The following is a 55526-nucleotide window of genomic DNA, read 5'->3' as shown; positions in this document are numbered from 1 at the left end:
GTAGATGAGAGAGGCGATACTTGAACTTGTAACGTGATATCTGAAATTTAGAAATTTTCACCTCATAACCAAGGCAACAGGAATCTATAATCAGAATAGGGGTTTGTGGAGATTGTAGTAATGTTAATAGTTGGATTCATGAGTCGATTAAATCTAGACTACGATTGAAAACACGGAAGCACTGGACGGCCGTTTCATCCTAGTACGGAACTCCTCAGCAGCGCGCATCCACGATCCTGCACACGGGACTCAAACCCAAGACTTTCAGTTTACAATCTCCACAAGCCCCCATTCTGATAATAATCATCATGTGCTCACTAGCGACTGGCTCCAAGATAGATTTCCTGGAGTTCTTATGAGAAGCCTTGACCATTGGAGTCCAACCGTGTCTGTTGTGAGGCAGTTACTCACTAAAGACAATGGTGTACGGTTGTGCAATATCGTGGATTGATTGAAGTTAAACATTAACACCATTGGATGCCGGCCAACTCAGTGGTCTAGAAGTTAAGCGTTGTCATTCGAAACCGAAGATCATAGACGCGCATTTCTAAGGAGTTCCATACTAGGACGAAACGGTCATTCAATGCTTTCAGGTTTTCCATGGTGATCTAGCTTCAATTGACTCATGATCTCAACTTTTCAAATTATAAAATTACTTGAACTTATTTAGTTTTAAATGTTATCATTTCTATTCGAATATCATTCACATTACCTAATTTGTTTTCATAGACTAGAAAAAAAAAAATAAATTTAAGAAAAAAAATCAATGATATTTAAGTACAAATCACTCAATTTTTTTGTTTTATGTAAATTTAATCAAGTTTTTTTTTGTATTGATTTTTTTTTGAAGGGAGGGGGTATGATTATGTTAATATTACTTCATTCACTTATTGATATAAAAATCGCAGATAAACTTAATCACTTTATTATTATTATTATTATTATCTTAATCCAACATATCATTCATTCATTAATCAATAGAACATCTACTCAGAACATGTGTTAGTAGAACTTAAATAGACACTAAAAAAAAATGCGCATAAATTCAAAAATGTGAATTATGTTTGATTAATGATTAATCTTACATGAATTAAAAAGAAAAAAACATTTTAATCATTTAAAGATCCCTCATCTCATATTCAAAGATTAATAATAGTTGAATGAAGAATATTCTTTTCGATAAATTCTCTCTTCAGGTTCTACAATAATATATATCCAAATTAATAATCCGAAGGAAATGGCCAGGTTAAGGGCCAAGTGCATAGTTTACAGTATGTAAAGTTAGGATTGTCAAATCAAATAGATACCAATCCCAAGGTCCGAAGGCGAAGTCCTACTGCTGACTGTACAGAGGTGTGACGGCAGTAAAGTGTTTCCTTCAGACAACCAGCATGACAGCGATGCTGCCTTCCCACAAGGAGGGGTGGGGTTAGAAAAGGTCGACCCTAAAAATGCACACCTCGCCTTATCCCACGGATTTCCGTCTCCGGCGGTATGGACTTTTGAAGAACGGAGCTAAGAATTCAAAAATCCCCCACAAAAAGGCCATGTGTGACCGGCCTCAAGCAGTTGTCCCTTGGGCACTGTGGTCACTCTCCCAGGTCGTTATGACCAACACTAATCCAACTTCTTTTTCAGGTCCCTCAGGAAATACCCTTCCACGGTGTGGGCAGCCGGGAAGTGATACTAGCCCTCATACCCATAACTGCACACGAGACCAAGTTGGTCACTTTCAAATCCTTCCTACATCTAATAACACTCCATAAATATTAAAAATTCATTTAGATAAAACTTTATACTTACAAGAAATTTTTCGATCTCCTTTAATGATAAATAATGTCTAGATGTATCAATTAAAAATCCTCTATGGGGAAATAATGGTCCATCCAAAATTATACCACCTTCAATTATGTTCTATCCAAAAAAAAGAAAAAAATTGATTATGTATTTAAAATATTGTGTAATTTCACTTTACTCTCTCTAATGGATCTCTGTAAATTAATTGAAGTATAGTTTCCAATCCATGTAAAATCCCCCAGATTTCTTTTGATTTTAAGATTATTCTCTGATTGAAAATAATAAGGGAATCTGTGATATAGTTATATTGAATAAAATAACATACATGTCTCATTCATTGATTCAGAAGGCCATAATTCGTCACTTGACTCGTCACATCCATTAGTTATTGATATTTTGATGATATTGATTGTATTATTTGGCAAAGAAGTAGGGATTTTAGGATACTGTTTTATTAATGTGAGACGTTCTTCAAAACGTTTTAATGCATCTGTTAAAATATAACAACTTGTGTATGAATGATTATACGTTAGAGATTCAGCAAAATTATAATAAATTCCTGTCTTATGGTGTTTATAGGCTTTCGGGACTATTGAATAACATTTAGAAACATAGTAAACTAGAATGAACAATAAGTACAGAAGACAAGTTATGGAAGAGTTCATGACGCTTTCTAGTTTGATAAACTGAAAAAATATTATAAAGGATTATGTAAGCATGATTTATACTTGCATATTCGCTATTTCTGACCAATCAGAATTGAATTGATGCTATCTCAGATATGAGTGGTTGATTTGTTCGCAAGTTGCTAACACATCTGTATCACTTCATTATTGTAATCATTAAAATACGATTGGTGGATGTTCATTTAAAAAGTTCTCGATATCCTTCAATAACTTAAATATAAAGTTTGAACAGATGCTTTCTCAATGTTAATGCATAACTTTGAATGCTACTGTCAGGGTCTAATAGTTTGTTACGAATAAACTATCTTGTCAGATTATCAATTGGTTGTTTATTCATTCAACAATGCTTGATAAGGAGAATGACTGAAATAACATTTAACACTTTATATATATATATTATCGTACGACATTAGTGTCGGGATTATTTTTTCCCGTTTATAAGTTTTTAACACATTCGTTATATACCATATAATGTCAAGCTCAGTATGTATTGAAGGCCTGGAAGATAAGTATAATATGTCTCCGGTAGAAATAGACACTTGTGACTACAAATGTTCGACTCCCAGAATTTGATCGTAGTGACATTGAGTTATGGTCTTCTCAACTAGAGCATTATTGCATGAGGCACAATAATAAACATGAAGGAAATGGATACTAATATATATATATATGCTCAATATTGCCTCCTTTAGTTCCTATAGAAGTTCACAACTTAGTTTTGAGTCCCTCAACGTCATAATCACACACTATTTGAAGACTTAAGATAATGAATCGTCTATCTTTATCAGACGGCTGAAAAACCTAAAGTCTTTTGCAGGGAAGAACACTGGTTGGTACGTCATCACATTTCTTATATCACCTCCAATTCTTAGTGAGCGACAATACCGTGCGTGAAACAGTCTTAAAACTCAAGCCTGAACTTTTTGGTAGGTACCAGTGCTGCAATAAGTACCATTCCTCAGAAGAAAACCGAGCTGGGTCGAAATTTTTCTCAGATACACTTGTAGTGACCGGCCAGTCTCGATAAGAACACGATTGGAACAACGGAAACAATTATTATTATTGTAACCAATTGTACCAGAGATTGTTTTACTGTATTTGTTTAACTGTATCAGTTTCACTTCTGCTTTCGCTCTCCGCCTTGTTTGGTTCGAACTTGCTCACGCACTGCCTGTTCGCCTGTACTCTTTGGCACGTCTCGGTATTATTTCGATACCACGAGATCGCCAATAAATACAATTGATCTGGATTAATAAAGTCTTCTGATTTACGAGCTATCAAAGGAACCAAGTCGTTTTTGGGCGCGTTGACGAATTGTAGTGGTGATCATAGTCCGTCTTCGACTCGACATCCACTACACACTTCAAGCTCACAACAAACCTAGAATTGCGACGTCTGGGTATAAGATGTTTATACAGACTTTTGGTTTAGGAAGCAGTTTCCTTGTGTCTTCACTTTAGTAGATTTAAATATGGTAATACTGGGAATCGACGTTTTACAGAGATATAATTTTCTACTTGACACACGGATACAATGTCTGACGCTTGAAAAAACTTCGGGTTACAAAAATTCAAAGAAAGTCACATCACCTTCCTAAATTTGATACAAACTCCGCCAGTAACAACTGCTAAATTCCAGACTACACTAGCGGGATTTCCAAACCTAACAAAACCCAACCCTCGACCTTACAAGTCAGCTAAAATTAGGCCACACAATCGAAACTGAAAGGGCACTTGTATTTGCTGGAAACCAGTGGACTAGCATCAGATAAGATTAAAATCGCCAGTGGTGAATTCGACTACGTACTACAGCTGGGCATTATCCGTCCCCTTGATAGCCAAAGGGAATCCCCTCTAAACATGGTCTCAACTTTAGGTCTCCTTCCTAGGCCTAACCGCACAAACTAATCACTCCTTTCTCTGCCTGACAACAATGTTTGCAGAACTGCACCCTTTCTGCCTCCCTTTTCGCAACGATACCAATTTTGGAGAACAAGAACTCTACTCTCTAAAATGATCTGTTTAAACTATTCTTCAGAACTAATGATCTCAATCATGTTGGTCCCTGTCACAGGTAAATGTCTAATGCATAAGTTTCGTTTTGTGGGTGATTTTCATTCCCTTTACATGAATTCAGAGTTGTGTAGTTCAATCAAAAAAAGACGAGTTTTAAAAATAAACGAAGAACGGGAGGAACTAACCACCATTTACATGTCCTTTGCCTAAACACACATATCTGTGATCGACTAATTTCAACTGTCCACAACCACATGGTCAATAATCTACTTTATAACAAATAAATTTTTAAAATGATGTATAAGGATAAGTTAAGAGATTTCGTGAGTTCGTGATATCAAAAGCTTTAGTAAACTGCTGAGGAAGTCGACTTAGTAGGACAATCAACCTTATAAAATGTACGACAATGAAGCATGATTAAGGAGTATTAGTTATCGGGATGAAAGTTTTTAAGTTGTACCATTTTGTAGCAATTTCGTCTGGTCTTTGGTTTCTCTCCAGAAATAATATCACATTTATTTCTTAGTTCACTGATATTCAAGAAACGAGATCGTTTGAGCGTTGGATCTCTGATTTTCTCTTCTGAACTACCTTCTTTTAACGTTTTAATACATATTATTGCTCATCTTTACAATTATATATTATTTGCCTTCCACGTTTGTTTGACTTGAGATAACTTAGGAAAACTCTAGTATTAGGAATTATCAGAATTTCGTTCACCGCCAGCGTAACACGATCATCAGCTGTCCTTAGTGAATATGTTTTCATCATCAGGTTACGATAACCCATCTCTTGAAAACAATTCGAGAAAGTTAGTCATTAACAATAACAGCCTATTAACCAAAGAACAGTAAAATAACAAGTGAATCGAAGAATTCAGTTTGCCTCTGATCGTTTTTTTCAATTTCGTTTATGATAGAGTTCTAAAGTAAGCTTATGAGCAAAAACATCTGGTCGAAAAATATTAACAGCTTACTCCATTTCAGTAGAGATATTAATTTCAGAAGAGCCATTTTACTTCTTACAGTTATCATATAACTAGCTAGTTAGTAGTGTTTGGTTATTCATTTATGTCAGGTGTGATAAAATTAGTTAATCATGGTTCTTTTAGAAATATATGGATAACTATTTCATCCTAGTATATCTCTCTAAATCTTCCTTACTTCCTTTGGTTATTAAGTTATCAGGTTATGATCTACACTGTCTTCAAATTGATTACCTTACATATACATTTCACATTATTGCAATACATTGTTTCACTTCGTAATTTCTTCTCTCTCATGCAGCTGAAATCGTTCAGTTGTACATATCCACAATCAACTGCCGGTCAACCTGTCCAACTGAGATTCGATGTAGATTCAGGTGTGTTTTATTATGCTTTTGTACCAACACAGAATAATTGTACAAATGTGAACTCAACATTGTTAGTTGCAGAAATTTTTGTTCCAATGTCGATTCATTATCCACATGGAGTGAAGACTCGTTTCATCCCAGAACAATTATCTTATAAAGTGTATGAAAATAATACTAATTTAATGTTTTTTTATATGCCATGTACTTTGATCAAGACGAATATTGAACTTATAGAAATAACGATCATACCAAACCAAAATTAAGTTAAACATTCAAACAGTAATAATGATACTCGTCTATTAGTTTATTTGAAATCTGTATCCATTTTGTTGATTGTGAATTCGTTGTTATTTTTGCATCTTTTAACTTATTTTGGATAAACTAAAGAAAGTTAACTTGATGGAATGCTTGAAATTTACTTTCATTTTGCAACTATGCCTAGTTGTACATTGGGAGAATACGTGAAAACAAGTATGTATTGCATGGGAAATAAAATTAGATGCATTATGAAGAGAATGCACATAGAGGTCACCTAAAATCTATCACAGGAATAAAGGACTGTGAAGCAAATAGTGAAGAATGAAAATAACACATCGCTCATAATTAAAGATTGACGATATTATGCAACGAAATACTTCAGAACGATAAAGTAAAATAAAATATATTCAGAATCAACATCTTAGGACCGGAACACGTTAGGAAATTAGGGCTTACGACAAAACTGATGGACTAGACATTTTAGTATATAAAACTTTCTCACCGTTAAACCTCATACCTGTATGTTTGGTCTAAATCACCTTACTCTTACAATCAGAAACTTACTCATAAAGTAGCTCTATAACCACGGATCGAGACTATCAATATAACTAGATTATGTAGTATAAATCGGATTTCAGTAAACAAATAGTCACATACAGAATGCTTACATTATTGTCTCTCATCAAATCGCTTTGTTATATGTGAATCAAATCTCCCACTGACATGACTTTTGATAACTCATGTTAACGAATGGTTAATATCGACTCTTTATTGATGAAATTCTATTGAGTATAAGTATTGCCCTGAATAAAATACAATTATGTGGTGAATAAATCGTTAGTCAACAATATGTAAGGACTAGATAGACTGTGTATTTGTAAAAGTCCCGAATAAGCCAGAACTTCGACATAACTCAATCGAGAATTTCAATCTGAAGCAAGGAGAATGTAGTTGTATTGTATTATCATGACAAAATAAAGCATAGCGTAAGACATTTAACTGTATGATAACTATAAAAACGATCCAGAACAAGATATCTGATAAGGATTTAGTATATAAACACGACCATTACTGCAAAGTGGTGTGAAGTCGGGAAAAACCTTTTCAGGAGAAGAAATATGATGATGAATATACTCTCACCACAATTATTTCGTTTTATTGAACAACACTAAACGTTTGTATTTTGTAGGTAGAGCTATACACAACTATCTGTTATGAACATGTTCTATCAAAAAATAACAAACGAGAAATACGAATACATATCAGAAGAAATCATTGATGACAATCACTGTTGAATGTAAAGAATTAATTGATTTAATGATCGTCAAATGAATCCTAGTACTGGATATGATACGCCTTCGGAGCATAGAAAACGTCTCAGGAATATTGTTAGATTTTAGAACAAATAAACTAAAACTTACTATTCAGAATATTTTGGTTGACAATTAGGATACAAATTCATGTTTTAAGCTAAAGAAAACCCATACAACTAATCTTTCTGTGTCAACAATGAAAGATATTTATTTAGATGTTTTGTTGAAATGCAAACGAAGCATTTCTTTATAGTCACCACATTTTAACTGAATTCATTGGTGGTGTGTTGAGGAACCTCAATGTAAGTGTTCATTTCTCAGAATATAAACATCCAAAGTGCTTGTCACTTCAATTAAAATGGTTTATACATAATTTCCAATTATTAAAATAGTTAAATTATGACAATATTTCTTACTGATTTACATTGTCTTTATAATGATGTCAGTGTAATTGAACTGATTAAGCAGAAGGTAAAGACATTTAAATGTTAACAGATCAACATTTCATTCTACTTGACTCAATCCATAATTTAAAATGAAATGATCATGAGCTTAATGTTGAAGTGATCATGAGTAACATACAGATCTCACAAGAATCACGTTTACATTATCTGTTTATACTTTTCACTTTGTTGTATTCATTTGTGAAATAGCTCAACTACAGATCTGAGTTTTAATTATTATGAACTGATTTATATAATAATGTTAGTCAGTCAGAATAAAGCGTTGATTTCATTTGAATTAGATAGAAACTAGCATCTCATGTTTCTTACTATTTCTCATCAAATGATCTCAGTAATATTCCGTACATTCGACATCTTACAAATTTTCATATTCATTGAATTCTCAATAATTAATGTGGTCACAAAATAGTCATAAATTTTCTTATTCCAATGGAAATATCAAATGTGGTTATATTTTATTTCAAAAGCACTTATATAAGAACTCTCGTCTAAATTAGAGCGAATAGTTTCACAGTATTTGAGCGCCGAGTTGATGTAAGACATTAAATAGGAATAATATATATTTGTAAAATCTCAGCGAATGAATTTGTAGTAAATCCAACGTTTCGCCTGGCAATCTGGTCCAAGCTTTTTCAAGGAATTCCTTGATAATCAAACATCAAAATTATCGAATATAAATAGGTAGTACATGGTTCTCCGAGTTCATTGTACACTGAATAGGTCATCCAATCAACGTTAACAAAAAGTTTAAACTAGGTATGTTCAAGAGATATGTGATGTGATGTGAACAATGTTCCAACTGATCAAGCGAATTCAGTGAGATTTAAAATCTCAAATGCGTTATTGAAACAAAAACCAAATACACCTAATCTATGTAAAGAAGAAATGAATGCTCTAAAACAGCTACGTAAAGATAGAAAAATTGTTATTATGAGAGCTGACAAAGGAAACACCATTGTTGTTATGTATAATTCTGATTATGAGAAAAAAGTCAATGAATATCTCCAATCTGGACCTTATGAAAAAATCAAGATTAACAAATGTAGAGCAACATTGAATAAGTTGAAAGCCGAAACAGCCAAAATGCTACAGACTTTACAACCGAAACTAGGACCATCTCTATGGTTTTCTCTATATCCAAAAAGCAACAAAGCATGCAGATTTTATGGATTACCAAAAATACATAAAACAAATGTCCCAATAAGACCTGTTGTTGATTATACCAATTCACCAACCTACAATCTTTCTAGATACCTAGCTAAGATTCTTAAACCATATGAAAGCACAATCAAACACGGAATTAAAAATTCTCATGTTTTTAAAGATATTATCTCTAATATTCACATAGAAGAAGATGAAATAATGGCAAGTTTTGATGTTTGCTCATTATTCACTAATGTTCCAATTAAGAAAACATTAGATATTATATGTAATCTATTAGATTCTGACACTGATCTTAAACAACGCTGCCGTTTAGTTACCTCGGATATTATTAAAGCGTTAGATCTATGTTTACATTCAACTATATTCAGTTTTCGAGGGGATTTATACAGACAGACAGAAGGTGTAGCTATGGGATCACCAGTTTCCCCAATTGTTACTAACCTTTTTATGCATTCATTGGAAACTAGTGCCATCTCATTATGTTCTCAGGCACCAAAAGTATGGTTAAGATATGTAGATGACACCTTTGTCATTATAAAACGGGACCATCTGGATGAACTGTTTAAACTTGTCAACAACTTTGATGGAAAAATCAAGTTCACCAAAGAGTTGGAATCCCCTGAAAACAAATTACCTTTCCTAGACTGTTAAGTTGAAAGGAAAGATTATGATAGCTTAAAAATTAGTATATTCAGTGTACAATGAACTCGGAGAACCATGTACTACCTATTTATATTCGATAATTTTGATGTTTGATTATCAAGGAATTCCTTGAAAAAGCTTGGATCAGATTACCAGGCGAAACGTTGGATTTACTACAAATTCATTCGCTGAGATTTTACAAATATATATTATTCCTATTTAATCCACTTAATAATTACTGAATATTTATAGATGGAAATTTTTAATTTTGTCATCTAATTACTAACATCCGGTTAAGTAGTATCTGATTGTATGCCAACGACATTCGTTTCAATGGACTCACCTAGCTCAAGGCGTTCGGTTATACATACGCACTGTTTTGATTATTGCTTTTCATTAGAACTCTGAGAATAACTGCGGCACACAATGTTACTCACTATTACGGCACATCATGATTGATATTCCAATCGGTTTTCTTTCTTTTCAAACGGTAATAAATTTTCTTACTCGCAATTTAATTCATTCATCAATGAAGAGTACAAATAGTCACGGACGGGAACAGGTATATCTATTCATGAACTGATTGCTTGTATAATGATCATTTTTTTAGGCTAAGTAATAATGTAGATTTGAATATGTTGTTGTTAAACAATAGAATATATTGTGAATTATCACGAACTAATAATAACCAATCACTGGAATAGATGTGAGAGATAGAAAGTAAATTCTCAACCAATTATTACATTTCTATGGATGTCATTCGATTCAGTTGATCATTGATCACTGCTTATCAGTGTGAACAGAATGTGACTGGTTATATGATGACTTTCCACAGCATCATACAATGAAGCATTAAAAATTAGGTTTGTGATTGTCAGTTGAAGTAGTATCATTTATAGAATATAGAACATTTCATCTGAAGACTAAACGGGCATCTTTTCTATCTGTTCTCCTATTGTGTTAATAAAGGTATCTATCAGTTTAATGGCATTCATTTGAAAGTAATAATGAACAGAACATTCTACTTTCTTTAAATATTCTTATAAGCTTCTGCTTGAATGGAATAATGACTTAATGCAGCCTAATATTTTGTAGACACACAGGTCATAGTATTGTAGTGGATGTCGAGTCGTGGACGGACTGTGATCACCACTACTATTCGATTACGCGTACAAATATGACTTGGTTCCCTTGATAGCCCGTAAACCAGAAGGCTTTACTAGTCCAGATAAAGTATATTTATTGGCGATCTCGTGGTATCGAAATAATACCGAGACGTGCCAAAGAGTACAAGCGAATAAGCAGTGCGTGAGCAAGCTCGAACCAAACCAGGCGGTATATGGAACAAGAAGTGAGTCTGATACAGTTAAACAAATACAGTAAAACAATCTCTGGTACAATTGGTTACAATAATAATAATTGTTTCTGTTATTCCAATCGTGTTCTTATCGAGACTGGCCGGTCACTACAGGAGCCCCCCGCTAGAAAGGGTTTACACTTTCGATACGTAGCGGTTTCATTCGTGGGACTGATCGCGAAACGTGCAATTGTAGGACGAAGACGTTGGCAGAACAGGGAGTGATCGTTGATCCTCGAGTTGCCTCCAAAAGTCTTTGACGTAGAACGGTACCAGAAGGAACGTGCTGTATTGATTGCTTGGATTAGCATGCTACACCAGAGTGGTTTGTATCCAGAATCTGAAGGTTGCGTTCGTAGAGGTCCGGACCAGAAACGCTGCAGACGTAGGACGAAACCAGATTGAGCCAAGGAACCAGATGCGACCAGGATAAACATGTTCGGGACCAAATGTATACCATACGTATTTGGAGCCAGAGAGGTCGACTGAGTGCGTTGACCAGAGCGTGGGTGATCAGGCCAGCTTTCGCCAAAGTTTACTGAAGTCGACGATACCGGAACAGCGATGGTCGAAGGCGTAGGCTCGGAGTAAACACAAAAAAAATGATAGAAAAAGAGAAAAGTGTAGCTTTCTTGTAGTATAGGGGTAGATTCCTATACTGTATCCGTAGTTGGTTATGAGGTTAGTCGAGAAAGCGTACGGGTAAGCGTACTCGGCGACCAGAACGTGAGACGGTAGTCTCGTTCGAACCTCGTGAGCCTGCAATCTCATCCGCAGTCAAGGGCGGTGTGGTCTGTAGGTCTGGACGTGAGACGGAAGTCTCGTCCGTAGACGGGGCAGATGACACGTGCTGTTGACTGGGACGTGAGAATGAGGTCTCAGGTGCATCTAGCGTGGGATCCGAAATAGATGTAGAAATCCCGCTAGAAGCTCTGATGGGTCTAACATTGGGTCTCGGCTTATCAGGTATAGCACTGTCATCGACGTGTGCTGGCTTGAGACGATCAATGCTGACTGTTTCGATGCGGCCACGTCGATCAACCTTGAAGGTCTTTTCGTGACGGGAAATCACGTGAAAAGGGCCCTCGTAAGGCTGTTGTAGAGGTTTGCGTACCGAATCCACTCGTATGAAAACATGTGAACAGGCAGATAACTCTCGAGGGAGAGCGACCTGTCGATGTTGTATACGAGTCGACACCGGAGTCAGTGTTCGCATGAATGCAGACAGTCGTTGGACGTAGTCTGATTCGCCGAACTTAGTGCTGCTCCGTGGTGTGAAAAATTCCCCAGGCAGACGCAATGTCGTGCCATAAACAAGTTCAGCGGCGGAACATTGAATATCTGCCTTTAAACTCGTTCTGATTCCCAGGAGGACGAGCGGCAGGGTTTCGTACCAATTGTTGTTTTCGTGTGCTCGAAGAGCACTTTTAAGTTGGCGATGAAACCGTTCAACTAAACCGTTTGATGCTGGATGGTAGGCGGTAGTGCGTATGCGTTCCGTACCAAGCAGCCGTGTTAGTGAGGAGAATAATGCGGACTCAAATTGTTGTCCTCGGTCAGTCGTGACAGTCGAGGGACAACCGTACAGAGCTATCCATCGTTCTACGAAGCGGTGAGCAACTGTCTCCGCCGTAATAGACGTGATGGGAATAGCTTCGGGCCATCTTGTGAAACGATCAATGCACGTGAGTATGTGATCATACCCGTGCGATGGTGGTAATGGTCCTACAATGTCTATGTGAACGTGATCGAAGCGAGCATCAGGCGTAGCGAAAGTGCCAATAGGGGCAGCTACGTGCCTGTGCACTTTTGATCGTTGACATTGTAAACATTGTTTTACCCACATACGGACATCTTTATTCATTGACGGCCAGACGTAACGTGCAGCGATGAGGCGTAGGGTGGCTGCGATACCAGGATGAGATAGACCATGAAGGGCATCAAAGACGAGACGGCGATAAGCGGAGGGTACGATGGGTCGAGGGAGGCCCGTAGAAGTATCGCATAGGATAGTACCTGAGCTAGTAGCTAGGGGTACTTCCCGACACTGAAGGGACGTAGACTGTTGTGCTTCCGTGCATGAAGTATCGTTTGCTTGGGCGGCGGCCATAGCAGGTAGGTCAAGCACTGGCAAAGTAACTGCATTCAGTTGGATACGTGATAAAGCATCAGCAACACAGTTCGACTCGCCTTTGATGTGACGAAGGTCTGTCGTGAACTGCGAGATATAGTCTAAATGTCTGCACTCTCGTGGTGAGTAGCGGTCAGACTTGGTATGCAGAGCATACGTCAAGGGCTTATGGTCGGTGAATAAGATGAAATTACGACCTTCTACAGCGTGCCGGAAATGTTTGATGGCGCAGTAGGCTGCTAGCAGTTCGCGACCAAAAGCGCTATATCTCGTCTCCGTGGGAGTGAGGCGTCGTGAGAAAAATTCGAGGGGCTGCCAACTACCGGAGATATTCTGTTGCATAACGGCTCCTATGGCGAAATCCGATGCATCAACCGCTATACTAAGCGTGGCTGATGGGTCAGGATGCACGAGAAGTGTGGCTTGAGCTAGGGCCGTTTTGATATCTGAAAATGCAGTACGTGCGGCGTCGTTCCATTCCAGTTTGCGTGGATTACCGCGAAGTAAATCGGTTAACGGTCGTAACTGTTCTGCCGCGTGCGAAATGAAGCGTCGGTAGAAGTTGACCAAACCGAGAAATGCCTTCAGTTCCTTGAGTGTGGACGGTACAGTGTACTCCATTATAGTACGTACTTTATCCTCACAAGGTAGAATACCCTCATGCTTAATAACATGACCTAAGAATTTTATTTCCTTCTTCCCGAGTTCACACTTGTCGGGGTTGACTATTATTCCATTATCCGAAAGGCGCTGGAATAGTAGCGTCAGGTGTTGATAATGTTCATCTACGTTTGATGATGCGATTAGCAGGTCATCAATATAGACGTGAACAAAATCTAGGTCTCGTATAATGCTATCGATAAACCTTTGGAAAGTTTGAGCAGCATTCCGTAATCCAAATGGCATTCGTAGGAACTCAAATAAACCGAAAGGAGTCGTGATGGCAGTTTTCTCTATATCTTCAAGAGCGACTGGGATCTGATGATATGCTCGTACCAGATCGATCTTGGAAAAAATTGTCGTGCCCTTGAGTGATGCCGTGATGTCATGTATGTGGGGGATGGGATAGCTATCGAAACGTGTAGCTGTGTTTAACGCTCGGTAGTCTCCGCATGGTCTCCAACTAACCCCATCCTTTTTTCGAACCATGTGGAGAGGTGAGGCCCAAGGACTGTGAGAAGGACGAATAATACCAGTAGCTAGTAAATTGTCGAACTCACGTTTAGCGAAAGCTAATTTGTCCGGTGCCAGTCGGCGAGGTCTTGCCGTGACTGGTGGTCCGCGGGTGACTATGTGGTGTACCACACGATTGGTCACCAATGGAGTCTCCTCGAAAGGTTTAGTTAATTTGGGGAATTTCTGAAATAAAACGTGGAATAAATCATCACGCGAATGAAATACACCTGTGATTCGGTAAGCCTTTGTGTGGGCTTTAGAGCCCATAAAGTTGCTGTTCGACGAAATATCAATTAGCTGCAGCCTACGTGAATCGACTAGCAATTCATAGTGCTGTAGGAAATCGATACCGAGTATAGCTGTGGGAACATCGGCAATGATGAACGTCCACAGATACTGTCGTCGGTTGCTCAGGTTGACCGTAAGTTGTCGTGTACCATAGGTGGGAATGACTGAGCCATTCGCAGCGCGTAGTCGAAGCATAGTGGCTTGAGACTTACTGTTACCAAAAGGTACGACAGAAACTTGGGCACCCGTATCCACAAGGTACCTAGCGTTGGTGCGATAATCGTGCACGTAAAATAAACGGCCAACCTGAGGTGAAGTGCCGGCGAGTACGGCCGCATTTACTCGCCGGCTGAGAAGTTTCCCGCCTTGTATGAGCAGGGAGCTCGACAATGACGGGCACCGGCTCCGAAAGCACGGTGGAACCAGCACCAACCTGGACTCGCTTCCGAAACCGCCTTCTGGCGTGGCTTGGAAGATGCCCGCTTGGGGCGAGTCGTTACGGCTTTTCGAGATTGTGACCTGGGTCGGGGGACGTAGGGGGCTGGCACATTTGCGCGGTCTCGGAAACTGAGACGAGTATGGATACATCTGTCCCTGTCCCCATGAGCCGGAGGTCGTCTAGCATCGAGATCAACGTTAGAACGGGAAAAACTAGCAACAAAATGGTCGCCTTTGGTGTTAACTCGTGCCAGAATCTTATCTGCTATGAGGGCCACCTTGTTGAGCGGGGTGTCCTCGAGCAGAGCCGTAAGGGTTGGCTGGATACTGACTGGTAAGGCTTCGAGCCACAACTCTTTGACTATCTCAGAGTCAGCTGTCATGTTTCCTGCAAGGGATTGCAGGCGTGTGAGGTGGTGGCTCGGTTTAGCATCACCCATAGGGTGACGTGCTAAAAGTGTCCTCAATCGTTCCTCTCTTGATGGGAGGAAATGTCGAAGGATGGCATCCTTAAGACGGTCATAAACGTTCGGAACGTTCGGATTGAGGACGACCTCACGGACAGCGGTTAGGTGATCCCCGGGCAATGATTCCAAAGCGTAGGCGTACTTCTGCCTTTGATTGGTTATGCGGCGGATCTCAAATTGAGATTCCAGTGCCGCGAACCAGACTTCTGGATCATGGGGGATGAAAGGAACCGGTCGGAAACTGATAACCTGTATCTCGGAGTCTATCATATTTATGTTATTCTTATCGTTATCTACCATATTAAGTTGCCAAAATATTATATATTGAAAAAAAAATCAATACGGATATATGCAACAGATGTGGATAGATAAATAGACTCACCAGATTGATCTGGTTTGGAGAATTGGCCAAGTTTGACTTGTGCTCGATGGATTGGGTTACCAGCTGTATTGCGTGTTCCAATAACGGCTCACCAGTTGTAGTGGATGTCGAGTCGTGGACGGACTGTGATCACCACTACTATTCGATTACGCGTACAAATATGACTTGGTTCCCTTGATAGCCCGTAAACCAGAAGGCTTTACTAGTCCAGATAAAGTATATTTATTGGCGATCTCGTGGTATCGAAATAATACCGAGACGTGCCAAAGAGTACAAGCGAATAAGCAGTGCGTGAGCAAGCTCGAACCAAACCAGGCGGTATATGGAACAAGAAGTGAGTCTGATACAGTTAAACAAATACAGTAAAACAATCTCTGGTACAATTGGTTACAATAATAATAATTGTTTCTGTTATTCCAATCGTGTTCTTATCGAGACTGGCCGGTCACTACAGTATGACCAAATCTGAGTTATTCAACGTGTAGTCCATAAAGTAACTGTGATAGGAGAGCGAATTTACGTTAAATCATGGACTAAGCTTGAATTGAGACTAGTCAGTCTATCAGTTGCTATGGCCTATAACCTATTTGTTTAATGCACATAGATTTGCAAATCGCTTTACTTTTTCATTGCTCTCTCCTAATCCATGTCGTCAATTCCGACTTTGGCATTTAGATCTATGAGGATGGTGACGTCCTTTCTTGAGCACTTAGCTAGGATTGATTATAGTTTCTAACAGAAGTGACCTTTGCTGTCATTGGTGGATTCACAACATCGGGTAACATTTATTGTGATCCCCTCCTTTATTGTTTTGAATGATGCTTTGATAATTTCGGATCCATGAGATTCCCATTCTACAAGTGCATTTTGTACTTCTCTGGACAGCATTAGAGCAACTCTCTGAGTATGCGGACCATTTTTCTTCTTCGTGATCGGAGTACAGCAGAATGTTTTCCGTATCTAGTCATTGCTCTTCAGCTTGCGTCCAACTACATTGAATATCTGGACAGCGACAATCTCTATTTGCAATGTGCTATAACGTTAAAGCACTTCAATATAATTAAGGTGACTAAAAATATGTTCAGTGTCGACTTCAGACTGTGTGTGTCTCGTAAATCTGGAATTCCATGTGCAACGCTGAAATCCTATGCCACGTGAACTATTCTCGCATGTAGCCATCGACTCATCATTCAAACCGTAAGGCTCTTGTGTGATGCTGATGGATAAAAAAACTTCTAGTTAACATCATTTTCAAGAGAAAGCTTTGAAAGAAGCTCTTGACCGTATTATACAAATATCAACAATAAAATCATGGAAGGAATCATAATCCGTCTTGATGACACCTCTATAACCATAGTTTGTCGCTCACCATTTACCTAATACGTATTAATCAAGCAACGAAATATGAAAGTGTTTATCTAGGTACTGATAAAGTGTTTCGACAGATCACTCACATCGGACTCATAGTTGACTGCAATGATTACGAAATCACTTATGCGTAATGCCACGTACTTACGAGTTGAACTTGTAGAACTCATGTGATGATATGCACCTTGAATTATATGAAAGCGATAACGCGAATATTGAAAACAGTGTTTAATATTTTATAAAAAAAGAATAACATCAGCTATCATGTTAACAATCAAAAGCATGTACAAAGTATCATGAAATAACTGTCCAAATTCTGAAGTATTCTAAAGAAAAGCGGAATAGAGACAACTTGTTCAGAGTTTTCAAAGGAATTTATAAGAATTTTTCATGGATCATTCATTACTTTTCTTTCTTCTAAGTAACCATCTCCAAATTATACAACCGATGCATATAAGAAATAGAGAGGCGACCAAAGGAATTACAACGTACAAGCAACAATGTGACTTGTCTTGCTTATTTTCTTCCGTTGTCCTGGTAGTCTGAAGAAAAACAAAGAATTATCAGTTTTTAACAAATATCAAATATTTACCAAGTCTTTATCTGTTTCTCCAGTAGTTTTCATGAGGTTTTCACTAACCTGAACCTCAGTGATCCCCAATGTTGTTTCAATGTGTTCCATAGTTGTTGAACTATTCAAATCGTTGATATCCGACTTCTTCTAAATGATATAATCAGAAGCATTGATTACTAAACATCAAATATCATTCTTTTAATTCATTACAAATTTACGTTCATTACAAATCATTCCCAGTAATGATGACACAAGAGATTCTCATACATAGTTGCTGAATTCGAATTCGTCAAATCATTCAGGATATCTATTAGCGATTTGACAATCAGTGTGCTCAGTAAACACGATCCTACACATAGTTGACGACCCCTTTGTGTGATGAAATATGTGTTCTGGATGTCACATCTAATCACATTCCGAACATAAAGCAAAAGACTTATAAGGTACAGCTTCATTGAAGCAATCTATTGAGGTTACATATTTTCCTACAGAGTATCATAAATCATTGTTCCGGGATTCAACAATGGTAGTCTACATACTTTCACTAATTCTCCTAATGTGATACACAATTTCTAAATGTTTACGCTTCTTCACTTTACCTGGTTTCATCGGTATATTGTTACCATTTACATAAATCTACGATTACATTTAGGACTTTCGAAATTACGGTTTATTCACCGAGCTGAAAACATAATTCGCTTTGAAACGATGGTGGTGAGCGATGCTTCGATTCATTGTTTACTTTTTTCACGAAACGGAAGCATGAACTCATATATCGTCAACCTATACAAAGCTTTTATTTAGTCACTGAGGATGGCTAACATGCCATTTCTTATTGATAGCAATAAAAGTATATTTTCCAGTTAAAACATTTGCTCAGAATGTGAAATTTGAGGTTATTGCAAACGACATATGAAGTTTACCAATTACCAACCTCAACACTGCAGTCATTGACTTTCAAGACATGTGTGTTCTGATCGTTACTTTCTATACATTTCCCCCCTTTTTCACACCAAAAACATGTCATAGTCAATGTGGTCGCTCTTTGGCATGTTTCACTTCTATTGTATTGCGAACAAATTTCTATGAAAAGAATAAGGTGAATTCATTGGAAGTTAATGAATAGAAGAACAGAGAAATAAGAAACCTGTAAATATTACTCAATGACGAGATGGTGATTTTTGAGTTAAGTGATTTATCCATTCGGTGGAAAATGGTCAACATGGTGCATCATGCAAAACTCAGTACACCTTCAATTTCTCTTCTATTTCAAGACTGCATTTTTGGATTGAATGAAACTACTTTGAGTACAAAGAACAAGTGACAACTTTTTGACAAGTGGAAACTGATGACCTTTAATAACTGTTCGCATTCAGATATGTGCACACTACGTTGTCACTGAGTTCAGCAAATCGTATTGCAATTGACTTTGATGGTTATGCCCTTTCTTTCCATGAAATCGTTTTTGTGAATGAGATAAGTGACATAAACTCGGTTGTTCATAGACACAAAATTCACATTGAACTATGTTGATTCAATTAAACAACAAAGGAAAAGTGACATCGTTTTTCCATTCGTCAATGACAACTTCAATGCCTCAGAAAAGTTCTACATCACATATATCAAAATAATAACAAACACTTCCTTGTCAATGTTCAATCGCTTACTAACACCTAATATTTTTCGAAACCGAACGCATTCCATTATTCATTTTGTGACTTTATGTTCAAGTTAATTTCATCAAGGTGAAAACTTTAATGTAGTTGAAATCCGGTCGTTATTCATGTTTAAAATTCAACAACGAATCAACGGGTAGTTATAAGTAGTAAGTGAAACGTCATTCAAGACACATGCCTGGAAATCATTTATTAAATGATACATGGGATTTTCAATTTTCAGCGAACAAAAATGATGTATTTAAGTGCGAAAATAGTAAGTGCTGATTAAATCAAATTTCACGTACCTCCGATGGCTTCAAACTCCACCAACGTACCACTTTTGATCCATTTTGCTGGAACACGTATCCCAGGATATTTGTAACCTTGTGTGACAAATTGAAAGGAAAAAGATATTTAGAATTTCGACTTCTTTTTGAAGCGAAACAAGTTTATTTGCTTCACTTAAGTAGAGGGCAAATCAAGGATCTGTAGTATTTTTCATTACGTACAGAGTGATGGCTGTCTTAAAAAAGACTATGGTTTACATTGCTCTGATTTTTGAAACCGACCCGTTAAATTATAAATGAAATAGTTACGTTTCTGATTTATTTAACGAAGAAATCAGCTGAACGTCTGGGATAGATGCGTTCATCCCCTTACATATTATTTCACAATGCATATTACACGGAGGCATCATTCAAATCTACAAATCAAGGAACAATGGTGATTTGTATATCAATCTCAGACGCGTGTTTCATCTTATTTAGGATTTATCATGGACTGAAAACCAACACCATTCATTTCCATTTAGATTCGGTTATCCACTTATCCAGTCAGTCCATATACTCATTGACTTGTGAAACTGTTTGAAGCTTTAAATCATTTTTGAATTGTTATTGAATCTTCCGATTGATGTTGAGAAACCGTATTTGATTCCACTGCTATTCCTCATCCATCTTTACGCACAATGCTTGTGACTTCAAGCACCATCCAGATAATCCCAACAGAGTGCATATATATGAATAAGAGAGTGATCAGTTGCAGTACAAATCACTCATATGAGGACTGAACCAAAAAATGTAAAATGACAATTATCTTCATTGTTTAAATGACTCAACAATGCACTTAAACCAGCCAACGCAGAACATCTGGCGGAACATTTGATGAACCTTATCACATTCAATCATAAACACTGTATCTCACCTAATCAAGTACACTCAAAACTCCTCTTCAAACTCAGCTTCATCTCTCAACAACACATGTTTATTTCAGTGAAGCAAGACGATTGAAAATTTCGTAGATGAAATATCATTTCCACACTAGCACTGCTTTATTTCTGCTTCATACAAAACACACTTCCTTTTACATTGAGTGTTGAGATGATCAAAGACTGCAAGTTTGATTGTATTATTGTGAGTGTGTGAATACATGAGTGGATATATTTTGAGTTTGATATAGTTATTCATATATCCATATCTGGGTGAGTTTACCCGTAATCACAACTGTAAGAAGTTCCCAAAATATTTGGACAGTATGTTTACAAAAATCATTCCAATTTCATTCTGCACAATGAACCACAACAGTTAAATGACATTTCCACGAACTGACTTTACGCAAGGAGCAACTGAATAATAATCACTGTTGGAAAGCTCTCTCTGATAAGATACATGGATTTTGTTCATTAACATGCTCATGACCTGGTACAAGTAGAGAGTAATATAAAACTAACTGGTGAATGATGATGTACGCACCGTACATCAAATAGTTAACGAGATTCAGCCTGCTTAAACATCTGGGCTACCTGTTCCCGTCATCTAGATATTTCAAAAAATTAACAAAATTTGTTTGTCTTAATACATCATTATGCCTAGTAATCGCACAACCTATTCAAATGCATTTCTGAAAAGAGTAAGATATTTCGCTGTAACGGTTGCAGAAGGCAATATGCAGCGAGAAGAATGTACATTATCCAGATGTCGATTGACTGGGCTGCAAACTTCTAAGTGGCGATCACTGAATATTTATCGTCAAGAAGGACGAAGAAGTAAGAAACGGAAACTTGCTGAAGTACATTGTGCTGAGAATTCTATATTCTACCAAAAATATAATATTGAATAAAGCTAATAATAATAATAGTAATAATTCGCTGAAATATTTCCTACCTCCTTCACAACGTATTGATCCAACGATTCCCGATAGCAACTTAATTTCCTCATTTTCCGTAGGAATCTGAAAAAAGATTGTTGAATGTCTGAGACAAGATCTGCTACCACACAATCATTTATATGAAATCGAATAATTACTGGAGAAATGTATCATCATTTAAATCATCTCATTAAAAGCCAACTAACCGCACTCACACTAGGCATACTGATATTCTCAGTTTACTTTCTATGAATGTTCCATCCAATCTGTATAGATATTCTTGTCATTTTCAGTCAAGTGTTATGGACTATCTCTCCATCATGATATGTGGCGATAACTTGTGAGATGAATATTACCGTCTATTGGAATGAAATGAGATTGTGAACATTTGACAGGATGTTGCACTCAGGATATTCCACAGTGAACAATCTGAACAGTCGATCGTCACTACATGAAATAAAACTGAACATAATATGACTCTTACCGTATAGTACGCAAACATTCACAGCCAGTTACTATTTGGCACGAACAGGTTATTGTTTCTTCTGAAAGAACTTTACTTCTGATTATTCACTTTTCATACCACTTGCTTGATTAGTGTCACTAGAGGATTGATAATAGTGTCAAATAGTCCTCTTGCCTATTACACAATGTTGATCTCTTACTATCGTGTTCAGTGTAACTAGATTAATTTGACAATATTGATCAACATGAAATAGTAGAATGATGTGAATCACTTGAAACAATATCACATTTTTACTAAATTATGCAACTCACGTTATCATAATAGAAGGATACCATCCCATTTGGGTGTATTAAAGTCGTCATTGTGGCTGTAACCTCTACAGTAAGAAGAATAATGATACTCAGGATTTAGGATTTAAACGATGAGCAAGTTATTGTTTGATGTAACACTGTGTACAGATTTCAGTGGATAATAACTGTGTTATTTGAAATGCTTTGTTCAGAAGAATTGATAATAAATACATTGAAGTGAACGTCATTGAAATGAGACGGACATGAATCCCTTCTAACAAATGTCAATTGCCTAGATTCTGAAGTTGTATTACTATCATCGAAACAATAAATCGTCTACTTTACCATCAGAGATCTGATAGTCAGGGATGTAATAACATTCGCGCAATATCCTAAATAATTCAATTTGAAACAATGGACACTCAGTATGCATGAAATGATCTTGTGCGTTTGTCCACGTATTGAACTTGAGAAATAAATTGGTGGTATATATATAAAGATTTCTATCGATTATATGATTCTGACTTCACTGTCCCGTTGTTGTAGATGAGAAACGAATAGCTTTAGATAACAATTTCTCAGTTTGCAACGTCAATGACTATGCGATGAAAGGATGTGTAGATGAATATAATGTGTGCAGCAATCGCTTTGTCACCAATGTAGAACACAATTCATTTATTTTGGAACACAAACTGTTTATCAAGTTTCACTTAAACCTGAAATGATAGTAAATCTCTGCATTCATTTTCCAGCAAGCAGAATGAGATTGTGACTTTAATTATCCATGATGACTTATTTATTGCCTGTCAAATCCAGTCATTCACAGTTCATTTCAATTGTTCCCAATGTTCCGATGGATGTACTCAATTAGTGAGTGAATTTCACATTCAATTCTACCATCGTTTGCCATAATAGAAGCACCTTCATTCTTTTGTTAGTATTTTGGAAGGTTGGTTTTTTTTAAAAAATGAACAGACAAAGTATCAGTAATCACAGTTAGTGAAGATGTAAGTGTAAAAGTTTCACGCGTGTGATCAAACGATCGATCAGTGTTCACTTACCTGTACCATTAACGTTTATCGAAAAATTCCTTTGGACTCCTAATAATTTCTCTGAAATAATGAAAATCAAAAGGGATGTTTAAATATTTGAATATTGATTATCTTTCTTTTTTAATCAATATACTTTTTAACTCGGGCTGCCGACTTATACGAGTCGTCGTCTTCATTTACAGGTTTAAATGAACCGGAGTAGTTAAATGCTAAATCATCTCTCATGAGAAAGTTACAAGGAATATTATCAACTCAACAATATGATAAACGTTTCAAAACAAGCAACTAAGAAAAATATTTCAGTTCTTTAAAATTTCTTCTAGAAGCTTCTGACTGAATAATAGACGTTTAATAGGTATTCGACAATATAACAACAAAGTGTTTTCTTGGATCACGTTATTCATCAACTCTTACGTTTGACCGAAATAAATGAATGTCACATCGATGTTTGAAGTGTTCTGGTATGAGTAAATCATCTTGTACTAGCGGACTGTTCAAGCACGTTCATTGGTCAGCTGTTTCACGAAGTGCATGGATTCAAAATGCATAATCATACAAATACGATCACAAAAATAGTCTTGAATAATCGAATAATAACACACAGCAACTACGAGACATTAACATTCAAGAATCAAGTAAGTGCTATAAAAGGTCTAGAGGATTTCAAATATAACTTGATAATTCATAAGCTTAAATAATCCAAACTACCTTCTCTACCATCATAGCTTACTATTGCACAAGTGATCACTTTTATTCACTCCATCTACCATGAAGTATCATGTAGATGAGATATCTTCTGTTTTGTAGTTTTCATAGACTGGAGGGTTGGTAATTTACACTTTCGCAATTATATCTCATGCTTTATCATTTCCATTCGATGAAAGTGTATATTTTCAGGTAGATCTCTGTTTAATTTACCAATTTCACTTTACAGCATTCAACACCTGCTGCGATACACACACGTTCTGTTGCAAAAACAACACAAACACAACGATCACTTTGTATTGGTTACCACTCCTGTAATCATCAAGATAAATACTGAATCTTTTATACAAAATAAGTGTGAGAAAAGTGATCAAAACAAAGAATAGCTGAATAATATAAGAACTCACTCTCATCCAAAACTACAGCTTCATACTTCTCATAGTTTTTTATGTAATTAATAATAGTACCAATGTGGTACCCTCCAAAGTCATATAATTTATCTGTTTTTATTGGATGAAAACATGCCACATCATTGATAAATTTGTAATGAATGAATAAACAATTTTAAATAATAAAACTGAACTGTAGTTGGTTTGCTATAAAGAGTCAAACCATGTTGAACAATGAAAAAAATTATTGAAAGAAGTTTTGCATGTTACAAGGAGCACAAAACTGATTCACTGAAGAAAATAGAATCAACTTTGATTCATTAACTTAAATTTCACCAAGAAAACTCAATGACAATTTGATTTCAAAGAAAATTTATGACTTACGATCTTCGTGAAAATCAATTTGTTTTACGTGTTTACCGTAATAACTAAACGAGAATCGAGGATAAACCCACTAAAATGTTGCAAACATATTGAAAAATATCTTTATTATAAAGTGTATTCAACTCACGTATTTGTCATATATCTTATAAAAATGTTCACTCGGAACTGATTGAGATTGGTTACGTTGAATCCTCATTGAATAATTATAATGAAGAGACTGGAATATGTGTATTAGAATGTATCTGATTACTTACATATCGATATGTATCGTTTTCAATAATGACAATCTCATGGTGACGCAAATCAGCGTTGTTGCAGATGTCGTTGCAGTTGAAACGTTTATATGGCCAAACGAAGATAAGATAAATTAGTATCCGTAGACTAGGCGAAAAGTTATATCTAAAATAATCAGGATGAACAAATCAACGGTAACTCATGGAGTCGAATTTCAATTTAAGTTCGTATGTTCATTCAACACTTACCTCATCTTATCGTGTCAAGTTATAATTCAAATTTTTATAGAAATTGTCGGGTTTATATAGACTTTTGAAGTGTAAGGTTGTTCTCTTCTGATTCGATGATTCAAAGTAACCATTAGAAAGATCGAATTTAATAAAATCAGATGTTCATTATAAACCAATAATGGAGGTATATGACCTCATCGTAAACCAATATTCTTCTGGCTGTTGAGATCATCAGCTGAAATTTATCCACTGTTGGTTGAAATTCCTGACCCCTGTGGATAAAACTTCTCTTCGATGCGATAGACGATATTCTGAAATAGGTGATTGGTTAAATTGTAGTTCAAAATGTGTTCTCATATGTTTATGAACAAACAGTTTGTTGTCTGTAATAATTTATTGATTATTCGTCAAGGATGAGTTGTTTTGATTTGATTGGTTAAAATCAAAGTAGCACAAATTGTTTTGATTGGATGGTAACAAATACACTTTTACACATGGATTTTGTTACAATAAGCACATTTTGTTAAACGATTTCACCGTCGTTTTTTTAAATAAAATTTTGTAACTTCTGAAGAATGTCACATCCATTCTATTTGTATACCACATTATAACACTGACTGTCAATATATGTCCAGATCAATAAGGAAAATGATTTTCCTATTGAGTACATTGAAATAGAATCAATTGTGCTCAGTTTCATAGATTGAGTTCTCAAATCATTGTAATCAGAGGAAAATAATGCATTCCCCTGAAAGTGAACTGTTGAAAGTGGAGCACCATTTCTTATACCAGACACATTCAAAACTATAACATTGATCATTGTATCCGAAAACTAAAATGTTTGTCAATACTCAAATAGAAGACTGATTTTCATCTGTGTGTTTCAATGATCTATTCCCTCACATCAGTTGAGCTTGTATTTTATATCATCTGTGTTCAAATATAGAAGAAAATTACAGTGATAAGATAATGTCAAGTGCATACTTAACTTACACTAAACATTGAATACGGACGAATGAATAAGTGAAATACTTCAGGAATGTTTGTTTTTGCGTGATATTTAAAAATAGTTTTCCTCCTGACACAGTAGAGGTGTTTTGTTTTACTTTAGACAGATATGAACACTAATCAAAATGTTGTTACCTTGACAATTACTGTTTGTTCTCGAATGATAAGACTGTTTGTGTAATTTTGTGAATTCATCAACATCAAAATTGTTTTCAGTGTTGTATTGTCCATTCAATGCCGTTGACCAATATCTAATTACGAAAGGAAAAGTTATCTGTGTATGTGATAGTGTAGATCAGTTAATCTGCTTGAGAAGAGTATGATTCAGATCATGAAGTATTCAGTGGAGTGTCTCCCTATACCGCCATGTCTATTTCGCATATTGTTATTAGTAAATGTGTTGTAAGTATGAAGTATGTTTCACGACATAAAGAGGCTACGTGCTTTTAAGGTTATGCGACATCAGATCTTACATTTTGCCAGGTCTTGTATATAACCTCTTATTCTTCTATCTTCTTCATAATCCTTTGACAAGCTTTAAAAAGAAAGCGTTTGCTGTATTGTGAGAAATACAGAAAGCAGTTGACAAGGTGTGTGGTGAACCTTTTGAAGTCATCAGTAAAATGACAATGAATAGACTTCTAATGTCTAGCTCAAACCTGAAATGTGTTTTCCTAATAATAACCATCAATTTCGTTCACTATTTTTCCTCGAATATCTTCCGGTAGAAGCTGTAGAAATGTATTTATAGATGATGCTATAGTGGTCTGTGGTGAAACAGAGTAGTTTTACAAAATTATCAAAAGATAATGAAATTCATCGAAAAGAGTCTCAATGGAAAAGTAAGAAACGGACTAAGAAACGGACTTTGCGGATTCGGTTGCTCCAGGTAGGGAAAGTAATTCGATCTATTCTCCATGCTCAAGTGCCAGACGAATATGCAGTGATGGCACAATTGTTGATGATGAACTTAATATAATTAAACTCTACGGGAAACAAGCTACAGAACCATCTCAATTAATGACTGTTATCTAAAATCAGGATATCAAGTTGAATGAAACCTCATACATAGTAGGAATAGTTGACGACAGAATATTCAATTCAAAGGAAACATGGCATCGTAGATTTCAGAGAACGGACTATTCATATCCTTAAAAAGCATTCTATTCTGCCGTATTCCGAATTGTTTTCTGTAGCAAGAATGTAATCATGACAGTCTCAATGATAAACTTACGCTTGGTGAGATGCATTAATTCATTTCCCAGAATATGCACTGAAGGCAAAACAGATGATAAGCTATATACAATGCATAAAACGTTTTCCGAGAATGACACTAAAGCTATGTTAATTGACAGTGCGAAACAGAGAGACAGTGGAGTGCGATAACAGTTTCCTAATAGCTAAAACGATTGCTCGTTTCGTTGCTTCTTTGTATTCCGTCTTCTCTATTTCGATTAAATGGCCAATCACCTTTAACATCTATTTATCATTAGACAACACAAAGTCTTTGACAACTCATAAGTATATTTGAAGTGATTGAGAAGATAACTCTGATCAATAGGAACACACTGTCCTCGATGAACAGTTAATGTTAAAACAGAAAAGAACGCCCGCTTCTTTCATCCTCTCAAAACTATCCACACTGAATACAGTCACTTGACGATTCAGTCACCAATATGTGTTTCAATATCACGTATAATCACCACAAATACTATTTGGCTTCTTTCAATCTAATATACGTTGCCACGTAAGAAACTATTTTTCTAAAAGTAAAAATAATGATAAGAATAGTTTCTATTATGTGATAATGTGATCTGTCTGTTAACCTTGACCGTTGTTTTTGTTGTTATTCAAATATCATTCATTTTAATTCCGCGTTGTTTATCACCAGATTTCATCTATGATATGACATTTTCATTTGTATAATGAGCATGATATGAGTTGTCATTATAATGAGGGATGCCACTCTCTACTAACACGTTCATATGACTGATCATCTTTGAAACATACAAAACAAAAAGTCATTTTACATATGACTGATACTTTTCCGAAGCCAAAATGTACTGATAGTTTGTTCATCAATTCATAGATAGTCTTGATTCAGTTATGAGTAAACACTGAAATCATCTATTATCTTATTTCAAATGAGTCTAGTAATACATGTCGAGTAGAATTATCTTGATTTCAAGTCTTCAATTTAAATCTGTGAAGATAATTGAGTATACGGCTTGCTTAGGGCTGCATTCCACCTCTATCATAATACATATAAGCAGCACATGTTGCTTTCGAGATATTGTCAACTAGTGCAAGCTAGATAATTTATGAAAGTATAGAAACCAACATACAACCGATTTCGATTATGGTTAACTTTGCTTATGCACCCACTATGGAAGAGGGTGCAATTCAGTAATTCCGTTCTGTATTACGAATTGTACAATTTGTTCTTTTTATTGCTTTTATCTGTCCCTTTTCTTTTTGACAATTGCACTATGTGTGTGTATTGTTTCTACTGCTGTATTCATGCCTTCCGAAAATACTGTGTCACATTTACAACAAACCCCGTCTGTGAAGGCTCTTATTCGTCTTTTTCACATGTTTTATGGTCATCATCCCACAGCTTCGGTTTACTGAACTCAAAAATTACTTTCTGGTTAACTTCGTTAACGTAAAATATAGGCGAGTACCGTCATGCATTTATTCATCTACCGAAAACTCAACCAAACTAAATGAAGCCTTCAAAACTCGTCAGTGTCCCTTTTGGTTATATCCTAGTGAAGATCAAATTATAATCAAATTCTGTGAAATATTGATGGGCGAATATTATTTACATTCTTATTGCATAATGTCTCAACAACTAGACTGTAGACGTTCGTGTCCTCCGTGTCGGAAGCTTCATTTTGACTTACAATTATCATGAGATTTACGATTCCTAAGTTATTTACACCTTCCTAATTGCAGTAGTCCACAATCATGACAACTTTACGGCTTGATCATGTACAAATGTGATTTACAGTTATACGTAGTGATGTGGTCTGTTTGGCTTGCATATAAATCAGATATGCTTGAAGTGGATGATTTGCATATCGGAAGCTGTTGTGTTGTTCACAACCTACTCCAGTCTTTCTCATAGATGAACACGTTTAAATTCAGATATTCGAAGAGTCAATTGCTTACTGATCCTCAAACAGAAATCCATTCTATGTTATTCTGATTCGGTCGAATCGCGATATTCCTCACAAGAACTTATTCACTTCGATTTTTCTGACTACACTGATAGAATCTATTCACAACTGGGTACTAGATAAACATAGATTTGGCTGATGCTTAGTAATCTATTATTGGACTCACATAATCAATCCATTGCCAAAGAATCCTACTGAACATGGTAGACCCAAGTATCAATAAAATCCATCTTTCAAATAAATTTGCATCAGACTGGCATTGAATTTCGTATGCATCCCTGATGGAAATTAGAAAGAAATTTTTTGAAATGCTAAAAACTAGTGTCGAACATCAAGTAGAATAGAAGAATAATCTGCAAAATAAGTTACGTCATACGGGATATTGATCGGTAGAATAAATGAAGAATAAATGTAAAGCAATTCACTATTGGAAGTGTTTACATAAGTTTTGGAAATATGAACATGACCTCCACAATGAATGTGAGTAAGCTGATGCTGATAACGATTTTGAAGATGGTGATGATGAAGCACTGAGGTCAGAAATTTAAGTAACTGCAAACATGCCTCACCTTCCATTCAAGAAGATTTGTGATAAACATAAAGTGTCAACAGACTGAAACGGAGGATAACTCATCAAGATACCATAAAATGGAGATCTGAGCAAATGAGGGAATTACAGATCATCGTGGAACAATCATATGAGTGAAACGCATCAGGGAATTCTGATCAGTTCATTTTGCATGAAGGTACGGTCTTAGAGAACAGTTGGAAACTGAAAATGACACCGACATATGTTGATACTAAGAATACAATTCGATACCTCATCACTTTTGATAATAAGATGTGAGAACGATTGCGTCACATCTCACTGTGTTTACTATTTTGAATGTATGTGTGAACATATACCGAAATGGTTGCAAACACAAGTGTAATCAAATGATTCAATAACAGCAAAGGATAAACATCCATCATTCTCTATTTCCAAACACAAAATTGAAACATGTCATAAGATTGATCGTGACTCGGTAATTGTGTTATTGTCCGAATGTAATTAAGGGCGTATATCAATGTTTATCGAAACCTTAGCCATATGAAAATTCAAATCCACTTTGTCTATTCGAAAACAGTTTGTTTTCACCATAAACCTACCTTGGTAATATTAGCTTACCATCCAGAACGATCAGGTATCAAAATACTTTTCGCATTATCATCTTCGTCAAACTTGAATAATGATTGACATGAACATTGTGGTAAGGTGGACGCTATCAGATTTTACAAGAGGTCGAACCCATTTTAACTCATCCTCTAGTGTTCGAATTCGTATTGATTTTGCAACAGAATTGAAATGGATTTCCTCGTCACTAAGCATTCGTGCATGAATATTTATTTAGCTAGCCAACTATGCCTGTCTCAACAATTTCGAATTCAATTATTAATTTGATAATATTGAGAAGATATTTTGATTGAGTTAGAGAATTTTCGCCACACGAACCGTAGATGACCTCTTGAAAGACAGATATGTTCATGTTTATTGTATAAAGGGCACATATAGATATCATGTCTATCTAGTAATTGAGTTCACATTGAACACTGTGCAATTTCTACTCCCATATAATTAAATTACGCACAAACATACACACTAATAATCAAACTCTACTCCTACTTATCACAAATGCAGCATTTAACTGACAAACCAGCACAGACAATCACACAGTATAAACTGATAAAGACTCGCACAGAATAGTGATGTGTGATATCAGTTCAATAATGGTTATCAATGATTGTTCGTTCTGTTGCTTGTTTGTATTTCGTCTTCTCTATTTCGATTGAATGGACAATCATCTTTTACATCTAAAAATCATTAGACATCACGAAGAGAGTGACAGTATATTGAAAGTATATTTGAAGTGATTGAGAAACAATTTCTGTTCAACAGAAACATATTATGCTCGATGAACAATATATGTTTTTCAGAAAAGAGCGCCCGCCTATTTCGTCCTCACGAAACTGTTCACACTGAGTACAGTCACTTGACGATTCAGTCACCAATATGTGTTTCAATATCACGTATAATCATCACAAATACTATTTGGCATCTTTCAACCTAATATACGTTGCCACGTAAGAAACTATTTTTCTAAAAGTAAAAATAATGATAAGAATAGTTTCTATGATGTGATAGTGTGATCTGTCTGTTAACCTTGACCGTTGTTTTTCTTGTTGTTGTTCTACTGTCATTCATTTTAATTCCACGTTGTTTATCACCAGATTTCATCTATGATATGACATTTTCTTTTTTATTATTACTATTATTATTAATGGCTTTATTCAATATTATAATCTGGTACAATATAGAATTCTCAGCATGAGTTAAAAAAAAGACGGCCCTCTTGAATACCTGGGCTACCTGTTTCTGCCATCTAAATATTTCAACATTGTTATCTGGGTTTTTTTCAACTTGTCATTATGTCGAATAATCGCATAACCTATACAGGCGTGTTTATGAAAAGCTTACATCCTTTCGCTGCACAAATCACAAACAAATACAGTACATCGTGGTGGTTGGCAATATGCATTAAAGTGAATGAACATTAATCAAATGTCGATTCCAGAGCTGCTTAATTCTAACTGTCGATCTCTAAATAACAAGGTGGACTATCTCCGATTTCTGCTAAGTCAAAACATGTATCGTAATTTTGGTGTCACCACAATTCAAGAATCTTGGTTAACTGACTTACAGGATGATTGCTTAGTATCATGACGTGAATTTAATATCTATGATCAGGATCGAGCAAACAACAAAAAGACCTGTGGTGGCGGAGTAGCTACTTTTGTAAACGTCGATCTACTTTTGCCTGTTTCAAGTTTTCAAATGACTTTATTGACTGTCTAACTTTAAAGTGCTGTCCAAAACACCTGAATAAATACAAATATGTTTATGTTACCAATATCTACATGACTCCAGACTGCACATCATCTGCGCTATCTGTCTTCGCTGATAAATGTACTGAATTCGCCGTTACTGACTTCAATGATTCACTTTTTAATTGTATGTGGTGATTTCAATTCATATGACTGTAGCTTCCTTACATCACTAGGTCACCTAAATGTATTAGATTTTCCTACTCATTTGAATGCTCATCTAGACTTGGTTTTCATTAATGATGTGGGTACCTATGTGACTCACGAACGTGCTCCATTGTCTAGCTGGGATCGCTGTATAATTCGTGTTCTACCTAAAGTATATGGTAAACATGGAAAGAGTACACACATACACCATACCAAAAAAGTAATATATAGGAATTACTCAGAAGAAAATTTGCAAAATCTAAAAAAACATGTTTCGTACGACCAACTGGGAATTATTTACAGATGACTCAATAGAAAACACAACTGATGTTATCACTTGTTATCTTGAATTCTGTTTTCATATTTGCTGTCCTACCGAAACCTTCTTTTTAAGTTTTGATCGACTTACATCTCCACAACTAAAACAACTACGGAGTGTAAAAGAAAGGATGTACAAGGAGAAAAATACTATTGAAGTTCGTAAGTTAAATGGTCAAATAAACCAAGAGATTAGATGTCTCAACTCTGTGTTCACTCAAAAACTCCTATCTTGTAAAAGCTCTTCAAGTATGAGGAAACTCTTTAAAGAAATTACAGGGGACAGGCAGACTAGAAGCGATAACCAGCTAAATGTTTGTGACTTAAATAAGTCCTTTATACGTCAGTCATCTGACATCATGCTCTCTATATCCAAGGGTCTGAAGAATAATTGTGTTCCCAGTTTCACCGAAAATGTTGTCCGAAAAAGTCTCCAGTCACTTAATTCATCCCAATGTTTAGGACCTGATGGTATCCCAAACCTCCTTTTTAAAAAATGTGCTGATGTTTTATGTTATCCATTAACGAATATCTTTAACAGATCCTTGCCAACTAATGTCTTACCGAAAATGTGGAGAAAGATAAAGGTAATCCCTATACCAAAGAAAGCTTCTGGTGATAAAAATGTAAAACATAGACCCATTGCAATAACTTCACCTTTCCTCAAAATAATGGAAAAATTACTGATACAACCACTTCAACCTGCAATAAAAGAGCACTGTGATCCATATCAGTTTGCTTACAAATGCAAAAGAAGCACATTAGATTACGTTGCTGTTCTGCATCACAATATAGTGTTCGGGTTGGAAAAGGGTAGGTGTGCCACAAGGAGCTGTTCTTTCACCTCTACTCTTCTCTTTTTTTCTGTATGATCTGCCATCTTCCACAGAAAACACTTTTGTAAAATATGCGGACAACCTCACTGTATGTATGTCGATTTCTACCTCCTTACATCCCATAGAAATGAATGAGTTTTTATCTCGTATTGAAAGGTGGTCTGTTGGTAATGGTCTCTTACTCAATCCATCTAAATGTCAAGCTGTTAACTTTAGCTTGAGACATGGACAGAACCTATACTCTATTTTGGGATCCCATAATGCTTGTGCCATTTGAGACTCCTTAATAAACACAGTGTCGAAGGTCAAATATCTTGGTGTCATTTTTTCCTCTGATCTTTCTTGGTCTTCTCATGTTTTACTCTTATCGAAAAAAGTTTACCGTTTGACATACTACATAAAGAAGCTGCATGCTTTTGGGATTACTTACCATTTACTCTTACATATTATCTATTATTCTATATTGTTCCCCACTATTCTTTCCTGAGCTTTTGAGAAAAGACTTTGCTGTTTTGCGTAGAATGCTGAAGGCGGTTTGCAAGGTATGTTGTGAATCTTTTGAAGTCATTATTAATATGCTTGTGGATAGACATCTTAAGTCTTGCAAACTCTTGGCAGGTGTTATCTTATCAGATACTAACCATCCGCTTCATTCATATCTTTCTCCTTGTACATCTTCTGGTAGAACGAGACGTAAATACATTAAAATCCATACACGCAAGCAAATCTATAAAAGTTCTGTAATATCTTACCTAGCAAATTTACTTTGTGACGAACAGGCTGTTAGAGTTGACCTAGTAAATAACCTGTACTCTTAAGCTTGTCTCAAATTCGATAATTAGTATAAACTCAGTTTTTTTCTTAAAACTTTTTTATTCGTTTTCTGTTGTTTGTTTTGTTTTTGGCAAACAACTTGTTGAAATAACTCATGCTGAGACTTCTATATTGTACCAGTTTATGATATTGAATAAAGCCATTAATAATAACAATAATAATTAATAATGAAAGCAGATAGTTTGTTCATCACTTTATAGAAGGTCTTCATTCAGTTATGAATAAACACTGAAATCATTTACGATCTTATTTCAAATGAGTCTAGTAATACTTGTTGAATAGAAGTATCTCCATTTCAAATCTTCAGTTTATCAATCTATGGAACTATCATTATCAATCAGGATGCTTTCAGACTCGATGTGACAGATTAACTCAACGTTGCTCAATATTTTGGATAGATATATTAAACTGTCCATAAAATAAATGTTTGTGTTGAATAGTGGTTGAAGTTTGATATCATGATGAGATGGATGCCATCAGATTTTACGGGAGATCATACACACTTCATATCATCATTTAGTATTCAAATTCTTCCTAATTTCCTGACAGAATTGAAATGGATTTCCCTGTCAGGAGGCAATCGTAGATGAATAATCATTCAGTCTGCCCGGTTCGCCTGTCTCAACAACCCCAAATTCATATATAAAAATGATATTATTGAGAAGATATTCTGATTGAGTTAAAGAATGTTCGGTGCCTTATCACAAATGCAACATTTGACAAATCCATAAGCTCATACAATCACAGAGAATGATGTGATGATGACGCCCACCGAATAATGTCGATACAAATGACATGAAACTCACATAATCAGACTTCAATTGAATTATGTTTTCAAACTTGGTAACTCGTAGCACTCATAGATATAGCTAATATTGTATGAACATTGAGAGGACATATCATATCATTATTATTAGGTTTCATTTTGATTAACTGAATATTGAATAACGATTAAAGTTATATAGTGTGGTTAGGTGGACGCCATCAGATTTTACGGGAGATCGAACACATTATAAATCATCCTCTGATGTTCAAATTCGTATTGATTTTGCAACAGAATTGAAATGGATTTCCGCGTCATTAAGCATTCGTGCATGAATATTTATTTAGCTAGCCAGCTATGCCTGTCTCAACAATTTCGAATTCAATTATTAATTTGATATTATTGAGAAGATATTTTGATTGAGTTAGAGTATTTTCGTTGCCTGGATTCTGTTGGCATATAATCGGTGAAGTGAGGTTTCATGGTGGTAGGTGAAAGTTAGAGGAGTGTAGCTTCATTTCTGAAGAAACTACGTCTCCTCGGGTGATTCGAAGTCATTTCACTCAACTTCACCGTGTGACAATTCACTATAACATCACGCGACGATGCTGACATTCTAAAGTAAATTCTCAACAAAATTGAAATTTGTTCTAAAGTTTTCAGGCTTTGAACAGATAATACTGATCGATCAGAACAGAAATGACTTTCATCGCTATAGAAACTATGATTCTGTAAAGATAACTAAATATACGGCTTGCTTGAGGCTGCATTCCACCTCCATCATAATATCTATAAGCAGCACAAGGTGCTTTCCAGATAATGTCAAATAGTGCAAGCTAGATAATTTATGAAATTATAGAAACCAACATACAACCGATTTCGATTATGGTTAACTTTGTTTGTGCACCCACTATGGAAGAGGGTGCAATTCAGTAAGTCCGTTCTGTATTATGAATTGTACAATTTGTTCTTTTTATTGCTTCTGTCTGTCCGTTTTTTACACTTGCATTATGTATGTGTATTGTTTCTACTGCTATATACATGCCTTCCGAAAATACTGTGTCACGTTTACAACAAACCCTGTCTGTGAAAGCTCTTATTCTTCTTGTTCACACGTTTTATGGTCACCATCCCACAGCTTCGGTTTACTGAACTCAAAAATTATTTTCTGGTTAACCTCATTAACGTAAAATATAGGTGAGTCTGGTCATGCATTTATTCATCTACCGAAAACTCAACCAAACTAAATGAAGCCTTCAAAACTGGTCAGTGTCCTTTACAGTCATATCTTAGTGAGGATTAAAATATAGGCGAATTCTGTGACATATTACTTATATACTTGACCTTGACAATGAATGTGAGTTAGCCGATGATGATTATGATGGTGGTCATGATTTCGAGGATGGTGTTTTTGATTATGACGATATTTAGGATATTCACTAGGACAAATATGATGATGATGATAGCGACGACAAGTAAATTGATGAATGTGTTGTGAAAACAAATAAAATCAAACGACCTAATAACAGCAGTGGATAGACATCCATCATTCTCTGTTGCCAAACACAAAATTGAAACAGGTCATAAGATTGATCCTTACTCGGTTAATGTGTTAATGTCCCCATGGTAATATAAGCTTACCATACACAGCGATGAGGTGTCGGATTCTTTTCGCATTATCAACTTTGTCAAACTTGTCCCCTCCTATCCACCATTTCAGGTGTGGTTGATTTTATATTTCTAGTTTAAAATGTTCTTATCAACTATATGTATGATCAGATTGTTCGAAATGTATTACCTCAATGATTATTTCCATAAGTAATTATCATTGACCGAATGACACTATCTGTATAGTGAATTAATTGAAGAGCTCAACGATAATAGGCTCATACAGTGTCAAGTGGATGTGAGGTACTGTACTTTATACTATGATATTAGCTATGCGTTCCTTTGTTAGCCAATTTCGTTCAGCTTCATAGGTTGTTCCAACTGTTTGAATGAATTATTCGAAATAATGCTGAGAGATCCAGACAATGAGACGTCAACTATTTATTTATCATATAACTAACACAATTGAATTCACACTCTGCCCCTTCTTATCACAAAAGCGGCATTTGACTGACAAACCGGCACAGACAATCACACAGTATGAACTGATGAAAACTCGAACAGAATATTGTTGTGTGATATCAGTTCAATAATGGTTATCAATGATTGTTCGTTCTGTTGCTTGTTTGTATTTCGTCTTCTCTATTTCGATTAAATGGACAATCATCTTTTACATCTAAAAATCATTAGACATCACGAAGAGAGTGACAGTATATTGAAAGTATATTTGAAGTGATTGAGAAACAATCTCTGTTCAATAGAAACATATTATGCTCGATGAACAATATATGTTTTTCAGAAAAGAAAGCCCGCCTCTTTCGTCCTCACGAAACTGTTCACACTGAGTACAGTCACTTGACGATTCAGTCATCAATATGTGTTTCAATATCACGTATAATCACCACAAATACTATTTGGCTTCTTTCAATCTAATATACGTTGCCACGTAAGAAACTATTTTTCTAAAAGTAAAAATAATGATAAGAATAGTTTCTATGATGTGATAGTGTGATCTGTCTGTTAACCTTGACCGTTGTTTTTGTTGTTGTTCAATTATCATTCATTTTAATTCCACGTTGTTTATCACCAGATTTCATCTATGATATGACATTTTCATTTGTATAATGAGCATGATATGAGTTGTCATTATAATGAGGGATGCCGCTTTCTACTAACACGTTCATATGACTGATCATCTTTGAAACATTTTACTTTACTTTACTTACGCCTGTTACCCCTTGTGAAGGAGCATAGGCCGCTCACCAGCATTCTCCATCCAACTCTGTCCTGAGCCTTCCTTTCCAGTTCTTTCCAGTTACTATTCAGCCTTTTCATATCGGCTTCTATTTCCCGGCGTAGTGTGTTCTTTGGCCTTCCTCTTTTCCGCTTTCCTTCCGGATTCCAAGTTAGGGATTGAGTCGTGATGCACATTGGTGATTTCCTTAATGTATGTCCGATCCACTTCCAACGTCTTTTCCTAATTTCCTATTCAGCTGGAAGCTGGTTTGTCCTCTCCCATAGAACGCTGTTGCTGATAGTATCCGGCCAGTGGATTTTGAGTATTTTGCGTAGACAACTGTTTATAAATACTTGTACCTTCCTGATGATGGCCGTAGTAGTTCTCCACGTTTCAGCTCCATACAGTAGGACTTTCTTGACGTTCGTATTAAAGATTCTGACCTTGAAATTGGTTGAGAGTTGTTTTGAGTTCTATATGTTCTTCAATTGTAGAAATGCTGCCCTTGCTTTGCCAATCCTCGCCTTTACATCTGCATCCGATCCTCCTTGTTTATCAACGATGCTCCCCAGGTACTTGAATGTTTCCACCTCTTCCAGAGTTTCGCCGTCAAGTGTGATTGGGTTGGTGTTCTCCGTGTTGCATTTGAGAATCTTTCTTTTTCCTTTGTGAATGTGGAGACCTATCGATGCGGAGGCTGCTGCTACATTTGCTGTCTTCATCTGCATTTGGTCGTGTGTATGAGAGAGGAGGGCTAGGTCATCTGCGAAGTCCAAATCATCTAATTGATTCTGAGCTGTCCATTGTATTCCGTATTTCCCTTCAGATGTCGAATTCTTCATAATCCAGTCAATCACTAGAAGGAAGAGGAATGGGGAGAGTAGACAGCCTTGTCTGACTCCGGTCCTTACTGGAAATGCATCTGTCAGCTGTCCTCCATGCACCACTTTGCACTGTAATCCATCGTATGAGTTTTGGATAATGTTGACGATCTGAGGAACTCCATAGTGTCGAAGAAGTTTCCACAATGTTCTCCTATCCACGCTGTCAAACGCCTTCTCATAGTCGATGAAGTTGACGTATAGTGATGAGTTCCACTCAACTGATTGTTCAACGATGATCCGTAGTGTCGCAATCTGGTCTGTGCACGACCGATCCTTACGGAATCCAGCCTGATGATCCCTAAGTTCGGCGTCTACTGCGTCTTTCATCCGATTCAGCAGCACTCTGTTGAAAACTTTTCCTGGTACTGATAAAAAACTGATACCTCTGTAGTTCTCACATTGGCTCAGATCTCCTTTCTTTGGTATCTTGATGAGATATCCTTCTTTCCAGTCCGTTGGCACTTGTTCCTCTTCCCAAATCTTTTTGAATAGAAGGTGAAGCATGTTTGCAGTTATTTCAATGTCTGACTTCAGTGCTTCTGCTAGTATATTGTCAGGTCCTGCCGCCTTCCCACTTTTGATTTGTCTGATGGCCATCTTGACTTCTTCGATCGTTGGTGGAGTGACATCTATTGGAAGGTCTGTGTGGGCTGCTTCGATGTTCGGTGGATTCGATGGGGCTGGTCTATTCAGCAGTTCCTCAAAGTATTCTGCCCATCTTTTCCTCTGTTCCTGAATCTCAGTGAATCCCAGTCTCTCTTAAGCTTCAGTCTCATCTTGGCCACAACCAGGTGGTGATCTGAAGCTATGTCAGCTCCTCTCCGGGTTCTCACATCTTCCATTGATCTTCGGAATTTTTTGTTGATACAGATGTGATCAATCTGGTTCTCTGTGGTGTGGTCCGGTGAGATCCATGTAGCTGTGTGTATGCGTTTGTGTGGGAATATTGTGCCGCCTATAACCAATTTGTTGAAAGCACATAGGTTTGCAAGTCTCTCCCCATTTTCATTTCTCTCTCCTAGTCCATGTCGTCCAATTACATCTTCATATCCTGTGTTGTCCACTCCAACTTTAGCATTTAGATCTCCCATAAGGATGGTGAGGTCCTTTCGTGAGCACTTCTCCATAATTGATTGCAGCCTTTCATAGAACTGATCTTTATCATCGTCGTTGCTATCATTGGTGGGTGCATAACATTGGATAACATTCATTGTGATCCCTTGCTTCTTTGTTCTGAATGATGCTTTGATTATCCTGGGTCCATGAGATTCCCATCCCACAAGTGCATTTCGTGCTTCTTTGGACAGCATTAGAGCAAATCCCTGAGTGTGTGGAGCATTTTCCCCTTCGTGACCGGAGTACAGCAGCATCTCTCCTGTACCTAGCCTTTGTTGTCCAGTTTGTGTCCAATGGGTTTCGCTGATTCCGAGTACTGCCAAGTTGTATCTCCTCATTTCCATTGCTATTTGGCTGGTCTTTCCTGTTTCCCACATTGTCCGGACGTTCCATGTACCTATAAAGAGTGTTGCTCTGGTTGTCAGAAGGTGCATCGGTCTCGTGACTTCCGAAGAATTTCGGCTTTCATCATGAGACGTCATAATTATTCCTTCAACTCCCAGGGCAGAGTTTAAATGGTTTGAATTATTTTTTCTGGTTAGCGTTTTTTTAGCGAGTTAGCTTTTCTACGGGATGGGGTCGCTAACCCCATGCCCAACCCTCCTCCTTTACCCGGGCTTGGGACCGGCAGTAACTCTAGAAGAGCTACAGGCGGAGTTATCTTTGAAACATACAAAACAAAAATGAATGAAATTTTCATTTCACATACGGTGACTACTTTTCTTAATACAAACTGAAGTGAAAACAGATAGTTTGTTCATCACTTTATAGGAGGTCTTTATTCAGCTATGAAATTCATCTACAATGTTGATTCAATTTAGTCCAGTAATACTGATCGAATAGAATTATCTTGATTTCAAGTCTTCAGTTTATCAATCTATGAAACTATCATTAACAATCACGATACTTTTAGACTCGATTAAATAATACGCCCCATAATTATTGACTTTGAGACCGTGATCATTCATCTTGTTGACAATGTCCACATCCCATTCTGTGTCACGTTCTATATCAATCACTGTGATAGATGAACATAATGTTACTCAATATTCTGAACACATACATTTGACTGTTATTCAAATAAATAATAATAATTACACAATTCACACCAGTTTACAGGCATGATCAATTTGATCTATATAGCAACAATAGATGTAGAGAACAAACATGAGACACAGGAGATTGTTTTCAGTTTACTAGTTCAGTAATTGTTTATGTAGTTTATTTATGTGACATGTATCACGGTAATCCAATACAGGGAACTTGTTATTTTTTACTTAAGTGGATAGACTGATGATTTATGAACGGTGTTGTTTAATGTTATTCCCAAGGCCACGACGAATGATTGATAATTGTCTACAACTAGAGAATGTCAAATGAAAACAGAGCACGGATCAACAAAACAATGATTGCCGAAATATGTCTATCAGGTTTACCACTGTTCATGTTAGATATTATTCAAATAAGTTAAGGTTGCTAGGGCCAGGGTTAGTGTAAATTGACAGCAAGTAAGTGTTTAAACATTTAAAGTTCTTATAATCAGACTTGTGGGTAAGATACACTTACAGGAGCTAGAATATTTAATGCATTATCATAGGTGCAGTATGCATCACTGGAGCGAACAAATAATGAGAGAGGCTTTATCTTATGGATAGTATATGGGGAAATATCCTAGAGTCTAGAAAATTTACAGGCAAAGTACGTCCACTCTTACTATTATCTACTTCAAAAGGAGTTGCAGAGCATGGGGTAGAGGTTATAAACGAATTCTTATTATTTGGATAAATAGGGTATTTCCAGGCTCATTTATTTGTCAGTCGGACCATTTTACTTTAACATTTAATTTAAACGTTATTAATAAATAATGAACTGAGATTTAACGACACTTATTCAAACATTACAAAAATACAGCCTAATTGTAACGGAAAGTTCAAACGTACCGCTTGGATATCAGATCTGAGCTACCCGATAATGAAGTAAAATACCAGCTTCACATCACTCTCTGATTTCAAACGAGGTTTATATTAGAGAAGTTGTTGAAGTGATGGAATAACGATGCAAATTCTTCACGGAATTGATGATCGCAACGTGAGAACACGAATCACTTTCTGACGATATAATCCAATCTCAAGAAAAGGCAACGCAATTTGTCTCTATCCGAATCATCATCCGAAATAGAATCTTAATTGTGGATTTATTACACGTGTAATGTTCAATTTGTTATAAACATGCCTTCCGATAATAATGTGTCAAGTTCACAGTAAACACCGTCCGTGAGGGCTCTTAATCTTCCTGTTCACCCGTTTCAAGTTCACCGTTCACTAGCTTTGGTTTATTGGATTCGCAAATTATTTTCTGGCTAATCACATTCACTTTGAAATGCGACAAATTTGGTCACGCATTTATTCATGCACCGACTATTCACCTGCACTAAATGAAGCCTTCAAAACTCGTCAGTGTCCCTCACTGTTATAACCTAGTAAGGATTAAGTTAAAGGTGAATGCTGGGAAATATCAATAGGCGAACGTTATTTACATTCTCATCTATTGCCTAGCATCAACCAAGTTATTTGCATATTCCGAAATGCATTCTCTTCACAATCATGACTATTATATAACTTGTTCGTGTTCAATGTTATTTCCTGTTTAATTTGGTGATGTGTTCTCTCTTACTGGCATACAAACCAGGTATGTTTAAAATAAATGATTTGTATAATGGATGCTGGCATCAGTGTTTTGAGCGTACTACATTCACTATAACAGACAAACATGTTGACATTCAGATATTCTAACATTCGCTTGTTTACAGATCCTCAAACAGACATCCATTCCATGTTTATCTAATCCGATCAAACTATGATATTTTTAAGACGGTATTATTTATTTCGGTACTTTCTAACCTGAAAAATAGAATTCCATGAACACTGATATTACATTACTGTCTCTTACTCTATCTTACCCATATTGATATCCGACAATTGACCTGTCAATTTCATTTAATATAACACTGTAGGAACGGAAGTATTTTTCATCATCATCATCACCTTCAATTAAATTTCGAAGCTACTGTAAACATTTTCTGTTCCAGTCTGTGGAATTATTTCCATTTACAATGATTTTGCGTGTAAGAGTTACATTAGCCAGCTATGAACATAAACATGCATCTTAATAATAACTCCCAGAAATATGCCATTGGTTGTTGACATTTCTATTTTGACAATACAAACATGGATATATTTAGTCACTCATGTGAGAATTCATTGACGTAGGCTGACATTTTACGTGAAACCTTGTTCGGAATATGCTACTTGTCCTCTTTAAATATTGTGTGAGAGTGTCGGGTTACAGTTGAACATGATCATCAGTTCAGACCAATTACATGTCATTTAATAGGATACATTTCGCAGTATGATAAATATTAGAAGGACAGTTGTAGATTGTAGTAAGGATATATTTATAGGTGATATGGTGGTATCGAAATAATACCGTGATCATGTGAACGTTTACAGGCGAAACGTGTGTGTTTTTAGTACAATTAAACAAAACGGAACAGAACAGTACAGTCCCACTGTTCTTCTAATCTTTCTTCTTGATTATTTGTTGCTGGGTTAGATGTTGCACGGTGAGTGAATAAAAATCTTGGAAATATATCTTCTATTTAGCCTTCTCTCTCGGCTTTAAGCAGTGCTACTTAAAACGTGTTCACGAACCTCTCGACCAAACCGTTGGACGGAGGATTGTATGAGGGTGTCTTGATATGCCTCACGTCATTCCCAATTGAGTACTTCGAAAATTCAGCAGATGTAAACTGTGGTTCATTATCTGACACCAATAAATATCTGAAAACACAAAGAAGCTGAATACTTGTCTCACTATTTCCACAGCAGCTTTTGTCGAGACAAACTTCATGTAGTGGACCTCTGGCCACTTGAAGAAGGAATCAACCATCATCAAGAAATTTTTCTCGTTTATAAGTTCTTCAATATATACATGCACTCTCGACCACGGATATGTCAGTGTACCCCAACTCTGCATTTCCGTCTCCCCAAAGGCTTTGATGGCTTTGGCACAAGAGTAGCATCTCGCAACATTTTCTCCGATCTCATCATCGATATTCGGCCGGTATACATAGCCACGTGCAAGTGAAGTCATCAGGGCTGGCCGTTGGTGTGCAGTATGCAGTTCTTACATCACAGCACAGCGTGAGCTTACAGGTAGAACTACTCGACTTCCAAATATAAGGCACACATCCACAGGTGATAGGCAATTTCCTCGATGAGCATATTGTTCAATGTTTTTGTTGTCTATATGAGTAGGCTCACCATGTGCGTGATATTTAATAATTCGCCTCACCTCCACGTCTTCAAGAGTACAGTGTTTAATGTCCCCCACGAATAATGGTGTTGATTGATAGCAACTTGCAATATTAGATGTATGTCTCCCTCCAATGATATTGGTGCAATGATAGAATCTTCTCTTCCCTGCTTCTCACTCGCGATTAGTCGAGATAAAACATCATCTTGTTCAAAATTTTCATTTGGTTTCTATAGAATTTGAAAATCATTCGCAAGTATTTTAATGGCCGAGGGATGTAATGGATTTGCTGTATACGCTACCACCAGTTCGTCAACAAAAGAATTAACAACTATAATAACATCCAAGTAAACTGCTTCACCTTCGAGGTTGGACAATGTAGTATCTATTATCCTGGAGCTGGACACAGGTCAAACGGTAATCGGTTAGACGGCTAAAGTCCGCGGTAAATATTGTTGTTTAGTAAGTCCTTTGCATCTTCGCCAACTTCCACTTGTAAGTAGGCTTCAGATAAATCAAGTTTAGAAAGATAACGTCCAACGTTAATTTTAATAAAAAGCCTTCTGGCAAAAAAGGTTGTATGAATGACTTTGTATAGCGTCGTTTAATCCTTTAGAAAAGTATGCGCATAGTCAGATAGTTCTGTTCACTTTTTGCCAAATAATATTTGATGCTTCCCATGTCGAATAATTAACTGTTTGTATAAAACCGATTTCTCCAGTCAATCTTATTCTTTGTCCACTTCATCAATAGTGGCATATGAAACTCGACGTTTTGGACAAAAAATTGGCCCTTACTAAAGTGCAGCATCCCTTTTTATTCTGGAACAAGTTCTTATGCTTCTGCAAAAGCTCTTCTACCCTGTTGACCTTTTTAGTCACATACCCTTCTATTATCTCCTATGCCTGAAGCCAATGTAGCCAGTACTCGCTTTATGTACTTGTTTTGAAACTCGTGAGAACACTTCGTTGACTTAAACGTCAAGCTATTTCTAGTTTCACAGACTGTTCTTATGACCGACTTCGTTACATATAGTATGCCGAATTTTCCATTCTTAAAATATCTTCAATTATGTCGAACTGAGCTGCAGAAGTGTGACCACTGTCTGCATCAAAAATGAGTTCTGAGATTGGATTGAGATATGACTCCATACCTTCATGTTCCGGAATCTCTTGTTAAATTGATAGATTCCTCAAAAGTGCTCCCGCCAGTTGATTTTGAGAGGCTAACATCTGCTGCTGTTATCCAAGACGAGACCAACAGAGAGTACATCAAAGGGTACAATAGGTCGAGGAACAGCAGTTGTGTTATCACACAGCATAGTACCTGAGGTGGAAGTTGAAGGTACTTCGAGGCGTTGGAGTGATGTAGAATGTTGTTTTTCTGTACAGAAGGAATCACGTGCTTGGACGACAGACACGGCAGGAAGATCAAGCACCGGGGAAGTAACTGCATTCACTTCGATTATGTGGCATAGTGTCGTCAGCAAAGGTCAACTCGCCTTCGAGGTGCCGATGGTTTGTCGTGGACTGTGAGATATGTTCAAAATGTCTGCACTCTCATAGTGAGTAGCCGTCGGATTTTGTATGCAGAGCACACGTCAGAGGTTTATTGCCAGTGAATAAGTTGAAATTTTGATCTTCTACTGCGGGCATAAAATGTTCGACGGCGCAGTGGGATGCTAGCCGTTCTCCACTGAAAGCGCTATAACTCGTCCTCGAGAGGGTGAGGCATCGTGAGAAAAATTCGAGAGGTTGTCAACTTTTTGCAATGTTCTGTCACCGAACGGCTCGCATGGCGAAATCGGATTATTCATAGGCCACACTCAGCGTGGTTGATGGGCTAGGATGATTAGGGTATGTGGCGTGAGCTGAACACATTGGATCTCTGCAAATGTAGTATATGCGGCATCATTCAGTTCCGATATGCAGTGATTACTTCGAAGTAAGTAAGTCAACCTGAGATGAGAGGTCAGCGAACGCGGTCGCATTTACTCGACCGCATACGTTGTAAATTATTAACTTTTATTTTAGAGTACAATCAGTTTTCCTCATTTCGAGCCGTTGTTGCAAGCATTATATATATAACAAAGTTTCGACTTGAATTATGCAACATCTATGAATAGACGGACTACAGACTTAACGTAATTGAAAAACTAGATAGTGTTCTTTAACACATCTACTTCACTCGACACAATGAGTTTGACGACAAAACGTTATGATTGTAATGATCAAGTAGATAATATTGTCCAACGAGGACAAATTATTCATGATGAACAATATTCATAGGACCGGAATACAACACCTTCTCCTTTCGTACACTCAAAACTATCCACATCGACTTCAGTGACTTGACGGTTCAGTCAGGAAAACGTGTTTCAATATCACATATAATCAACAAATCTATTTGATTTCTTCCAAATTATTATGTACTTTCACACAAGAATTATTTTTCTAAAAGTAACAATAGTGATAATAATATTGTACATAAAGTTATGGTGTGATCTGTCTGTTGACCTCAGTTCTTTTCATTGTTGAAATATGAAAGATTGTACTTCCTTGTTGCTTATCACCAGATTTTATCCGCATAATCAGACTATATGAGATTTTCTTTTGTTTATTGAGCGTAATAAGAGTTTTCGAAATGGTAATGAATGTCACTCTCTATCATTACATTCATATGACTGATAATCATCGACGTAGAGAGAACAAAATTGAATGAAATTTTCATTTGACATATGACTACTACTTTTGTCTAGACAAAATGTAGTGAAAACAGATACTTTGTTCGTCGATTCAAAGAAGGTCTTGATTCAGCTATGAGTGAACACTGAAATCATCTACTATCTTATTTCGAATGAGTCTAGTAAGACTTGTCGTATAGAGTTACCTAGATTTCACGCCTTCAGTTTATGGAGCCACGGAGGTATCGTCTGTAACCACAATGTCTTCAGACTCGACCTTAAAATATGTCTCATCCTTATTGACTACGATGCCATGAAAAATCATTTTGATGACCTATGCCACATCACGTTTTGTGTCACGTTCCATACCAATCACTGTTATTGATTAACTCACGGTTAAGCGATATTCTGGATAGACATATTTCATTGTTCATCAAATGTATGTTTGTATTGAATTTCGACTCAAGCCTTGTATAGTGGTTAGGTGGACGTCACCACATTTCACATGAAATCGAACACATTGTAAATCATTATTTCATATTTAGATTCGTCGTATTTTGCGTTAGAATTGAAATGTATTTTATCGTCATTAGGCATTTCGTGGAAGAAAGAATTGGCTACAGCTGTGGTCCTTAACTATTCTCTAGACTGTCGAGCACAGAGTCTTTTGTTAGCCAAAGTCAGAACAAGTATACCATTCATTTTGTTATACTTTATCTGTTTTTATCTACAACGACAATTTACACTGTTGATATAGAAAATAAATAACACAGTATATGAAACGGGGAATCAAATAAATGTGAATAACTTTCCAAACAGTGACTAGAGGATAGGAAAATTGAACCAACGAAGTGAATATTGTTTTGTAGTGAACATAAAATTGTGACTGTTGAATTGGCGCGGCTTAGTCATACAAGACCAAAGAAAGTCAATGTGTTGGTAGTCACTTTATTTTATCATTGACGTGTTCACTTATCTACTACGTTTTACATCTCCACCTGAATACTAAAATTGCCTGCCCGCTATGTCTGTCTCAACAGATTCGAATTCATAAATGATGTTGATATTCTTCAGGAGATATTTTGGTCGTTTTAGAGAACGTTCTCTGTTTTTTACTATGTCAGCAAAAATCACTTACTCGCTGACTCGTTGACTCTCACACTCGTTTATAAACTTGATCACTCGCTCGCTCATTCGACTTGCACTCTAACTCATCTGCTATAGAGAGCTACCGTTTCATGTTTGCCTTTGATGCCTGCAATTTTGGATATCTGTATGTGTTTCAATGGTAAACGCAATCAACACTTCGTGTTCGCTTCATGATTTACACACCGTTGGCGTCACACGGAGTAACGGATATCAAGACGAACAATCTACGACGTTTGAAGAATAACATCAAGTATCGACCATCACAGACTGTTCTCATTTCTATATTGTAATAAAACAAGAAACGTTGATGTAGAAAAAGAATATGAATGCATTCTATTTGGAGATTTCTTGTGTGCTACTTACATAGTGGAGTGATGACATTAGAACTGTCTTCATCTGCTTGACAGTGTCTAATCAGTTAAGGACGCAAAGTTCTTCTAGGTGAATAGTAAACAAAATACATTGAATTTTTAAGACGGTTTCCCAAATGACTGACACGTAATCAATCAAACTAATTTCATCCATTTAAATCCTTTAGTTGTCGATAATTATGACTGATCAAATAACTGAAAAAAAATTTTCAAAACATCCTAACATTCGTGACACAAATTATGAAGTTATGACACGAAAACTCATTATTAGACATTATAGACATTATACTGCTGATCAAGTGCATATTCTTAAAAATATTCGTGAGGGTTGCCTGAAAACAGATGAGTGCAGTAGATCGAATTCTCCCAGATATTTGACGTTCCATAGATAGGTTGAAAGGTTTTAAACAAAATAATGGAAATTGTCTACTACCATTTTCCACAAGTGATGAGGGAATCCCTTCAAGTCCTTCGTCATATGAGTTTTTCAGGACAGCTATGGCCTGCTTCATTTTGAAGGGTATGAAGTCAATTTTCGATATGTGTTTGGATGTCAGCATTGGAAATGCATTGATAAAGCTTTCAGTGGCCGGGTTGTATGACTGTGATAAATGCTGGTTGAATTGTTCACAAATAATATCAGGGTCATCAACAATGCTTTTGTCAACTATGAAGAATTTGTTCGCGTCTAGATAATTTGACTTCACAAAGGATTTTAAAAGCTGACGTGTTGATAATTCCGAGCTTTGATTATCAGGGACCTTATTTCCTATATTCATAAAATACTCAGGTTTAGATGAAGTACTTCTGTCGATTACAATAAGTATACTCTGAAGTGCATACCGGTCTTTATGCTGATGGTGGTGGCGGCGTTTTGATTTCCTCAACTTTCTTTTGAAAATTTGAAAAGTATTCTGGCTCCTAATGGCAATTTACGCCACGTGGCGAATATTTAAAGCAGAACCATCAAGGCAGTATATCTGGTTGTGGTGTACATCAGAAGCGTAATGTCAATATTGTTTGCCGTAAAATAAGTTTCCCAAGGTAAACAACGAATAAGAAATTCAATCGGTTTCCTGGTTTGTTGATGAAAGTGTATACTCTTGAACATCATTGCAGCTTTAAAATTCAATTGAAGGGTGTCTGAGAAATGACTTTTACTCAATACAACTCTTTAATCACTCTTTGAATCTCATGTCTGAAATGCACTGAAATAGAATCTATGTTGATTGTTAACAGTAAATCAAGTATATTAATCTTTCTAGATGGTTTCGGACCTGTTGGACTAATGCATAAAGTTCTGGTGTTTCAACTAACTTGTCAATTCGACCTAGAACTGAAGTCGAACTTCATGTAATTTTGGGCAGAATAAAATCACCTCCGATGATTTTAACAGTATGTGGTTGGTGTGAAGCAATGGAAAAGATGTTTGTTAGTAATCTGTCGAACTTAGAGTTTGCAAGAGGTGGTATGTATATGCATCTCACCAGTGGATAATTTTGAGATTCACAGTTTACATTAACCCAAATGGATTCGTCTATAGCATCCAGAGATTTATCCGTAAATTTGCACGCCGAATGTACCGCCTCTTTATTCATGACATCTATCAGTTCAAATGAGCACGTAGTTATCTATATGCAAGGAGTAATCGGATATAGATTATTTGCACCACGTTTTCTTGATAAGTACAATAGTTGTATTTACAAGAAATAAAATGGTTTGAAGAAGAGTAATTTTATTGAACAAAGAGCGGGCATTGAAGGAAATAATAAGAAATTCAGAATTATCATGGTGAAGCAGGCTGGAGTATAAACCACAATTGGTGGTCTCGTAAATATTCGTATGATTGAATAATCTAAAACTTGTGTTGCGAGGGGAAATTAATTAATCGAATTTGTCATCCTTTAAAATATATATACTAGTGCCTGCAAAAAAGCCGTTGGAAGTGCAAAAAAGCTTCTCACCGTTATTGTATATAGCATGTGATAAAAGAATAGTGTACATATTGGGAGCCGGCCAAGAAGGCTATCAGGTCTAACTGTGCAATCAGGTGTCTATTAACAATTCAGATTACTTTTTATGCTTGACGTATGTGGAACATGCTCTAGATCGTCTACTGCTATACATGCTTGCAATGGTTTGCAATGTACAAATATATTGACGTTAGGTGTGTGGTCAGTTATAAAATTGTAATGACCAGTTTCCCCATTATTCGTTGCACGGTCACTGTAACCAGTTGTCGTTAGATTTAAAATAACGTTTCTGTAGGCGTCGTAGTTTATTACGATAATTAGCTGGTATATATAATTCGTAATGTTTACTAATCCTGTAAGTCTCAATTGGTGCACAGGAATCTAGACAAAAGTTAACAATCAAATAGATTATGTTGATGGCACCTGTGAGACTCTTACATGAGAAGAATTCATCCCAGTCTGAGAGTTTGACCAGTGAGCGCAAGAGGTCCCAGTCTGCATGCTCATAGTCTCTATAATTTCAGGATCTTTGAATTGGTCGGCTGTGGGAGGGATAGATGGGGAGAGCACAAGCGACTATCTTATGATCACTGCTTTCAAACTCGTTGTATACTTGTACAGATAGGGGGATGAAATCTCTACTAAATATTAGATCAAGTATATTATCTTCCTTGTTGGGGTACGAACACACTGTGACCAGCAGTACAGATTGAGGATTGATAAAAATTCATCATTGCTAGACTGACAACTACCGGTACTCCAGTTAATCCCAGGATAATTGAAATCACCAGTGATAATCTTAGCGCTGAAGTTTAGAGTAGATGCGTGTATAAATGCATTGATAATACAATCTATCAAATTATCAGTACTATCAGGAGCTCTATATATACAACCTAGGAGTAGACTATGGTTTAGGGTATTGATTGATATCCAGATCGATTCTGGTAAACTATTCAAGATACTATCTTCAACTTTATTGGTTGTTAAGGTATCCAAAGCAAATATAAGACAACCGCCTCCTCGCTTAGTTTCTCTGTCACAGCGATATAGTCGATAGTTCTGGATATTTAATTCGGAATCGGCTACTGCTTGATAACACCATGTTTCAGTGATAAGTATAAAAGAAGGCTTGGCTAGAAAGGCTAAGGTTCTCAAGGCTGAAATTTTGTTCAGAAGTGAACGTGCGTTAATAAGTAATAAGTTTAAAAAGGCAGTGTGTAGTATAAAAAAACCGAGAGCATCCTTATCGAAGGTATGAGTTCTAGCTATGCCTGAACTATGGTTTAATGTGTTTGCCGGATCATATGAGCTATAGCTTGAGCGAATTGTAGTGCTAGTGGAACAAGTGATTTCTGGAGGCTTAAAAAAATCCTTATTTTGGTAAGGTGGAATAATTTGCTGTAATTGTCTTGGTGGACAATTAAGTCAGGGGCCTGCAAGCTGGGGTTGCGTTGATGGTGCGTAACCTAGTATTCCATCTTCCCCATTGCGAAAGTGATGATAAGAGTTACATCTTGTAAGTTTAGTATTTATAACATTTGAGGGAAACCATGGGGCACGTTGGTTCATTGCCGTCTGTCTAAAAGTAGGCCTGCTTACATGATGGTTGTAGTGGCTGTCTCATGTGACATTTGAACGAAATGTGTCCTTATAACCTCCCTCACGTTGAGTAGGGTTAAGCATGCTTTCAGAAATTATACTTTTGTTCGGTAAGGCCGTTGACATATTTTTGGTATTCGGTCCAGAAGCAGAAGGTTTTTTATCAACTTTCTTCCTAATTGGTATAGACTGTTTAGTCTTAGCAGTGTTTTAGGAGCCTTCACAATAGAATTAGGTGTTTGATTGCAGGCTTCAGATATTACACTGGAAAGAATGGCATTGGCGTCTCCATCAGATATGTCCTGGTTATCTAGAGCCACTAGGGGTATGAGAGGCAAACTAGCACACTGCATTGGTATATCAGTACACTGACTATCATGAGACAGATTAGCTGCACCAGTGGGTTCAGCTGCTGGCGCGATCACATTTGTTGTGACCTCAACAATGCTATTTTCGTTCATGGTACGCTTTTGCGTTAGTCTTTGATTGGTGGTTTTGTCTGAGACTATACGAGCGTTTTTAAACTTCGTATGCGCACAGACTCGCTGTTCAGATTCTTTCAAACGTTCCGCTAATAAATGGGAATCAAATCTAAACAGGATAGGGCACGAGTATTTTTGATGCTTTTTGTTAAGTCTGATACATTGACATGGACTGTCCTGGAGATTAGCTGCCTTTAGTATCAAGTTTCTTACAGTTTTAATGGCAACTTTGTACGGTATACTATATATAATCACATTATTTCGAGAGATTATTCGCTTGGTGACTTCACTAGCTATCAAGTCAATAACGGATTCTACTTTGATCCTGTCTTCGAGTTCAGAGGTAACTACATCCTTTGACAACAGCAGTTTAAGGGATGACAGTGTCTTTAGTTCTAGCTGAAGATCATCATGCTTTAATGAAAAGCACGCAAGTCACTCCACTTTAAAGTGGAGTCTAATTAGAACGCATGTCGCTTAATTGCTTATAGACAGCGGCTAATTCGCTTTAATTATGATCGATACCTTCAGCGCGTGAGTTAGAACTCATTATTAAGTTTGACATTGAGTCATCCAGCAACATGTGTGGAATAAGTCCACTCCCACTATTATCTGATGCAACAGGAGTTGCAGAGCATGGGGTAAAGGTAAGACCAGAGTTGTTAATCTCTGAAGAAATAGGACTTTTTCGAGCTCGTTTTTGTGTCAGTCGAACCATTTTCCTTTAAGGGTTAATTGAATGTTATTATTGATTTATAAACTAGGGTTAAACGATATAAAAGCACTTTATAATAAATACCGTGTAAGCGTAACGCAAACTTCAAACTTCAAACATGAGAATTCATCCCAGTCTGCTGCTGACGATGGAGACTAACGTAATTGGCAGACTATCAACGGATTCTTCTACAAATGCTTCATTATGGAGACATTCATTTCGATATTGTTGCAAAATTAGGAGGAAATTACATTATCAAACAAACCGGAAATATTATTGATAGTTCCTTGGCTTGATGTAGTGAGGATACAGACATATCTTCAAGATAACGATAACTGAACTCATTTGATACTAGATGAGTAATAATTACAGTGTTTATGCATATCTGATGCAAGGCCATCTATGAGTACACATGAAAACTATTTGTTTAAACTTCAGTCTCTCCATACTTAGTAGTAACCATTTTTAAAATGAAATTTTATTTCACCTATGTTCCGTATACTCAAGTGACTGTCGGTTATATGAAAGCATCATTAGTAAACAATATTCCTCATTATGTTGAAGATTTATATCAGGCTAAATATACAAATGAATAAACCATCATATATATTTAGTTAGATTACAAGGTAGTGGATAAACAACAAGAAAGTTCAAACAAATGACATTTGCAAAAACAATATCTGAGGTCAACAAACTGATGGTTTTTCTTTCTTATAATCACACGATCAGGTAGTGTAAACTATTATTATCATCATTATTATTACCTTGATAAAAGTATTTCATATGAAAAAACGCACATTAGATAGGAAGAACACAAATAGGAAATGTGATGAATATGTATGTAATATTGAAATAGATATTCCTGTCTGATTCGTCATTTAACAGTCCTCAGTGTAAAAAGATTTGAGTGGGCAAATGTAGTGCATGTTGTGATTAGCTCAAACAAATATGGTAGATCAAGAATAATATCTTTTTGTTGGAAAATATTACCTTCCTGATCACTTCAACCATTCTCCTTTGTTGTCTAATACATTATGGTCTCGAGTACAGTGTAATTGTAAAAGATTAGCGTTCATTTGTCTCTAATGAAGATGACGAAATGCCAACAAATAAAATAACAAACAACTAGTAGACTGTTATCTCGCATCACATTCTCTCTCGAACCATCACCAATGAGCATAATACCTATTGAAGCTGTGTGTTCCGAGATCGAATTCGTCAAATAACATCAGTTCCCTTAAGAATACAGGTACACCTTGCTGATTAGTGACATGTAGCAGGAGAATCGGGTTCAGAGTTTCCTGTTGATCACCTCCAAACATCATCTTATCTGTTTACTCACTTGAAGATTTGAGGGAATCGACTACTTAGTATACTGCAAAAACACTTTGATAATAAAATTTCCTTAATATTTATTTCAAATTCAATTGTTCTGTAAACTGTACAAACCTTACTCTGTTAATCTATCCAAAATTTATCATTATCATCATGTAACTTTAACATCTGTATTCATCTTTTAGAAACGCAAGTCTATGGGTTTTAAAGCTTTTCTTCGAAAATTTTCGCATTTAGTCACATATAAATATTTATCCACTTTATAACTATTGTCATTTTTCTACTAATCTTTATTATTATGATATAAAGTATGCATATACTTACTTACATGTACCTTTTAACCCTCATAGAGGAGTATAGACCGCCCACTAGCTTTCTCCATCCAACTCTGTCCTGAGCAATCCTTTTCAGTTATTCCCAGTTTCTATTCATAAAATAAAATGACCTTCTTTGAAGCAGAAATATATTATCAGAAGGGGTTTTATGGATATTATAGTAATTTCAATAGTTGAGATCATGAGTCAATTGAAGCTAGGCCACCATGGAGAACCTGAAAGCACTGGACGGCCATCTCGTCCTCGTATAAGACTCCTCACCAGTGAGCATCCACGACCCCGCGTCGCG

At 36.4% G+C, this 55526-nt stretch overlaps 2 protein-coding genes across 2 annotated transcripts in view; both read right to left on the bottom strand.

The window, feature by feature from the left end:
* Smp_053900 (putative beta-hexosaminidase B) overlaps positions 1-2486 on the bottom strand; it is a 29871-nt gene extending 27385 nt beyond the window's left edge. Inside the window, exons 1-3 of the mRNA XM_018797477.1 lie at positions 2123-2486; positions 1976-2088; positions 1804-1914 (exon numbers count right to left, since the gene is read on the bottom strand). Coding sequence (XP_018652515.1) covers positions 1804-1914; positions 1976-2088; positions 2123-2462 — 564 coding nt within the window. The 5' untranslated portion in view covers positions 2463-2486. The remainder of the gene's footprint in view (positions 1-1803; positions 1915-1975; positions 2089-2122) is intronic.
* A 15393-nt stretch (positions 2487-17879) lies between these two features.
* Positions 17880-25472, bottom strand: Smp_194130 (egg protein CP391S-like; the record flags this gene model as incomplete). The annotated part of the gene is made up of 11 exons (XM_018797476.1): positions 25445-25472; positions 25217-25361; positions 25090-25179; positions 24963-25032; positions 24597-24689; positions 23494-23544; positions 22454-22518; positions 21694-21760; positions 19837-19914; positions 18808-18956; positions 17880-18017 (listed from the first exon to the last, which is right to left on the bottom strand). Exons 1-11 carry the CDS (start codon positions 25447-25449, stop codon positions 17880-17882), a joined length of 951 nt encoding a protein of 316 aa, XP_018652514.1. The 5' UTR covers positions 25450-25472.
* Positions 25473-55526: the final 30054 nt, after the last annotated feature.

This window comes from Schistosoma mansoni, chromosome 4 (assembly GCF_000237925.1).
Source record: "Schistosoma mansoni strain Puerto Rico chromosome 4, complete genome".
Taxonomy (NCBI): Eukaryota; Metazoa; Platyhelminthes; class Trematoda; order Strigeidida; family Schistosomatidae; genus Schistosoma; species Schistosoma mansoni.
Note: the sequence above shows the minus strand (reverse complement) of the source record. Positions and strands in the feature narration are given on the sequence as shown.